At 41.0% G+C, this 72089-nt stretch overlaps 3 protein-coding genes and 6 pseudogenes across 4 annotated transcripts in view; all 9 read right to left on the reverse strand.

The window, feature by feature from the left end:
- Nucleotides 1-2366, reverse strand: part of LOC137951487 (uncharacterized) — a 14495-nt gene extending 12129 nt beyond the window's left edge. Inside the window, exons 1-2 of one of the 2 annotated variants that reach the window (XM_068798168.1) lie at nt 2153-2366; nt 1208-1270 (exon numbers count right to left, since the gene is read on the reverse strand). In XM_068798168.1, coding sequence (XP_068654269.1) covers nt 1208-1270; nt 2153-2202 — 113 coding nt within the window. In that variant the 5' untranslated portion in view covers nt 2203-2366. Of the gene's footprint in view, nt 1-1202; nt 1271-2152 lie in introns of both variants that reach the window. The other variant, XM_068798167.1, reaches the window with a different exon arrangement.
- Nucleotides 2367-24426: 22060 nt separating this feature from the next.
- On the reverse strand, nt 24427-26853 carry LOC137951146 (mini-chromosome maintenance complex-binding protein-like). Its single transcript, XM_068797744.1, has 5 exons — nt 26655-26853; nt 25687-26543; nt 25047-25236; nt 24730-24854; nt 24427-24570 (listed from the first exon to the last, which is right to left on the reverse strand). Exons 1-5 carry the CDS (start codon nt 26851-26853, stop codon nt 24427-24429), a joined length of 1515 nt encoding a protein of 504 aa, XP_068653845.1.
- Nucleotides 26854-35555: 8702 nt separating this feature from the next.
- LOC137951147 (probable anion transporter 1, chloroplastic) lies at nt 35556-36923 on the reverse strand (annotated as a pseudogene).
- Nucleotides 36924-36962: 39 nt separating this feature from the next.
- On the reverse strand, nt 36963-39111 carry LOC137951148 (mini-chromosome maintenance complex-binding protein-like; annotated as a pseudogene).
- Nucleotides 39112-39710: 599 nt separating this feature from the next.
- LOC137951149 (probable anion transporter 1, chloroplastic) lies at nt 39711-40798 on the reverse strand (annotated as a pseudogene).
- A 2-nt stretch (nt 40799-40800) lies between these two features.
- On the reverse strand, nt 40801-42112 carry LOC137951150 (mini-chromosome maintenance complex-binding protein-like; annotated as a pseudogene).
- A 1313-nt stretch (nt 42113-43425) lies between these two features.
- LOC137951151 (probable anion transporter 1, chloroplastic) lies at nt 43426-44610 on the reverse strand (annotated as a pseudogene).
- A 78-nt stretch (nt 44611-44688) lies between these two features.
- LOC137951152 (mini-chromosome maintenance complex-binding protein-like) lies at nt 44689-49621 on the reverse strand (annotated as a pseudogene).
- Nucleotides 49622-55565: 5944 nt separating this feature from the next.
- On the reverse strand, nt 55566-58266 carry LOC137951153 (uncharacterized). The gene is made up of 4 exons (XM_068797746.1): nt 57412-58266; nt 57079-57261; nt 56730-57026; nt 55566-56003 (listed from the first exon to the last, which is right to left on the reverse strand). The coding sequence occupies exons 1-4, from the start codon at nt 58264-58266 to the stop codon at nt 55566-55568; spliced, it is 1773 nt and encodes a 590-aa protein (XP_068653847.1).
- Between the last annotated feature and the right edge of the window lie 13823 nt (nt 58267-72089).

A 72089-nucleotide genomic window follows, 5' to 3' on the forward strand; every position in this document is an offset into this window, starting at 1 on the left:
ATTTGATCAAATTAAGCTAAATCATATTGATCCAATTAAGCTGAATCATACTGATCCACACCATCCAATGGATCCAGAGCACTAAAAAACATAGTAAATGCCTCTTCAATCACTTTGATCAAACCATAAAATCATAAAATATGACCATACCTTTATGACTAATCTGGGCTATTAAATAAAACAAAGTGTTGCCTTTTTTCTCCCTCCAAAAACCTAGCTACCAGCCTCCCTGTCTGCTGCCAATTTCTGTCAAAATTGCATCCCGTAACGACGAGAGGAGACCACCAATAGATTCCTCTACCTCTGGTGATCAGTTTCCAACCGTTTTTGTCATGTTTTCAACTTTTTTAGGGTTTTTAACATCACATTCCACTGTTTTTCAGCAATTTTCCGGCAAAAACTCATCTTTTTCTGGCAATTTTCCCCTCTGGTCCAGGTCTTCCAGGCCACCTCCATGGATGGCCATTCCTTCCAATGTTCAACTCAGCCCAGTCATCAAGTTAAGGGTGAAAATTGGCCAAACTCGCCCAAGTGAACTTGGATACAGATGAGCTTGGTATAAGACGGGTTCTTGTTTGATATAAGATAGGTTCTTACAGAAATTTGGCAAGGTTTATTGCCTTTCCGAGTCCACTCAGTGAGTTTCATTCTATAATGGAAAGATCTCATGTTTGTTAGATTGCAACATGAAAAAAGAAAAAAACTTTGGGCAGACATGTTAGATAGAACAGACCAAACTTAAAAAATGACAATGAAGAAGGCAATGGTTCCTTTTTCCAAAATAGTTGGAAATTTTTTTATCAAGAACATTAGTTAATTCCTTGGCTAGGAATTACATTCCCTTTCAACATCATGTAAGAGAATACATTACATGATCTTACTGAATGTATTCATATTAGGCCATGGTGTATCTTTCTTCTTTTCTCCCCTTTCAGTGTGAACTTTTTGCCAGTTCCCCTTCTTAATGGTTCTTAAATGTTCTCTTTAAGAAAAATGGTTCTTAAATGTTGAAGCATTATAAAGTTATTATAAGAAGTCAGACCCTAGCCTAACTGATAAAAAACAGGACCTCTATCCCAGAGGAACTCTCCATCTTCACCTTTCAAAAAACAGTGCACACTCACTTGGTTGACTCTACATAAATGTTGCATTTTTGAAAGCTTGAAAAATTAAGGTAGAAGATTTTCAGTTTAGATACATACACAACCTTTGGTGAGGTACAGAGGTGGAGCATCTGCCAGAATGTGTACTCAATATCCATTTGTTGCCACTACAATAAAGAAAACAAACAACTTATCTGAGACAACAGGAGCAATGATACAATCATATTGTGGCACAGTAGTAATTCTTTTTTAAATACTGCAAAAAAAAGAGTTGGTTCATTTTGAAGAAAAACATAGAAACATCCTTTTGAAAGAAAAAAATAAAACAAAAAATAAATATGACAAAGTAGGATACTGTTGGTGGAGCTAAAAGGACTTCCAGGATACCATCCTGGAGTCCCATCACTTCCTAAATTCAACCTGAACTGCCTCTGGAACTGTAGCAATCCAAGAACTTTTAACCATAATTTTGTTATAGGAGCAAGGTGGAACTCCCCTTTTGTTATTTGATGAAAGAATATCAACATTCCAAGTGGACCAAGATGCCAATATTAGAAAATTAAAAATCCTCAATAGGTGAGGCGAGGGAACAAACAAGGCAAATTGGCCTCAGCGATCACATGAAAATGCGTAGTCTAAAAAATATGTATCTACACAAGAAAATCTCCATTCTACAATAGACTTGGAAAAATACAAGTTTATAGGTCTATAAGAAGCTTCTATCTTTCAATTCTCCCATTCTTATGACGGAGATGGTCCTTAACAGCATTTCGGTATCAGTAGCTTCATAGCCATAACCGGCAGCAGTTAGAGGAGCAATCCCACTCTTAAGATTAGCCCGATGAGATAAAATCACTCGAGGACCATATTCTCGACCTCAAACACAAAACTGTACAAGTTCAGTGTTGCAAGAGAATGTAACAGACACATGCCATAAACTAATCACCAGACAAAATAAAATAACGCAAATGAGATCGAAGGAGTCAGATCGGATCAAATTGAGCAAAGCGATATTAGCAGAAAGGCACACAGATTGAAAGAGAGTAAACCTTGACGACTCTTCGAAGGTATTGGGGGAAGATGGGATTAGGGCGACCATTAGAGGGCGTGCGCCCTTTCGAGACGGTCGGCAGCATAGGCCTCTACTTAGCTGGAGATCTGGTTCCTTTCCCTGCCGGTGTCGTTCCTCTTTGTTGGTCTGTTGGCAACCGAGAAGCCGAAAGCCGATCTCCTGTGCTTCTTCCCCTCGTGGAAAATAAAAAAATGGGTAATCGAGTGAGGGAATGAAATCATCGAATGTCCGGATCTATACCGAGTGGTATCCGATATAGGACGTCCGAATTCAGGATCCGACGTACCGAGTCCCGTAAGCAAAACACTGCTTACAACGCATGTCATCCCTAAAGGACCAAGACAAAGGGGCCCCCCTTAAAAACGACTAAATGAACCTGCATTGGCAATAAGACTCTAGATATAATCTGGTGGAAATTATAACGTGGAGGGCTTGTTGAGCTTTTGAGATATTCATATCATTATTTCAGATACCTGCCTAAGGGGACAATCCCATTTTAAGTAAGGTAATATCTCGTATAGGGGTGAAACGATATTTAAATGGAACACAATATGCTATTTTGTATACTATTTTATTTATATTCCATATATTGATATATATAATCAACTATTCATACAAAATGTGGATTAACACTTGAGCTTTTAAAATATTTGTTGATTTCAAGTTAGGATCATTGACATTATCTCCCAGTTTGAGGGGGAGAATAAAATGAGAAGTATGAAGGATGAACAAATTGGAGATTGTTTGATTTATTAATTATCATATAACACTTAGTTCAACTTATTATTGGCAATCTATTATTCAACTAGACTCACTCACTCATTGTCAAAGATACTATCTGCTGTCTAATACCGGTTTGACTTCGACTTGATTATTACCCTAGATTATTACCTTGGATTATCCTTGGCTTATTACTTGATGCATAACTTCCTTATTCAAGGATGGACTTGTTGTAGATTATCATATGTGTACTTCTTACTCTTAAGGACTTTTACTACCTACTGGTTTGGTTATTCTGATGAAGAAGAAAACACATGATTATCTTTCGATAATTACCCTTTTACCCCCCTATTTTGACATATTTACTCCTACCATTTGAGAATCGGTACTTTGCGTTGGGACACCGTGATGGAGGAGTTTATTACTACACTTCTGAGTAATGCCTAAGACCTACTTCCTACAAAGGATAGGAGTGTGCCCAACATCTAGCATGAGTCAAGTCTATTATTCACTCAAGAGGTATTTTTCAAGCTACACTGAGAAAGTGGGTAGACTTTGTGCCCCACAATAGGGCTACATTTTCACTTGTGAAATTGAGATAAAAGTATTTTGGACTATGACCATTTGATTGGAGTATAGAGCAATGTCTTATAGCTAAGAGTGAATTTACTCTCACTTATATTATGTCAGTTGGACCTCTTGGAAGAGACCACCAGCTTGAGGGGGAGTGTTGGAAGATATGGTGGATTGCCATTTTATACGGGAAGATCCAATACACCATTTGCAATAAGCTGGGCGTTCATGATGTTCTCTCGCCCCTAGCTTGAGGGGACTGTTGGAAGATGGGCTCAAGCCCTCACGACCAAGGAAGGCTCAAATGTCCAAGTGTGTGAAAAATTGGCTCAAGCCCATCAAATCAAGGAAGGCCCACACATTCAAGAGAGGTGGAAGATAGGCTAAAACCCATAGAACAAGGAGAAGGCCCGTATGCCCATAAATGATGGTATGATAGTAAATAAAGAATCATCTCATAAATATGGCATTGATATAATTAGTTTAATTTTTTGGGTATTACTGTAATATTGTAATCTTATTCATCTACAAATTGAGTCTCAAGGGAGGGTTAGGACATATGTCCATTACCCTAATCTTTCTCCTCTTTTCTCCAAATTCGTCACTCTTCTTCTTCTCCTCCTAAAACCTTCTCTCCACAACTCTTCTTCTTCTTCTTTGTTGAATTTAGGATCCCTTTTCCAATATTTCGAATAAGGGAAGAGAGAAAGAAAAATGAGAAAAGGGGAAGAAGGCTCTCAGGTAGAGAGAATAAGAGAAGAGGAACAAGGTGTACGCCAAGCAAAGAGAGAGAGATTTACTCAAGAGAATTGTAGAACTTGATTAATTCTGAATTACAACACCTCTATTTATAGTAGAGGAAGTGATAGATTCCTTATACAATTAACCTTTACATCTCCTAATTACATTCCAACTCTAACTCTCTAAGATAAGTCTATCATGAAAGGATAACACAATCTAATAGAGTTCTAATATAAGTTGAACTATAACTCTTCTTCAAGAACGTGAACATAAGGGAGGAGACCAGCTCGTGGCCTTATCCTTGTGGGTCCCACGTGATCTTCCAGCTCATATTGATAAGATTCCAGCTCATGGTATCTTTGTGGGTTCCACATGATCTTTAAGTCTTCTAACTCATTTCAGCTTGTGCTTTGTATCTTCTTAACTCGTGCTAGCATGGGTGAGGACTCTTCTTAGCATCCCACATCCTCATGGTGGGTCTCACCAGCTCGTGCACCATGGTGAGTCTGTTATGCACACAATAATATTATTATTTTAGTTATTTTTTAATTTACTTTATTTTATTTCAGTTTAGGCCACAGAGGTATTTTTGGAATATTTTATTTATAGGGGTATTTTTGGAATATTTTATTTATAGGGGTATTTTTGTAATACTTTATATTAAACCCTAACAGGGTGAACCCTATTTAAGGGGTAAGAGTAATGAGAAAGACAAGCATTGAGAATTAGGTTAAATCTAGCGTAAACAGGCTTGGGATCACCTTCTTGATCTCGAGGTTAGGGTTTTCTTAAAAAACCCACGTACTCTCTCATCCTCCATTGATCTTCGTCATCCCCATGTCTTCCTACTATCCCTATAGTAATGCATGGCAGACTTGTAACCCATGGTAGATCCAAGATCCTCCCAACGAATCCTCGTGTCAGATCCGGGACCGTAACAACTGGAATCAGAGCGGGAACACGATGAACCAAGAAGATGAAATAGTCGCTACAACAGAGAAATCAAAGAAATGGCTGCAGCAAGCATTGGAGCAGAACGAATACAGAAATGGCGTGCAGCCTGGGTGAAGTATTTTTTATCAATGGAGGAGCGTGAGGCAGTCGATCGAGAAGTTGTTCCGGCCGAGCAGAGCGCAAGAACAGACGGGAAAGCAGTAGAAGTATTGGATGGGGAAACAAACCACGGGTCGGAAAAATCAAAATGTTCGTCCAGAGTCTCTGCGCAAGATTTGGAAGCAACCTTAGATCCAGACGAACAGAAGACGCAAGAACTCGAAGAGTTCTCTGTATCTCCAACGGCGGTGACATTCGACTGTGGAGATTCAGAAATTCCAAAAATAGAAGGGTATTCAACACACCCTTCATCAGAAAATCGGGAATGGGAAATCTCCAAGCAGGAAACTCCAGCGACGACCATGTCAAAATTGATTTCCGGATCATGGAAATCTGATGAGTAAGACCCTGAACTTTCAAAATCGAAGTCGATATGAACTCCAAAACCAGCCTCAGTATTTCTGAAATCAGACGGTGGGACATCAGATTTTAGGACATCAGACAGGTTTTTTGCCAAAACGTCGAATCCGACTCCGAGGACTTTGCAAATCTCCGAGAAGGACCCGGGAATGCCAAAATCGGAGAGGTATTCTGCTACACCCTCGTCAGCGATGGAAATACGTCAGGCACAAATATCCCGAGCTGGGCAATGGGACCCAGAAATTCTGAAATCAAACCTCCCCTGCTCAGGGCAAGCCACACTCCGTCCCGAACGGGAGAAGGAAAATTTTCCGACCACTATTCCGACCAGGAAATATTTTTGAGAGCCCTCTGTCTTAGAAAATTTCCAACCGGTGAAGCCTCCAAGGGCTGTTGTTCACCACCGGAGAAGGGGGAGGCTCTGTCGGACAAATTTTTGCTCCACCTCGGCCTCAAAAGCCCAGCGGGGAACCATCTTCATCGCAATTAGGGGTAAGCTTAGGAAACTCCCTGGATTTGTAGATCAAAACATGTCTTTCAGGGCGTTGATGTGGCTCAAAGGGGCTGAGCAGCAGCAACGCTGCTCGAAAATTAGAGACGAAGGTTCTCTGTGTCGTAACGCAGTGAATCAATGGCCAATTGATGGAATTTCGAATTGGGGGTATGCAGTGCGAGCTGAATTTTTTTGGAGGATGCCGGGATCCATTGGAAAAAATTTTTGGGGACCTCTAAATTGTTTTTTCGGGTGGCTTGGTTGTTTTGTGGATGATTTGTATGCTGCTAGGGCCCTGTTCATGCTGAATGGGATGTCTTCGATTGTGGTGAAGGAATACAGCAGCGTGTGGCAATTTTGGGTTATTTTTTTGGTAATTGTGTGCTGAATGGGCTGTATTCATTGGTTCTTGGTGAATTTTTTATTGAGATCTCTTCCATGTGCAAAAAAATGGAGGCTAGAAAAATTCTTCTATTACTCCTTTGTTTGGATTTGTCTTTCCTAGCCGTTATTGCAGTAGGGCCACCTACGTATGCTGATGTTGATGCAAGATGTGATGATGGAGCTTCAGATGAATGGGAAGGTCGATTTTTCCCTAATGTTCCCCAAATTAAGTTTGAGGGTCCTACTAGCACATACCCTCTTACATTTTCATCGTATACAGCTGATGAAGTGCTCCTCGGGAACAAAATGAAAGATTGGATGAGATTTAGTGTGGCATTGTGGCATTGCTGCTACTACAACAAGCTTTCTACTCAAATATGATCTTTCAGGGGAACTCAAACTCAACCGTGCATGTAACCATGCTACACTATCCAACCACAGTTATTTCCATGAGCTTGAAACTGCAAGGATCAGTGGGTTGCTTGGAAACATTGAGGCAACCACCGGCGACCCCCAGATTGGTGGGGATACTGATCAATTCCTCGTGGACATCGGCGAGGCAACTCTGCTTGTGCTTAATGTGATGATGAAATTTTTTTGTGGAGGGCTCTATTTTGCTGTTGATGAGCACCATGGCTTGGTAGTCCTGCATGATGTGAGGGCCATATGGTTGCGCAATCCCAAAGAGGTTACTGCTAAAGAGTCCTACAATTTTTACCATTCTCCTGCAAAGGACTTTGGTGATGAAATGCCAATGGCTTGGAGTCACTTCATTGCTGAAGGTGATGTAGTGTTCAAAGCTGTCCTATTTGTTCCTCCTCAGGCTTCACCTGATTTGTATGAGAGTTACTACACTACCAACAAAGCCAATTTGAAGTTGTATGTGCGAGTCTTCCTCTCAAATGAATTTGATGAGCTTCTTCCAAAACATATAAGCTTTTTGAAGGGTTTGGAATCAAATATTGGGCATGCCATGATAGTCAGATTCTGCCACGCCAGGAATGTTGGGGAAGTACTGTGTGTCTTTAAGGAGAGGACAAAACAGCAGGGGAGGAAATAGGAGGCAGCTACTGATTTTGCAGCCCTTAAGTTCTTCCACAACTTGTGGTGTGCTGCTGTTTTGATAGTGCAGAAATGGACTCAACCGACCACAATAGAACCCAGAAAACTTTTTGATCCATCGCTAGGCCAGCTGCATAACCATGTGTATTGGAAGTATGGTAGTTTTCCCTATTGTTCTAGTGCAATCCACTGCATTCTTGGATTGTACAACGCTGTTTTGACACTGCAAAAAATAGTCCTACCACTTCCAGGAACTCTTCTATGGGCAAGTGTTGGAGTTGGTCACGCTGGGATTGGCATGGTGCAAAATGACATAGTCAAGCTTTTTGACAGTTTGGAACATCCCGAGGATGACCATGCAAAACTGAATGTGACTGACTTTCAAATCGGGTGCCCTTCAAATCGGGTGCCCTATGAAGGACACAAAGTACCCAACGGAATGTGCTGATACAGTTATCACTTCTCTTGGATTTGATAATCAGAACATGAAAAAATGGATGGGCGACGCAAATGCTGTTGTTGACAATCCGGTGCTACCCAAAGCGCACGATGCTCAAGTTGGTAAGAGTTACAGGGGTTATTTTACCATTCTGCCTACACTTCTTATTCATAATAGCCAGTGTCTTGGGATGTTAGAGGAAGGTGTTGTATTGAAGGCTAGTTGTGATGGGTTTGAGGAAGCTTTTGAAGCTATTGTTGGTTTGGGTAATGATATTCAACACAATGAATGTTTGAGCATCAATGGGGGTTATAAGCGAGATAAAATGGCGACTTTAATAGCTTGCAAGGACACCTTCCTTGGTAGAGTCAGTGAGTGTCCTTGGCTAGAAGGAGTGCAATTCAGGGGGGATGGTTACAGCCATTGTGCAGCAAGTGGGCTTGGACGATGCAAGCTCAACAATGGAGGCTATTGGCATGTTGCTCCTGATGGACATTCCGTCTCAGCTTGTCAGGAGGCTGAGGGCAGTAAAGGCCCATGTCCAGCTGGATTTAGGGATGCATGGGGGTGTGCACATGTTCTTGATAGGGACGAGAGGTTTCACCAAAGGTACAACCTGGAATTGGTAGATCTTGAGAAAGCAGGCAACTTCACTGTTGTTGACATCATGCTCAGTGTTACAGCCATGATACTTTCGTGGAGTATGTGGGGCAATTGGCTGAACATGGACTGGGTCCAAAGAATGAGGTTATTAGGGATATGTTGTTTTTTACTAATGCGGCAAATGCTGGGGCAGTTCCCCCAACGGCTATTAATCTTGAATCAGCAGTTACCAGTTTGCCGCAGTTAACAATTCCACTTGTTGTTCGTTTTCTTCCTATATTGGGGTATGCTACAACATGTGTAGTGACGAAGAAAAAAAAATAGCTCCAGTTTTGGGAGTCCAACAGGCGAACATAGCGATCGCGGATGCTCCTCGGCCACAGGTGAAGACGTTGGCATACAGACACTACTTCCGAGCTTGAGGACAAGCTCGTTCTTCCATGGGGGTGTAATGTTATGCACGTAATAACATTATTATTTTAGTTATTTTTCTTTAATTTAATTTATTTTATTTCAGTTTAGGCCACATTGGTATTTTTGGAATATTTTATTTATAGAGGTATTTTTGGAATATTTTATTTATAGGGGTATTTTTGTAATACTTTATATTAAACCCTAACAGGGTGAACCCTATTTAAGGGGTAAGAGTAATGAGAAAGACAAACATTGAGAATTAGGTTAAATCTAGCTTAAACAGGCTTGAGATCACCTTCTTGATTTCGAGGTTAGGGTTTTCCTAAAAAACCCACGTATTCTCTCATCCTCCATTGATCTTCGTCTTCCCCATGTCTTCCTACTATCCCTACAGTAATGCATGACAGACTTATAACCCATGGTAGATTCAAGATCCTCCCAACGAATCCTTGTGTCAGATCTAGGACCGTAATAGGGTCCCACATTGTAACACTCCCCCTCAAGTTAGGGGTGAGAAAACATCGTAGATGCCCAACTTGCTACAGATGGTAGACATAATCTTGTGTTTGACCAGCTTGGTGAGAATATCTGCAACTTGACTTTGTGATTATATATGCTTTAGAGATAAAAGACCCACTTGGAACTTTTCTCATATAAAATGGCAGTCCACTTCAATATGATTTGTTCTTTCATGGAAGACTGGATTCGATGTAATGTGTATTGCTGCTTGATTATGACAATATAGATCCATCAGAGCTTCTTTTTAGAATCCCAATTCACTACGAAGAAATCTTATCCATAGGAGTTCACTAACAGTGTGTGCCATGGCTCTGTATTATGCTTCTGCATGAGACTGTGCTACTACATTTTGCTTCTTGCATCTCCATGTAACCAAATTCCCTCCAACCGTCTTACAAAATACCGAAGTAGATTTCCTGTCATTCGAGGATCCGACCCAGTCTGCATCTGAGAATCCTTCGATGTTGAAGTGACCATGATTTTTATAGAGAAGCCCTCTTCATGGAGATCCTTTCAGATATCGTAATATCCTTTCAAGTGCTTGTCAATGACTAAGTTATGGTTTGTGCATGTATTGACTCATCACACTTACCGCATATGATATATATGGCCTTGTTACACACAGGTAAATAAGTCTTCTCACTAGTCTCTGATATTTCCTGATATCTACATCTTCTCCAGTACTTGCACATAATTTTGTATTTGAGTCCATAGGAGTGTCTGCTGGTTTACATCCCAGCATTCCTGTCTCCTCCAGTAGATCAAGGGCATACTTCCTTTGGGATAGCACAATCCCATGTCTGGATTGCAATACTTCAATACCCAGAAAATATTTGAGTAGTCCACGATCCTTTGTCTTGAATTCAGTACATATTTTTTCTTTTGTTTCCTAGATGCCATCAGAATCACTACCAATTAAAATGATATCATCAACATATACTGCCAGAATTACCTTGCCTCTAGGTGTGTTTTTAATAAAAACTGAGTGATCTCTAGAGCATCTATAAAATCCTACCCATAAGAGGGCTTGACTAAATTTCTCAAACCATGCACGAGGGGACTGTTTTAGACCATACAAAGATTTTTTTAATCGACATACAACTCCCCCTCAACCACATACCCAGGTGGTTGTTGCATATAAATTTCTTCTTTGATGTCCCTATTCAGATAGTTATTTTTTACATCAAGTTGATATACCTTCCAGGAAGAGTTAGTTACCAGAGATAATAACACACGTACCGAGTTCATTTTTTCCATTGGAGAGAAGGTTTACTCATAATCAATTTCATAACATTGTGTATAGCCCTTAGCCACGAGGTGAGCCTTCAGCCAAGTCACAGACCCATCCAGATTGTGTTTCTCAGTAAACACCCATTTGCAACCGACGAGTTTCTTATATGATGGAAGTAGGCCTAGAGCCCATGTCTGATTTTCATAAAGTGCATACATTTCTTCATCCATTGCTGCCTTCCACCCTGGATGTCTGAGAGCCTCCTGATAGGACTGTGGTACAAATATGGAAGAAATAGCAAAGAGAAATTGACAACATGCAGGGGACAAACGATGATGAGACACTAATTTTGATATGGGATGAGACATAGAGGGTATGGTGTATGATTTGGGTTCTTTTCTCTGTGTGATAGGACAAGTATCATATTGTGGGCCAAAAACAACTGGAAAAGATGGACTTACCTCGGTGGGATCCATAAACTCAGTAGGTGTGGTGTCATCTGGTGTTTCTGGGGGTTGAGAAGTTTCTGTAGCATGGGGCACAACTGGTCGAGGAGAACCTGGTACTGAAGATAAACCTAGAGGAGCATTGTTAGAATAGTATGGAGAGTCTTCAAAAAATGTAATATCCCTGGACACAAGTAAACACTGAAGAGTGGGATTGTAACAAACATAACCCTTTTGTGTATGAGAGTATCCTAGAAAGATACACTTGATAGATTTAGGATCAAGTTTACTGTTTTTTTTGGGAGGACAAAACATTGACACCCGAAGATTTTCAAGGGCAATGAAAACGGATCATCATTTGGAGTGTAGGCACATGATGTTTGATGGATAATGCCATTTTCTTGACAAAAAGAGTCAAGTTCTTTGGAAATGTATTCTTCGGCATTATCAAACCGAAGTATTTTTATGTTATGACCAAACTGAGTGAGTACCATAACATGAAAAGACTTAAAAATTAGTGGTATCTCAGAACGCTCCTTAAATAGAAACAACCAAGTGGTACGAGTGAAGTCATCAATAAATATAATAAAATACCTGACTTGAGAAATATTTGAGACGCTCAAGGGTCCCCATACATCGATATGAATTAATGAGAATGAAGTAATACTTTTGACTTTTGGACGAGGTGAGTATGTACTCCTTTGATGTTTACTCAGTTGACAAACTTCACAATTAAACTCAGACCTGACTTCAAGAGTAGGAAACATAAAATGAAGAGATTTTGAAGATGGATGTCCCAACCGGTCATGTCATAGCCTTGTCTAATTTTAACTGATGGAAACAGTAATTATTCTTGGCACATCCAGGTAGTATAGCCCCCCCTTGTTCACGGCCTCTACCAATCACCTACTTCGTTATAAGATCCTGAAATACACACGAAGTGGGTGAGAAGGTGATAGATCAATTAAAATACATTGTCAGCTGACTAACAGATAACAAATTCAAAGGGAAGGTAGGAACAAATAGAATATCAATTAGTGAAAGTGATGGTGTAATGGAAGTGGATCCTTTCCCTTGAACCTTGGTTTGAGAACCGTCAGTTATGGTAACAAACTTATGTGAATGACACGAAGATACATAATGTAATAAATGTTTGTTACCTGTAAGATGCTCGGAGTCTCCTGAGTCAATTATCCAGGATAAAGATGAGGCAAATAGCATACCTAAAGCAATGGCGACAGCGGTATTTAATGAGGAACTTGGAGAAGAACCCATGATTTTATGAAACAACTCAATTTCATCAGTAAAATTTTTCTTTTTAGTTGATGTGGTAGGCTAATCCTCCTTTGTATGAAGACTTGATTAGCTTTTATCAAATCTGAGTTGTCGTTGGCATTATTATAGCATATTTCTCCATAGTGACCATTTTTTCCACAATAATTCCTTTCCTTGTAATAGCATGTATCGATAGTGTGGCCATATCTCCCACAATGAGTGCATTCTTTCCACAAATTTTCCATGCTTTTGATTAGCCAACTAATCACAATGGTATCATTTTTAACCTTTTGTTATAAAAAATGTCTTCTTGATCAATAGGTGGTCCACGATTGGTGAGATGACCAAGTAAGTCTTTTGTTATAAGAAACCTCTGAACCAGTGTGGACCAACTCATAAAATTTGATACCCTTCGTAAGGGTATTGTGGTAATTCTGAGTATACCTCATTTGCTACTCACATTTTCTTTAGCCATAATAGGCACTTCAACGAAGATAATTCTCCAAAAATTCTAATAAAAATATCCAAGTAGTATTCTTCAAACAACTTGGTGTTTGGAGAAATTTAACATTGACGCTAAACAATCATTATTCTGATTTCTTTTGAGTAAATAACCACTCATATTAGACTCAATATCAATCTTCTATATCAGGGGAATCTTTTTCTCATGAATTTTTTTCCAACAATCTGATCATGGACTGGTCTCAGTTAACATAAATTCCAAACAGACAAAACTACTTTGATAGCTTCTTCTAGATCGAGAGGTATTCATATCCACAATCTCATAACATGAAAAACATTCACATACTCTTATTTTAATCATCTTCTAAATCTGGAAACCAGTAACATAAAGTAATAAAAAAAACAATGAAGGAACTTATCTCACGCTTTTTTGTCTTCCTTCACAAGGAGCCTTCTTTGAGTGGTGTTGATCATATCTTCTTAGAGCATTCCTTTTGATGTAGGTATCTTAAATTTAATGCTTTGATACCATGTTGAATTTAGGATCCCTTTTCCAATATTCTGAGCAAGAGAGAAAGAAAAAGGAGAAAGGGGGATTTGGCTCCATAGGTGGTTCTTCTTGGTTAGTCGGATCATTTGGGTTCTCTTAAAGATTTTGGTCTAAAGGTTGAGATCTCGGGGATGAATCAAAGGGGTTTCCCTCTTTGTCATCAGAAATTAGAGTTGGGGTTCTATTTGGCAAATCAGATTCATCAAAGTCAACATGTACTGACCCTCGACTCTCATAGATGTCTTGTTATAAACTCTATATGCCATACTATGATATGTATAACTCAAAGAAATTCCTATATCAGCCCTAGAGTCAAACTTCCCTAATTTTTCCTTTGGTTCTTTTGATATGAACACTTTGCATTATGATAGAAGGTATGAATAAGTTAGGGTGTCATTGATGTAATTAACTTATGATTTTTATCCCATATTCATTCCTTCTAGGGTGAAGGGCATACTTGTAATATTTGAAATTTTGGCATCTAAAAATAAAGCTTAGGGGGAGGTTGGGGCACAAGTCCATAACCCTATTCCTCCTCCTCTTTTCTCCTCAATGTGTGCTCCACCCATCTTCCTCTCTCTCCTAGACGTCATGTCTCCTCTCTTCACTCTTCTTCTCCTCTATTCTTCTTCTTCTTCTTCTTTCTCCTTTACATAAGATTGTTACCTATGAAATCCTAAAAATCAACATGGTATCAAAGCAGTGATTGATTTTCAGGATTCCAGTTTGTTTTCTTCTCTACCAAGTTTTTGTTAAAATTGCATGAATGAGTCAACATGATGCTGCTCAATGGATGATTGATTTGCAGATGCTTATGTTTCTTGTTGAAGTTGAGAAGCCATGTCAATATGATAAAGTAGGCACTTGATTATTATTTTTCTATGTTGCATATCTTCATCAATTTGATTTAGATGTTAATCATCTGCTACTAAGAAGGACACCAACAACTAGATTGTCCTTGAGATGATCCAAACGTTGGCTTTGAAACGCTATGCTTTGTTGAACAAGAACAACAGACCCATGTGATCTTCTCAGGTTGTGAAACCCCTTTTGGTAAGTAATTTGAAGTTTTTCTTATGATCACTCGTGTGGCAATATACCAAGACTTATCTCCTTATCTACTCTTGGTTTTGTTACAAACTTGAAAGATTTGGTTATGCTCTTTCTCTGGGCTAGAACTTTTTTTCTTATGTTCTAGAGCTTAGAACTACTCATGTCATTGCAAAATTTGACTAGTTAAAAAGTTGGAAACTTAGCCAATGGAGGAAGATTTCTGGACTTGGAAGATTGCCGACCATTTTCTGTTTAAACTTGGGAAGTTTCTAGTTCAAAAACTTGGACACTTTCCAGATTCATATCTTGAGCAGGAGGCATGGTTTAGAAGAAAGTTCTGTTATTAAAAAGTTTCCTAAATCAAGTAAAGAAAACTGGTTTAATTATGGTACTTACCTCTCGGCTTAGCAGAGATGGTAACTCATCTGCTATTATGACATGATCTCTTATATGTCATCAGCTTACCTCTCAGCTTCACAATTTTTGTTTGAGTACCAGATTGATCTTTGTTACTCTTATGAAAAAAAGGATGATGAAGGTTTATCTATCACTCTCAAAACTATTGAGACAGGAGAATGTTTGCAATAGCCGTTGGGTAGTAACAAAGTAAGAAAGAATTCGATATGAGTTCTTGATTCATTGCTAGCAGTTAAACTTTCTTTTCGTGGTTGCAAAATTAAGACACGATGCTATCTGTTGAGAGACCTTCAAAGACACATAGTTGAGAGCCTTTTTGATTCAGACTCCTAATTTTTTGGAATACACATCGATGAAAGCTTCTAGGACGTTGTTGTTATTCATCAAAATTTTCAACATATTGTTTCGTCTCCAACGTGTTTTAGAAAAACTCTATGCTACATGTCTCTGCTACCTGCTTCAGTTTTTTGGGCTTCCAACATGATTATGACTGTTTAGGAAAGGCTCCAATACGTTGTTGTTATTCGGGCTACAACAAGTTGGAAATTTTTATCTTGCTTGTGAAGAGGTAATTATTATTCTGCTACTTGATTCGTTACAATAGAAGAGTGATTATTGTTCTGCTGTTATGATGTTATTTCTTAACATCCAGCAAAATCCTAATAGAAGAGAGCAACACTCGCTCAGCCTATTACTAGTCTAGCTTTCAAGTTTTTATCTTGCCTTTTAGAAACTTGTTTTTGTTAAGTTGTGAAGCCTAATCAATGCCCTACGCTGAGTCAATACGCGGATTGACCTAGTTTACTCTTGTATCGTGGTTGCCCTAGAGTCCTCTTTATATTTGGGGCGCTGCTATTAGGGTTTGATCATGTTGTAGCCCAAGAAGTTAGAGAAAAATACCTGTAAATGTGTGATATTTCTCTTGTAAACAATTTTATCTTCATAGTGGATTACTTCAATGGTGAAAGATAGGACATAGTCTCACCTTGAGATGAACATGTATAAATCTTGTTGTTTGTTTTTCGTGCTTGATTTTTCCTTCTGTGATTATTATTATTCCTCTTATTAGTTTTGAATTAGGTCTTCTAATTCCTAACAAGTGGTATCAGAGCTTTGGTTCGTGATTGAGAGTTATAGCTGGTGGAGAAAGATCAACACTTGGAATCAACAAATTCGATGGTATGGATTTTGCGTTCTGGAGGATGCAGATCGAAGACTATCTTTACAGTAAAAAGCTGCATGCACCACTTTTGGATATGAAACCAAAAGGTATGAAAGATGATGAGTAGAATTTCCTCTATAGATAGGTATTGGGAGTACCCCAGTTAACACTATCGAAGAACGTTTCTCACAACGTGGCGTCGGAGAAAACCACAACGGGGATGATGAAGATTTTGTGTGACATGTATGAGAAGCCTTCCGCAAATAATAAGGTACATCTCATGAAAAAATTCCTCTATTTAAAGATGACAGAAAGTACATCAGTGGCATCGCATTTGAATGAGTTTAGCACGGTTGTCAATCAATTGACCTCCGTTCAAATTAAATTTGATGATGAGGTTTGTACTTTTATTCTTTTGGCATCTCTACCAAAATTTTGGGAGCCTATGAGGGCTACAGTCAGCAATTCCGTAGGCAATGGGAAGTTGATATTTAATGATGTTCAGGAAATCAATCTTATAAAGAAGTTCATAGAAAGGACTCTGGAGAATCGTCGACGTCTAATTCTGCCCCAAGTGTCGATACTAGGGGTAGTAACTTCGAGAAGAATTCCAACAAGGGCAATGGTAGAGAGAAGTCAAGGAATGGTAGAAGCAAGTCCAAATTCGGAAGAAATGTGGAATGCTAGAAATGTGGCAAGTCTGGTCACATAAAGAAGAACTATAGAGCACCGAAGAAAGATGAAAAGAAAAATGATGCTGCAAATGCAATGACTGAAGAGGTATAAGATGCTTTACTCTTGCGTGTTAGATTCAGGAGTTTCTTTTCACACCATTGCATACCATGAGATCATGGATACTTATGTTGCTAGAGATCACGGGAAGGTGTATCTTGCTGATGGAGAACCCTTGGTTATTGTCGGTATTGGTAATGTCAGTTTAAGGATGTCAAACGGGTCAATGTCAAAAATTCACAAGGTGAGACATCTACCAAAACTGATGTATAATCTGATCTCAGTAGGGCAACTTGATGATGAAGGTCATAATGTGACTTTTAATAGTGCTGACTAGAAAGTCGCTAATGAAGCCAAGGTTGTTGCACAAGGAGTTAAAATTAGAACTCTGGACATCACTTCCAGTTGTAGCGACATGGTTGCAGTTGCTGATGTTGTTATTGATTCTGATTTTTGGCATTATAGGCTCAGTCACATGAGTGGAAAGGGAATGAATGTACTTCAGTCCAAAGGGAAGCTACCAGGGTTGAAAACTATAAATAACACTTTGTGTGAAGGCTGTATTTTTGGCAAGCAAAAAAGGTTTCACTTTTCTAAGGTTGGAAAGGAGAAAAACACAGCAAAATTGGAGTTGGTTCACATAGATGTGTGGGGGCCTTCAACTGTTACTTCCTTTGGTGGTTCTAACTACTATGTGACATTTATTGATGATGCAAGTAGAAAGGTATGGGTTTATTTCTTGAAAAAATAATTTGATGTCTTTGATACGTTCAAGAGATGGAGAACAGCGGTTGAGAATGAGACAAATTTGAAGGTGAAGTGCTTTAAGTCAGACAATGGGGTGAATACATAGATTATGATGTCAAGTGGTATTGTACTAAAAATGAATCAAGATGAAGAAGACCATTTATGGAAAACCTCAACAGAATGGTGTGGTTGAAAGGATGAATAGGACTTTGAACGAGCGTGCTAGAAGCATGAGATTACATGCGGGATTGCCAAAGATGTTTTTGTCTGAGGCTATTAGCACCGCTGCCTATTTGATCAATAGAGGTCCTTCAACACCATTGGATTGAAAAATACCAGAAGAGGTTTGGAGCAGCAAAGAGGTAAACCTTTCTTTCTTTAAAGTTTTTGGTTGTGTTTCTTATATTCATGTTGATTGTACTGCTAGAAATTAACTAGATGCTAAATCTAAGATATGTTTCTTTATTGGCTAAGGTAGTACCGAGTTTGATTATTGCTTCTGGGATGACCAAATTCGTAAGGTTATCAGGAGCAAGGACGTGATTTTCAATGAAGGTGCCTTGCATAAAAACAGGTTGAGAACAAAGCTTGAGAGCACAAGTGATGAAGCCAAGAATTCCGAAATGATTCAGTTGAGAGATCTTCTAGTTATAGAGATGGAGAATTGTTGGAAGATAAGGCCCAAGCCCATGCGACCAAGGAAGACTCACATATCCGTGTGTTGGAAGATGGGCCGAAGCCCATAAGACCAAGGAAGACGTACACATCCAAGAGATGTGGAAGATGGGTTCAAGGTCCATAGATCAAGGAGAAGGCTCAAATGCCATATAATGATGGCAAGATGCTAAATAAAGGGTCATGTCATAGAGATGGCATTGATGTAATTAGGTTAAAGTTCCATGGTTAAAACCTTAAACCCTAAACCCTAAGTTTAAGGGTATTATTGTAATACAATAGTTTCATTAATCTATAAATAGAGCTTCAGGAGGACCTTCTTCCTCCTATTTTCTCACAATGGGTCTCTCTCCCTTTTTCTCCATGAGTTAAATCTATGGAGTCATGAAAATCAACATGGTATCAAAACTTTGATTTTTGGGATTCTGACAATGGTTTTTTTTCCAGGATTCATTCTCGCAATTTGGTTTGATTTTGTTTGTTTTTTTTCTTACTACACACTGTCTCTTTTTTTTCCCATATCTAAGTTGAGTCTAGTTGAATCGGCTTAATAGCATCATACCAGCGAGTCCATATCTTCGAATCCCTTCTGTGTGCTGCTTGCAACTAAAGCGAAAAGGTTGAGCCACCGCCTCGAACTATTTTTCCTTCTTGTTGGCATCATGCTTCCAATCACCATCACTTGCTTTAGCAAAGTTGTGAAGCTGGCCAATTTGTCACCACGGAATTGAGCCATGACTAGGAAGAAAGCTTAGAAGACTGATTTTTCTTACCTTTGGGATATAACTTGCTGAAAACTCTCCGGTGATCTAGCTTGGTGACATTGTTCTTATGACTGCTGTCTAAAGTTGCCATTAATCTAATTAATCTCGTATCTTGGCTGAGTTGCCATAATTCATTGCTATTTCCATCCCGGGTGCTGCTACTTTCGGAAACTAATCTAGTGGCTGATTTCCCATAAGTCTCATTGCTATCCTGTTGCCTATTTCCGAAACCAGCCTTTGCACTGCCATTTCTAAAGATAATGGACTTCGTTGGTTCTCTGCTTTGTCTGATCAGTCGCTGTTTCCATATAATCTCATTCCATAAATCCAGAATTGATAGTGGTTGTATTGCTGGATTGATTATTTTGGAAAGTTTTCTTTGGATGTATCACTACCGAGCTTCCCGAGCGCCAACACTAAGTTGTCATTTCTGGAATTTTACCTTCGAGAGTCATTCGACATCGGGGAATAAGAAGGCACCACTGCCTTCAAAACTATTTTGTCGGTCAATCTAGAAAGTCCCTCTTGACAGAATATCTTCATTGGCAACAACTTCGTTGCTGGTCATTGATAGCACTCGACAACATATCTTGGAAAATTGCCTTCGGCTACGAGATCTTCAGTTCCGCTCTATTCAACGCGGTGGGAAGAAGACAATGTTGAAAAATTTCATGTTTCCTAACTTAGTAAATTGAAATTTTTAATTGAACGCTAGCCCAACCCTATCCAGACCTTGCCAGGTCAAGCCAACGAACTGGGCTGCCCTTCTTGCTGTTGTCTAGCAGCACCAATCTACTGAGTTTACTCGGGCCAACTCGGTCTGGGTCAACTCAATAGGTCAACTTAGACAAGGTCAACCCGACTCGGGCCACTTATTTTCTACCTCAGTATACGTGTTTGGACCAAAACTTATACATATTTTTGCAGCGACTCGGATATATTGGTCTACTATTTGACTCGGCGCGACTTTGTAAATTTTTCTCTAACTGCATTATTATTTTGATGAATCAACAGATTATTCCTTGGTCAACATATTATTTGGTACAAATATTTGCATTAGATTATTTCATGGGTCAATTTTACAAGGATTATTTTGGTTTGTGTTATATGGGCCCAAACCCATGCCCAGATTGGGACACCATCATTTATTTAACTCTAAAAATTATCACGGTTGGGACACCATGATAAATTAGTCTACTTCCCCCATTAATGTCATTTATTACTCCTACCACTTGAGAGTTGTTGTCCTATGGAGGGACACCGTGATGGACGAGTTTTTTTTATTACACTTAAGAGCAATGTCGATAAACACACTACCTATAGAAGACGGAGTGTGTCCAACATCCAGCATGAGGGCTGGAGTATGGAGCAATGTCTTAGAGGCTAGGAGTGATTATTAAGTTTTATTACACTTCAAAGCAATGCCTATAACCAACTAGCTATCAGAAGATAGGAGGAAGCCCAACATCCAGTATGAGGATTGGAGTATGGAGCAATGTCTTAACGGCTAAGAGTGATTTTACTGTCACTTATCTTATACCAGTGAGGGAGAGTGTTGGAAGATGAAGGTATATTGGAAGATGTGCCAGTTTATACAAAAAAAAAGATTTTATACATCATTTGTAGCAAGCTGGAATTTCATGTTATTCCCTCACCCCTAGCTTGAGGGGGAGTGTTGTAAGATAGGACCCAAGCCCACACGACCAAGGAAGGCCCACATATCTAAGTGTGTTGGAAGATGGATCCAAGCCCATAAGACCAAGGAAGACCCACACATCCAAGAGATGTGGAAGATGGGTTCAAGGCCCATAGATCAAGGAGAAGGCCCACATGCCCATACAATGATGGCAGGATGGTAAATAAAGGGTCATCTCATAGAGATGACATTGATGTAATTAGGTTAAAGTCCCAAGGTTAAAACCCTAAACCTTAATTTCAGGGGTATTATTGTAATACAGTACTTTCATTAATATATAAATAGAGCTTCAGGGGGAAGGTTAGGACTTCAAGTTCATAACCCTTCTTCCTCCTATTTTCTCCCAATAGATCTCTCTCCCTTTTTCTCCATGAGTTAAATCCATGGAGTCCTGAAAATCAACAAGAATATCGCTCAAGAAGACCAGAAAAACATACCCCCAGATGTAAATCAGGACATTCCTGTGACTGAACTTATGAGATCTGCCAGAACTGGCAAATCACCACAGAGGTACTCCCTTGCATTGAATTATATTTTATTGACTGATAAAGGTGAACTAGAGAGTTATGAGGAAGTCGTGCAAGCTTGTGAATCAATCAAGTGGGAGTTAGCCATGTGGGATGAGATGGATTCATTGTTATCTAATCAGACATGGCAATTCACCAAGTTACCAAAAGAGAAGAAGGCCTTACGAAACAAATGGGTGTACCGAATAAAAGATGAACATGATAACAAAAAGCGGTACAAGGCAAGATTGGCGGTAAAGGGCTTTCAACAAAAAAAAGGCATTGAATACACTGAGATTTTCTCTCCAGTAATAAAATTGACTACTATTAGAACAGTGCTTGGACTAGTGGCAAATGAAGACTTGCACTTAAGAGTAGTTGGATGTAAAAACAACCTTTCTTCATGGTGATTTGGAGGAAGAAATTTACATGATGCAGCCACAGGGTTTCAAAGTACAGGGAAAGGAGAAAATGTTGTGCAAACTTTAAAAGAGCTTGTATGGTCTTAAACATGCTCCAAGACAATGGTATAAGAATTTTGACACTTTTATTAGTAATGGTTTCTTGAGGTGCTTGACGGATTATTGTAATTATGTGAAGAAGTTTGATAGTCCTACATCAGTGGTTGAGGGGGAGTCCGTATGCCTGTTAAAGATATATTTATATGAGCTTAAACAGTCCCCTCAGGCCTGGTTTGATAAATTCAGTCAAGCGCTTCTACAATTTGGCTTTCATAGGTGCTCGGTTGATCACTCAGTGTATGTTAAAGATACTATTAAAGCGAAGATATTATTATCCATGTATGTTAAAGATACTATCAAAGGGAAGATATTATTAGTCGTGTATGTTAAAGATACTATCAAAGGGAAGATATTATTAGCCGTGTATGTTGATGATATTATCTTGACTGGAAATGATGCTCATAGTATACAAGAAGTGAAAAATATGATATGTTAAGAGTTCAAGACTAAAGATTTGGGTAAGCTCAAATATTTTCTGGGTATAAAAGTCTTTCAATCAAATCATGGAATAGTATTGTCTCAAAGAAAAAATGTCTTGGATCTTCTTGAAGAAACAAGAATGAAGGGTTGTAGACCAGTTGATACACCTATGGATGCGAATGAAAAATTGTCTGCCACAACTGGAGAAGATGTTGACACTGGAAAATATCAAAGACTTGTGGGAAGATTTATCTATCATACGATAACCAGGCCAGATATATCATATGCTATGAGTGTGGTAAGCCAATTCATGCACAAACCACAAATTACTCACTGGCAAGCGTTGGAGAGAAAAGGATTGCTATATAAACAACATGTTCACTTCAATATAGAAGGCTTCACAGATGTAGATTGGGCTGGATCACCCGATGATAGAAAATCTACGTCTGGGTATTGTACCCTTGTTGGGGGGAACTTGGTGACATGGAAAAGCAAAAAGCAAAACATGGTTGCAAGATCTAGTGTTGAAGCAGAATACCAAGCTATGGCCCACACTGTAAGTGAACTTTTAAGGATAAAGACTCTTCTTACCGAATTGGGATTTTATAAAGGAGGCTCTATGGGCCTACATTGTGATAATCAAGCAGCTATTCACATTATGTCAAATCCAATCTTCCATGAATGAACTAAACATATTGAAGTGGATTGTCATTTTATATGGGAAAAGTTTCAAGCAGGAATAACTTCTCTTAAGTATGTTTCATCTCAAGAGCAATTAGCTGATATCCTCACCAAACCGGTAACATCCAAAATTATATCTTATATAAGTGGCAACTTGGGTATTTATGATGTATTTTCTCCTCCAACTTGAGGGGGAGTATTGGAAGATGGGCTCAAGCCCACAAGCTCAAGGCTAGAAGCCCACACGTTAAAGGAGTGGCAAAGTGGTTATTTATGGTATGTTCCATAAGGATGGCATGAAGAAGTAAATACATTGTCTTAGTATGTCTTTTAATCTATTGAGTTGTAACCCTAAGGGCTTTGTAACACTATAAATAAGAGCATTGGCTAAGAGGTAAGGCATTCAAGCCTTTTCCTCTCTTTGGAAAAACGTCTAGCCACCCTCTCTTCTCCCTTGACGCATTCTCTCCTTCCCTTAATACAAACTCTCCTCTCTAACGTCCTTCTCCTTTCTCCATCTTCTATCCTTCTTCTTCCATGTTAACCTAGAGTCATTCTCATGGGGTCCTAGCTTCTACACCCACTTATCATGTCTTTTATCGCCGTCTTGTGAATGACAGACAATTATCACCCATTTCTACCTATGTGAGCCAATGCCCGGGTTGGGACACCTTGATGGAGGAGCTTATTAATACATATATGTTACCCCCCTTAATCGGCATTTATTACTCCTACCACTTGAGAGTCGTTGTCCTGTGGAGGGATGGACAAGTTTTTATTACACTTCTGAGCACTACGTATAGACCCACTACTTACGAAAGATAGGAATGCTTCTACATGAAAATGATAGGAGTATGCCCTACATCCAGCATGGGTTATGACAGGAGTATGGAGCGATGTCATACGATTTGGAGTCTGTTATGGTTCCACAATTCCACAATGCGATTCGTTGAAAACTTGAAGAAGAGAACAAAGAGGAGAAGAATCGTAGGGGAAAAAAGGAGTAGTGGAGATGGATTGACGGTGATGGATAACCCGGCTCTAAGGGCGTCTGTAACCTATGGCTCTAGAAGGGAGTCCGCAACCTAGGGTTCCAGGGGAACGCTGACCCTGGTTCATTGAGGAGAACACATAACCTTTGTAACTTTCTGCTTATCCCTTTCATTCCATGGCGTCCCTTATATAGGGCTGATGCTTTCAACGTTCCAGAGAGAATTAAAATTTTGCCCCTCTATGGCATTTAACATGAAAATAAATTAAATGACTACATACCTAACTCAGTCAGAGTAATTGACTCAGCCATGGTCTCCCAGCTTGTCTCGGTTTACTTTTTGGTCCATAACATCACACCCCTCCTAGAGAACGAGCATGTCCTTAAGCTCGAAGGTGGAGTATGCCTACCGAAACAATTTTGTGGGCTCTGAAGCCCTCCGCTGGTTTTTTTTTTTCGAGTGCTTCTTATCTCTCTACTGAAATTCAGTTGCTTCAACTATCAGGCTAGGATTTTCACACTAGTGGAGAAGAGATTCCACGACATAGTACCAACCAGATAGAGGCCAACTGAAACCTTGAAGACATCATCCCAAGAACCATGTTGTAAGATGTAGCCAGTTAGAGCTGTCCCAAAGACACCGGACTACGAGAAAGCATCAATTCCCTAACTGCATGCCATGCATAGTACTGCCATTGTAGGATAATTTACTTGGCACAACTGAGTCAGAAAGAAAGCTGGACCAAGCAATCCAATTGACTATATGATCTTGCGAACTGTTGTAATAGATAGCCCTTTACTCACAAGTGTATCTGCTATCCAACCACCAACATTTGTAGCCAATGCCAATGTCAATCGAGGGAGCACACAGAAAAGCCCATATTCTGTAAGGTTGAACTTCAAAACCTGGTTGTAGTATGTTGGCATCCCTGTGAGAAGAATGAAAGTGCCCCAGTTGTGGTAAAATTGAGAGATCAGTAAGGCCTAGACCTAGGCCTTGGACATAATTAATCTCCATGGAATAGCTTTGACAGGCTCCTGAGAAACATTACTAGAGATCATCAGTTCCCTTTCTTCTAGCCGAAGTGATGGATCCTCTCGGGGTGAACTATATGCCTTACTTAGCCATGCTGCAAACCAAACAGTTCCAAGAGAGCCAAAAGAGTAAAAGACTGATGGCCAACCAAATTTATGAAGCAAAAATGGTGAAAATGCCAGCCCTGTTACAGAACAGAGGTACATTCCACTGTAAGCTAGAGCCAGGGATCTGCTTCTCTCAGCTATAGGAATCCATTTTGACAAAATATTATTCTTGGTAGGCATGGTAACACCCTCACCGATTCCCATGAAGGCACGAGTGACAAGTAGGAAAGGCAAACCAAGCTTAGCAGCTATAGGTGTAAAAATTGTTGCAATTGATCACCGAACAACTCCAAATCCCAGAACAAGCTTGCCACCAACTTTGTCTGCCCATATTCCTCCAGCAAGCTGAGTTAGAAGGTAACCCCAAAAGAAAGACGACTGGATAAGGCCAACAGTAGCAGGATTCCCATTAAACTCGGTCGACATGGAAAGGATAGCGATGCACATGTTTACGTTGTCCATATGGCATAGCAGAAACGCTGAGAAACAGAGAATCACAGTCACCCATCGCTTCAAAAAATGTTCCCACCAAGGAAGATGTATCACTGCGTAATCACGTGTCGGTTTGTAAAATTTCAAGTCTTCTTCAGTGGGGCTTTTGACATAAGTGACACCAACTGGTTGGAATGGCAGTACCAAATCAGTAGGTAAGATGCTAGATTTACCTATTGACAGGATTAGGAACTGAACATATGCAGGCATCTCAGTCTTATAGTAATCAAACTCATATTCAACCTGTTTACATTCCATAAGATTCTTGAGCAGTCTCATATTAGCAACTCCAACAAAGTTGAGTGTTCCTGAAATTAACCTTGTCTCACCAAATGTTAAGTGGGACCCTCTCACTAGATGCAACGCTCCAGTTATCAGCCTGTTACTTTGATAATATGTTCTAGGTACAAGGGTGGCTCTGTGTTGGTACTCCATAGTGAGGGGTATACATTGTGAGAATGGAAGAATACTTTGGATCACAAGATTAAGTTGGCTAACAAAAATTGCAACACTCTCAACATTAATACCACAGAGGTTCAATGACAACTTCCCCACAACAATAGAATCAACTCTAGCTTGGACCCTTGATAGAAGATGCAACACCATGCATTGAGCTACTACACCATCATTGCCAAGAATAGAAGTAAGATGTCTAAGCAATGTTTCTTGAATCCCTCTTATCAAACTGGGTTTTGGCTCAGTGTCATGTGACCCAAAAAGGAAATCCTGAAGAGCAAGCTTTCGATGTATTAAAGAATGCAGTCGTGGAACCTTAGTAGGAGGCAAATCAGCTAAAGCCTCATCACAAAGGCCATCAATGAGCTTATCTGAATCAGTCTTATGAACAACAAGCTCTGGATCAAAAGTGAATACTCCAACGAATGCAACAACATCATTCAACTTTAGATAAATTTCTAAAGAATCATATATCTTAACAAGACATGAAAGAGACTTTGTATTAAAATTAGGTACCATGGAGATGTCTGCAGCATGACCATGAGAACCATGGGATGCCTGAAGTACCAGGGAAGGAAATTCCTCTTCCCGGTTCTTCTTGTAGCATGATGATATACCATCGAGTTCTTAATTAGAACCATTTGATTCCTTGTCAATAGATGAGACATCAGCAAATTTGTTACTCCTCCAAGTTGGGCCATCCTTGAAGGCGCCAACGTAGAACTCACTACCGAGCATGTCCTGGGCATAATTTGCAAAATCCGTATACGAGTGGGGTACATTTTCCACTCTAAGTAGAGGTATTATTTCTGTATTGAAATCATGCTCATGCTCCATATTCAAGATGCGATGTAATTCAAGGCGAGCAGCAGAATGCGCAACCAGTAGAATGCGCGCGACAGAAACCGGTGGAGAATTTTTTTTCACAACCCCACAACAAAAATTTCGCTGCCGTTGACCGATATCCCAAAATAGAGGTTACTTTTCCCCAATTTTTACACGATGGACTGAGGGATTGGAAGACTCTCCTGGCATTGATGTCTATGAGTTAAGTATGTTTCTGTTGAGTGAGAAGTGGAGGCGCTGCTAACCTTCTGCCCCGCACCGTGTTCACCAAAAATCCTAACCTAAGGAGGCTTTGTCTGCCACCAAACTGCAACAGTGTTGACCATGGAGGCATCTGGCCGAACTAAAATAGGCAAATCTAATTGGGCCCGTTCCGCAGAGATTTGAGGTCGAACACCGTCTTCCTTCAAAATGGTGACCATCCTCTCTGAATCCTTAACCCGACCAGTTTTGATGAAAGCCTGAAGTATCTTCTCTGTTTTGAAGATTAATCTTGTTTGCTGGGCACGCCTCTCCTCCCATAATGTTGTGTGCAGGGCACACCTCTCCTCCCATAACGCATCTCCTCCCGTATTGCTGAAGTCATTTCTGCACACACTCCGACTATTTCATCTCGGAACGACACTGCAACTATTTCATCTCAGAACGACTTCGCGGCTATTTCATCTCGGAATGAAGAATCGCTCATTGTGAACCTGCTCTCATACCAAGATGTTATGGTCCCAGAATTCCACAATGTGATTCACAGGGAAACTTGAAGAAGAGAACGAAGAGGAGAAGAATCGTAGGGGAAAACAAGGAGTGAAGATGGATTGACGGAGTTGGATAACCCGGCTCTAAGGGAGTTCGTTACCTACGACTCTTGAAGGGAGTCCGCAACCTAGGGTTCCAGGGGAACACCGACCATGGTTCGTTGAGGAGAACATAGATCCTTTGTAACTTCTTGCTTATCCCTTCCATTTCCTGATGTCCCTTAAATAGGGTTGTTGCTGTCAACATTCCAGAGAGAATTATAATTTTTCCCCTCTATGGCATTTAACATGAAAATAAACTAAATGACTACATAACTAACTCAGTCAGAGTAATTGACTCAGCCATGGTCTCCTAGCCTGATTCGGCTCACTATTTTGTCCATAACATCACACTCCTCTTGGAGAACGAGCTTGTCCTTGAGTTCGAAGGTAGAGTATGCCTGCCGAAACAATTTTGTGGGTTACAAAGACCACCGCTGATTTTTTTTTCGAGCGCTTCAATTCTTTCTATTGAAATTCAGCTGCTTCAACTATCAGGCTAGGATTTTCTCACCAGTGGAGAAGAGATTCGACCCCATAGTGCCAGCTAGATAGAGGCTAATGGAGGACACGATAACGATTATCCTGTACGCAAATCAAACTGAGAATCACGGGAGGAACGCAAGAAATTCGCCCTGAAATTGTAGAGAAAACCTCTCTAAATAGATTTACAATTTCAGTATTCAACAACTCTCTTCTCTGTTCACAGAACAACGTTTTAAACAAACTCAACGCCCCTAACAAGCCTGGGCTACAGCTCAAAATAAAACAAACTCTAACCCTAAAAATTATGCTCCAACTTGGGTTCAATACAAAAGATCCGATTACGGATCTGACTACTTACCACAGATCCGATTAGGGATCCGAATATGTACCCGCATTAAATATTCCCTCCTGCATCAGTCTCCTCGGGTTGGAAAGAACTCGCCCTCGAGTTCATAATAGCTTCAATGGAACCCAGAAACCAAGGATGCAAGGGTGGGACATGAAAACATCAGAAGTCCTCAATTGACACGCGAGAATAGCCAACTTCGCCTCAGGCGACAGTCCAGGAGGAGGATCCTCCGCTATGTCTCCATGCTCAAGCTCTACTAAAAACTGGGACAATGAAAGTAGGTTAGTAGTACTGGCTATTAGAGGAGGAGTGGGTGGGTCTTGCTTGACGAGGTGCTAACACCATTTTTTCCCCTGTGATACTAAGGGAATAGGTATTTCTCGGCCCATCATGAAGAACACGGTGATCAGAGTGCCAAGGGCGGCCGAACAAGACATGGCACGTGTCCATAGAGGCAACATCACACCAAGCATTATCAAAATATTGCAGGTCGAGGGAAAAAACAACGAGGCATTGCCGATCTACCATTACCGCACTACCGTGAGTCAGCCATGACAAGTTGGACGGTTGGGGATGATGATCTGTCGTCGCCTGCACTCTCGGGACAGTCTCATCGGACACGACATTCACACAACTACCACTATCAATGACCATATTGCAGACTAGATCTGCAACTGTGCAAGTCGTGTGGAAAAGATTGGTCCGCAGCCAATCATCCCCTGAAGCCCCCTGGGGAGGCACCAGAGTCGCATGACCATCATCATCATCGTCATACACAGGTTCACCAAGCTCCTCAGTGCCATCGACCACGTCTTCCTCAACATCATCATCATCATACACAGGTTCACCAAGCTCCTCAGTCTCAGGTAACTAGTCAATGAATCCTCCGAGGTCTACAGGTCGATCCCCCTGACCACTGTTCTCCCTGAATCGAGCAGGATTGCGATATGGGTTTTCGACCCTGGCATCAGAATTGTGATCTTCCATCTCACGATTACCAAAATCCTACGCCATTACACACTGGGTTAACTCTGCGACTTGCCGCTGTAAATCTTCAAGTATCACCGCTTGAACATTACGGCTACGATCAATACCACCATCCATGGAAACTGGCAAAATTTCACCCCTGGAAGGTGCTGCGGCGCTGGTATAATAGTGCATTACGCGTCAATCTCGTTTCTCCTAGAAATGGAATTGCCCTAATCGAAGACTCTGTTAACGCTGACAAAATCGCCCAAAAGCGGAATGTCTGAGCCTCCTTTTTTTTTGAAATCAGGATTTTAGAGACTAATTACCCGAAATTGCAACTTTTCGACCGTCGTCTCCGGCAGCCCGAGGTTCCCCTTCTTGCGCGAGGTATCCTCTATCAGACGACCCCTATTTTGGCACCACGAAACCTCAGGTTCGGCGCCCCTGCATTCGGTAGGTTTCGAACCCTATTTGCGGTGATGGCAACGACAACGTCGACGGTAGTTTCGGCCATGGTGACGGTTCCGGTAGTGACAATGACCTGCTCGAGCTCTTTGCTGAGTCTGAAAGCTCTATTTCTGTAACTACTCAGTCGAGTCCCGAGCTCTGCTCGGTTGAATCCCGAGTTTTTCCATCAGTAACGTTGAGCAGTAGCTCAACAGTGATGGCGATGGCGACGGAGTCTTCATCGTTGACCCTTCTAACTTCTCGTTGCAGCGTCTCTGGTGAGACCTAGCTTCTTCCCCAGCCTGAAGCTCTAACACCAACTGATGCAAGATAGGATAGTGATTATCCTGTTGTTATGGACTCTATAGCATCACGAATTACCAACAGGCGTAGGAATTAATAAATGTGTTTTTCAATTTCCATGTAATTGTTTCTTGGTTTGGTTTTGTCTTTGGTTTGGGTTGGTTTAGCATTTATTGGTTTTAACCATTGACCCAAGAGGTCTTTAGGGTTTTGGACGTCCTCAACCCTATTTAAGGGGACGGCTAGGGTAATGAGAATTATGAATTGAGTCTACTTTAGCTAGAGTAAATTAAATAAATAGGTCAAGAGCTCCTTCAAGCTCTCTTCCGTTTTTCCCCCAATTCTCCTTTCCGAAATTCAATACCCATCAATCCCTCATTCCATCTCAACGTCAAGCAAGGTAATGGAAGGAAGAGAAGAGAGGAGGGTGACAAGATCCATGGCTCGTGAGGATCCTAACAATGTGGTATTAGACAGGTCTACCCTCGGTGATTCCTCTTCTCTAGAGGACATACGTCAAGTACTTTCAGAACTTCAACAAAGATCCACTCTTCAAGGTACTGAAATTTCTCACATCAATAATACCTTACAAACACTGGAATCATCTCTACAAACCATCCTCCAACAACTTGCTACACTTCAAGCACCAACGCAAACACCAGCAACCAATTTTCAACCACAACCAGTTCCCCACCAACAATTCACGCCACCACCAAATCCACCCCTGTGCCAACCAATGGGTTCAATGGCCACTCACGCACAAGGACCATCAACGGTTCCCAGGTACTTTAAACTTAACTTTCCTACATATGATGGCTCTAAAGATCCTTTACTGTGGTTCACGAAATGTGAACAATTCTTCTATCATCAACAAACGGTGGAAATGGACAAGGTTACTTTGGCCACCTACCACATGCTCGATGAAGCACTCATGTGGTTCCATCACTACCGAAATGTCCATTGCATTCAGGATTGGCTGCACTTTAAACATGCTTGCCAGTTGAGGTTTGGACCTCCAGCTAGCAGCAACCCAGTGGGGGAATTGATCAACTATAAACAGACCAGCACCTTAGAATTTTACCAAAAAACGTTTCAAGAAAGGTTGGCCCGAGCTAGTGAATTTGTTCCTCCTCACTTACATGTTCAGATTTTTAATGCTGAATTCACAGAGGCAATTAGATTGGAAGTGGAATTACTTGGTCCGACAGATTTGGACTCAGCAATGAATTATGCCAGAGCTGTGGAACACAAACAGAGAGTTTTAAAAGAGTCTTTACAGCGAAAACCATTTTGGAACAACAGAATACAGGGTACTGCATTTGGGCCACATTTTGGGTCCTCTACCCCTAACCGAGCAGATCAGGCTACCAATGTGCTTCCACAGACTATGCCACGTAAATTTTTGACTAAACAGGAAATGGACGCTCGAAAGGCAAAGGGCCTATGTTTTAATTGTGATGAACAATTCCTGCCAGGCCATACTTGTAAACGCTTATTCAGTATTGAATTGTTGGAAGAAGATTCAGAAGAGCTTATTGAAAATGAAATTGTTGAAGAGGTACAACAAGAACCAGAGCTCTCCCTCCATGCCATGCATGGCTTGCGTACTTCTAATACCATGCAGGTAAAGGCCAGGTTACATCATCTCATGCTACTTGCTTTAGTTGATTCGGGCAGCACACATAATTTTATCAGTGAACCAGCCGCGCAACAATTGGGATTGGCCATTCAACAACAAAGGGGACTCTCAGTTTCTGTGGCCAATGGGGCCAAAATTGCTAGTGTGGGGTTATGTGCTAACACCCCTTTCACCATTGAAGGGCATTCTTTTCAGGCGGATTTACTAGTCATTCCATTGGCTGGATTTGATTTGGTGCTCGGGGTCAAATGGCTCCAGTTATTAGGACCGATATTATGGGACTTTCAGGCTCGGACTATGACATTTTCAGCACCACAGGGCCAGATTACATTACAAGGCATTGTGGCACAGGTACCTAACGCACTTCACACTTTGCAGCTTCAACACACTGGTGATGATCAGTTAGCTCCTATATTTACAACATTTGTGGATTTATTTAATGACCCTACGGTTCTACCACTAGTGCGTCATTGTGATCACCGCATTCGTTTAAAGTTGGGAACTGATCCAGTAGTGGTGCGGCCTTATCATTACCCGCATACCTAGAAAGATGAAATAGAATGACAGTGCATGCATATGTGCGCTCAGGGTGTGATCCAGCCCAGTCGATCTCCTTTCTCCTCACCAGTGTTACTTGTACGTAAAAAAGATAAATCTTGGAGATTTTGTGTCGACTATAGGCAACTCAACTTGCACACAGTTAAGGACAAGTTCCCCATTCCAATCGTGGAGGAGTTGCTGGATGAGTTACATGGTGCTACAATTTTTACCAAATTAGATTTGAAATCGGGCTATCATCAAATATGAGTTCACCCGGCGGATGTGGAGAAGACTGCCTTCCGCACACATCACGATCATTTCGAGTTCCTCGCCATGCCCTTCGGTCTCTCCAATGCACCCTCCACCTTTCAGGCCCTCATGAATGAGGTCTTTTCATCACTTCTGCGCAACTATGTGTTAGTCTTTTTTTATGACATTCTGGTCTACAACAAAAATTGGGAAGAACATCTCCACCACCTCCATCAAGTATTTACCATTCTATGCTCTCATCATTTGGTTTTGAATAAATCAAAATGTTCTATGGGTACATCTGAGGTGGCATATTTGGGCCACGTCATATCAGCTGTGGGCATGAAAGTTGACCAGAGCAAGAAACAAGTAGTTACAGATTGGTCGATTCCCACCTCCATCACAGCATTAAAGGGATTTTTGGGCTTAGCGGGATATTATAGAAAATTTATCCAATCTTATGGCCAGATAGCAGCACCACTCACCAACCTGCTAAAAAAAATGCCTTCCACTGGTCTTCTTCCGCAGAATAGGCCTTTAACCTGTTAAAGGAGGCCTTAGCCTCAGTGCCAGTCCTACAATTACCAGATTTTGAGGGAGACTTTGTGGTGGAATGTGATGCCTCCGGGGGAGGTATAGGGGCAGTGTTACAACAATTGGGACACCCCATTGCTTGTTTCAGCCGTCAGTTGGGACAACACCACCATAAGTTAGCTGCATATGAGAGGGAATTGATTGGGTTAGCCAAGGTTGTCCAACATTGGCGACCTTATCTTTGGGGACGACCATTTCTCATTCGTACAGATCATTGCAGCCTCAAGTATCTTCTTGAACAGCGCCTCACCACATCCCCACAACAACATTGGTTAACTAAACTCATGGGGTTCGATTTTACGGTTCATTATAAGCCAGGTAGTTCGAATTTGGGGGCTGATGCCTTATCACGTCGGGATATTTCCGCCACACAAATTTATGCTATCAGTCATCCACGTGCACTGGTATTAGATTCTATTCGTGAGGAAGTACATCAATATCCGGATCTCATGTCATTATATCAGGATATTCAACAGGGGACAACTGCTCCTCATTGGACGATTCAAGATCGTCTCATTCTCTACAAAAACAGGATCTTTTTGGATAATACATCCCCACTTCTTCACACCATCCTGTCCTCTATCCATGATAGCACACATGAGGGTCAACAGAAAATATATTTTCGAATCAGTCAGGACTTTTACTGGAAGGGCATGAAGAGCACAATTGCTGATTATGTAGCTGCTTGTCAGATTTGTCAAAGAAACAAGGCCGAATCTTTAAGTCCGGCCGGCCTACTGCAACCTCTACAACTACCATCTCAAATCTGGTCTAATATTTCCATGGACTTCATTGCTGAACTTCCCATTTCATCAGGAAAATTGGTGATATTCGTCATCGTTGATCGGTTTTCAAAATATGGGCACTTCATTGCTTTGGCGCATCCATATACTGCTGCTCAGGTCGCTCAATTATTTATGGATAATATTTTTCAATTACATGGAATTCCCTCATCCATTATCAGTGACAGGGATGCCATTTTTACCAGTATCTTTTGGAAGGAATTATTCAAATTACAGGGCACCCAATTGGCATTTTCGTCTGCCTATCATCCACAAACGGACGGCCAAACAGAGGTTGTCAATCGCACGATTGAAATGTATCTTCGGTTTTTTGTGGGGGACGCACCTAGAAGATGGGTGAAATGGCTTTCATGGGCAGAATTTTGCTATAACACATCTTACCACACAGCACTGGGCACTAGGGTAGTTTATGGCAGAGATCCACCTCGTCTGTTACCATATGAACCTGGGGCATCCAAAGTCGTCACTTTGGACCAAGCATTACCTGAAAGAGACTCTATGCTCACTGAGGTACGTACACATCTACAGGAGGTCCAGCACTCTATGAAACGCTTTTATGATAAGAAGCACCGGGAGGCATCTTATTCCCCTGGAGACTATGTGTGGTTAAAGCTTCAACACTACCGCCAGCTGTCCCTGACTGCGTCAAAGCGCCATAAGCTGTCTCCAAAATATTATGGTCCATTTCAGATATTTGACAAAATTGGGCCCGTGGCATACTGCTTGCAGCTACCACCGGAATCAAAGATCCACAATGTCTTTCACGTCTCCCAATTGAAGCCCTTCCAGGGTGACTCGCCCCTACTGCACACTCCACTTCCGCCACTACATGAGGGCAAAGCCCTTTCTATTCCGGCTCAGGTAATACAAGCACGCCACATTCAAGGTGATAGGGAAATTCTTGTCTAGTGGGCAGATGCCGATCCCAGTGACACCACAGGGAGCCGTTATCAATATTTTGACTTTTATATCCTTCCTTAGAGCTTGAGGACAAGCTCTTTCTCCAGGAGGGGGGTGATGTTATGGACTCTATAGCATCACGAGTTACCAACAGGCGTAGGAATTAATGAATGTGTTTTTCAATTTCCATGTAATTGTTTCTTGGTTTGGTTTTGTCTTTGGTTTGGGTTGGTTTAGCATTTATTGGTTTGAACCATTGACCCTAGAGGTCTTTAGGGTTTTGGACGTCCTCAACCCTATTTAAGGGGATGGCTAGGGTAATGAGAATTACGAATTGAGTCTACTTTAGCTAGAGTAAATTAGATAAACAGGTCAAGAGCTCCTTCAAGCTCTCTTCCGTTTTTCCCCCAATTCTCCTTTTCGAAATTCAATACCCATCAATCCCTCATTCCATCTCAACGTCAAGCAAGGTAATGGAAGGAAGAGAAGAGAGGAGGGTGACAAGATCCATGGCTCGTGAGGATCCTAACACCTGTATGCAAATCAAGCTGAGAATCACGGGAGGAATGCAAGAAATCTGCCCTGAAATCGTAGAGAAAACTTCTCTAAATCGATTTACAATTTCAATATTCAACAACTCTCTTCTCAGTTCACAGAACAATGTTTTAAAAAAACTCAAAGCCCCTGACAAACCTGAGCTGCAGCTCAAAATAAAACAAACCCTAACCCTAAAAATTATGGTCGAACCCGAGTCCAATACAAAAGATCCTACTATGGACACAACTCTGACTAAAGATCCGAGTACGGATCCTACTACTTACCACGGACCCATTAGGGATCCGAATATGTACCCGCATTAAATATTCCCGCCTGCATCAGAGGCCAACTGATACCTTGAAGATATCATCCCAAGAACTATGTTGTAAGATGTAGCCAGTTAGAGCTGTCCCAAAGACACTGGACTGTGAGAAAGCATCAATTCCTTGACTGCATGTCATGCATAGTAATGCCATTGCAGGATAATTTATGTGGCTCAACTGAGTTAGAAAGAAAGAGGGACCAAGATATCCAATAGACTGCATGATCTTGTGAACTATTGTAATAGATAGCCCTTTACTTACAAGTGTTTCTGCTATCCAACCACCAACATTTGTAGCCAATGCCAATGTCAACCGAGAAAGCACACAGAAAAGCCCAGATTTTGTAAGGTTGAACTTCAAAACCTGGTTGTAGTATGTTGGCATCCCTGTGAGAAGAATGAAAGTGCCCCAGTTGTGGCAAAAGTGAGAGATCAGGAGGGCCCAGACTAGGGCCTTGGACAGAACTAATCTCCATGGAATAGCTTTGACAGGCTCATGAGAAACATTACCAGAGATCATCAGTTCTCTGTCTTCTGGCCGAAGTGATGGATCCTCTCGGGGTGAACTATATGCCTTACTTAGCCACGCTGAAAACCAAACAGTTCCAAGAGAGTCAAAAGAGTAAAAGACTGATCACCAGCCAAATTTATGAAGCAGAAATGGTGAAAATGCCAGCCCTGTTACAGAACCAAGGTACATTCTACTGTAAACTAGATCCAGGGATTTGCTTCTCTCAACTACAGGAACCCATTTTGACAGAATATTATTCCTGGTAGGCATGGCAACACCCTCACTGATTCCCATGAAGGCACGAGGGGCAAGTAGGAAAGGCAAACTAAGCTTAGCAGCTATAGGTGTAAAATCTGTTGCAATTGACCACCAAACAACTCCAAATCCCAATACAAGCTTGCCACCGACTATGTCTGCCCATATTCCTCTAGCAAGCTGAGTCAGAAGGTAACCCCAAAAGAAAGACGACTGGATCAGGCCAACAGTAGCAGGATTCTCATTAAACTCAGCCGACATGGAAAGGATAGTGATGCACATGTTTACGCTATCCATATGGTAGAGCAAAAATGTCGAGAAACAGAGAATCACAATCCCCCATCGCTTCGGAAAATGTTCCCACCAAGGAAGATGTATAACTATGTAATCACGTGTCGGTTTGTAAAATTTCAAGTCTTCTTCAGTGGTGCTTTTGACATAAGTGACACCAACTGGTTGGAATGGCAGTACCAAATCAGCAGGTAAGATGCTAGATTTACCTGCTGAAAGGATTAAGAACTGAACATCTGCAGGTATCTCCATCTTATCATAATCAAACTCATATTCAACCTGTTGACATTCCATAAGATTCTTGAGCAGTCTCATTAGCAACTCCAACAGAGTTGAGTGTTCCTGAGATTAACCTTGTCTCACCAAATGTTAAGTGGGACCCTCTCACCGGCTGAAAAGCTTCAATTAACAGCCATTTACTTGATAATCTATTCTGGGTGCAAGGGTGGCTGTGTGTAGGAACTCCATAGTGAGGGGTATACATTGTGAGAATGGCAGAATACTCTGGATCACAAGATTAAGTTGGCTAACAAAAATTGCAACACTCTCAACATTAATACCACAGAGGTTCAATGACAACTTCCCCACAACAACAGAATCAACTCTAGCATGGACCCTGGATAGAAGATGCAACACCATCCATTGAACTGCTAGACCATCCTTGCCAAGAATAGAAGTAAGATGTCTAAGCAAAATTTCTCGAATCCCTCTTATCAAATTGGGTTTTGGCTCAATGACATGTGAGTCAATAAGGAAATCCTAAAGAGCAAGCTTTCAATGTATTAAAGAATGCAGCCATGGAACCTTACTAGGAGGCAAATGAGCCAAAACCTCATCACAAAGGCTATCCATGAGCTTATCTGAATCAGTCTTATGAACAACAAGCTCTGGATCATAAGTGAATACTCCAATGAACTCAAAAACTTCATTCAGCTTTAGATCACTTTCCAAAGAATCATATATCTTAACAAGACATGAAAGAGACTTTGTATTAAAATCAGGTACTATGGAGATGTCTACAGCATGACCAAGAGAACCATGGGATGCCTAAAGTACCATGGAAGGAAATTCCTCTTCCCACTTCTTCTTGTAGCATGATGATGTACCACTGAGTTCTGAATTAGAACCATTTAATTCCATATCAACAGATGAGACATCAGCAAATTTGTCAGTCCTTCAAGTTGGGCCATCCTTGAAGGTGCCAACGTAGAACTCTCTACCGAGCATGTTGTTATGATCCTGGGTTAAGTACATATGCCTTCCGCTCCTAATAGGCCAGTCTTTTGGGTAGTATTAGCTAGGTGCTTATTATTTGGTATCAGAGCCAGGTTCTACGTCCCGACTTCGAGTCCCCGCGGACGGAGGTGGACCGGACGCCCCTGGCGGGACGCCGGGAAGGGGATTATGGGATCCTCTAGCCTGGGTCACGTTGTTGTGTTATTGCCGTCGTGGTTGTTGGCTCGGGCATGCCCTGGGCATAATTTTCAAAATCCGTATATGAGTGGGGTATGTTTTCCACTCTATCCAGAGGTATCATTTCTGTATTGAAATCATGATCGTGCTCCTTATTCAAGACATGATGCAATTCAAGGCGAGCAGTAGAATGCGCAACTAGCAGAATGCGCAACCAGCAGAATGCGCACAAAAGAAACCGGCAGAATTTTTTTTTCCCCGTCCACTCAACAAAAATTTCGCTGGGGTTGATCGGTATCCCAAAATAGAGGTTACTTTTCCCAATTTTTACATGCTGGACATAGGAATTCGAAGACTCACTTGGCATTGATGTCGATGAGTTGAGGTATGTCTCTGTTGAGTGAGAAGTGGAGGTGATGCTAACCTTTCGCCCCCCACTCTTGTCACCAAAAATCCTAACTTGAGGAGGCTTTGTCCGTCGGTGAACAACAACAGTGTCGACCATGGAGGCATCTGGCCGAACTAAAACAGGAAAATCCAATTAGGCCCGTTCCGCAAAGATTTGAGGTCGAACACCGTCTTCTTCCGAAAAGGTGACCATCCTCTCTGAATCCTTATCCCGACGAGCTTTGATGAAAGCCTGAAGTATCTTCTCTGTTCCGAAGATTAATCTTGAGTGCAGGGCACACCTCTCCTCCCATAATGCTGTGTGCAGGGCACGCATCTCCTCCAGTATTGCTGAAATCATTTCTATGCGCACTGCGGCTATTTCATCTTGGAACGACGCTGTGGCTAATTCATCTCGAAAAGACGTTGCGGCTATTTCATCTCGAAATGAAGAATCGCTCATTGTGAACTTGCTCTGATACCAAGATATTATGGTCCCAGAATTCCACAATGCGATTCGCAGGGAAACTTGAAGAAGAGAACAAAGAGGAGAAGAATAGTAGAGGAAAACAAGGAGGAGTGGAGATGGCACGATGGTGATGGATAACCCAGCTTTAAGGGAGTCCATAACCTTCAGCTCTTGAAGGGAGTCCGCAACCTAGGGTTCCAGGGGAACGCCGACCTTGGTTCATTGAGGACAACACAGATCCTTTGTATCTTTCTACTTATCCCTTTCATTCCATGACGTCCCTTAAATAGGGTTGATGCTTTCAACGTTCCAGAGAGAATTACAATTTTGCCTCTCTATGGCATTTAACATGAAAATAAACTAAATGACTACATAACTAGCTCAATCAGAGTAATTGACTAAGCCATGGTCTCCCAGCCTGAGTCGGCTCACTATTTTGTCCATAACATCACAACCCTCCTTGAGAATGAGATTATCCTCGAGCTCGAAGGTAGAGTATGTCTACCGAAACTATTTTGAGGGCTCTGAAGCCCTCTGCTATTTTGTTTTCATGTGGTTCTTATCTGTCTACTGAAATTCTGCTGCTTCAACTATTAGGCTAGGATTTTCTCACTAGTGGAGAAGAGATTCCACCCTATAGTGCCAGTCATATTAAGGCCAACTGAAACCTTGAAGACATCATCCCAAGAACCATGATGTAAGATGTAGCCAGTTAGAGCTGTCCCAAAGACACCAGACTGTGAGAAAGCATCAATTCCTTGATTGCATGCCATGCATAGTACTACCATTGTAGGATAATTTATGTGGCTCAACTGAGTCAGAAAGAAAATTGGACCAAGATATCCAATTGACTGCATGATATTGCAAACTGTTGTAATAGATAGCCCTTTACTCACAAGTGTATCTGCTATCCAACCACCAACATTTGTAGCCAATGCTAATGTCAACCGAGGAAGCACACAGAAAAGCCCAGATTCTATAAGGTTGAACTTCAAAACTTGGTTGTAGTATGTTGGCATCCCTGTGAGAAGAATGAAAGTGCCCCAGTTGTCGTAAAAGTGAGAGATCAGTAGGGCCCAGACCTCGGCCTTGGACATAATTAATCTCCATAGAATAGCTTTGACAGGCTCCTAAGAAAAATTACCAGAGATCATCAGTTCTCTTTCTTCTAGCTGAAGTGAAGGATCCTCTCGAGGTGAAATATTTGCCTTACTTAGCCATGCTACAAACCAAACAGTTCCAAGAGAGCCAAAAGAGTAAAAGACTGATAGCCAACGACATTTATGAAGCAAAAATTGTGAAAATGCCATCCCTGTTACAAAACCAAGGTATATTCCACTGTAAGCTAGAGCCAGGGATCTACTTCCCTCAGCTACAGGAACTCATTTTGACAGAATATTATTCCTGGCAGGCATGGCAACACCCTCACCGATTCCCATGAAGGCACAAGTGGCAAGTAGGAAAGGCAAACCAAGCTTAGCAGCTATAGGTATAAAAACTGTTGCAATTGACCACTAAACAACTTCAAATCCCAATACAAGCTTGTCACCGACTATGTCTGCTCATATTCCTCCAGCAAGCTGAGTCAAAAGGTAACCCCAAAAGAAAGACGACTGGATCAGGCCAACAGTAGCAGATTCCAATTAAACTCAGCCGACATGGAAAGGATAGCGAGGCACATGTTTACGTTGTCCATATGGCAGAGCAGAAACGCTGAGAAACAGAGAATCACAATCACCCATCGCTTCAGAAACTGTTCCCACCAAGGAAGATGTATAACTGTAAAATTTTAAGTCTTCTTCAGTGGGGTTTTTGACATAAGTGACACCAACTGGTCGGAATGGCATTACCAAATTAGTAGGTAAGATGCTAGATTTACCTATTGACAGGATTAGGAACTGAACATCTGCATGCATCTCCATCTTATAGTAATCAAACTCATATTCAACCTGTTAACATTCCATAAGATTCTTGAGCAGTCTCACATTAGAAACTCCAACAGAGTTGAGTGTTCTTTAAATTAACCTTGTCTCACCAAATGTTAAGTGGGACCCTCTCACAAGCTGCAAAGCTCCAGTTATCAGCTTGTTACTTTGATAATCTATTATGGGTGCAAGGGTGGCTGTGTGTAGGTACTCCACAGTGAGGGGTATACATTGTGAGAATGGCAGAATAATCTAGATCACAAGATTAAGTTGGCTAACAAAAATTGCAACACTCTTAGCATTAAGATCACAGAGGTTCAATGACAACTTCCCCACAACAAGAGAATCAACTCTAGCATGGACCCTGGATTGAAGATGCAACACCATGCATTGAGCTACTACACCATCATTGCCAAGGATAGAAGTAAGATGTCTAAGCAATGTTTCTCGAATCCCTCTTATCAAACTGGGTTTTAGCTTAGTGACATGTGAGCGGGTTTTAGCTTAGTGACATGTGAGCCAATAAAGAAATCCGGAAGAGCAAGCTTTTGATGTATTAAAGAATGCAGCCGTGGAACCTTACTAGGAGGCAAATGAACCAAAGCCTCATCACAAACGCCATCAATGAGCTTATCTGAATCAGTCTTATGAACAACAAGCTCTGGATCAAAAGTGAATACTCTAACGAATTCAACAACAACATTCAGCTCTAGATCACTTTTCAAAGAATCATATATCTTACAAAGACATGAAAGAAACTTTTTATTAAAATCAAGTTCCATGGTGATGTCTGCAGCATGACCATGAGAACCATGGGATGCCTGAAGTACCAGGGAAAGAAATTCCTCTTCCCGCTTCTTCTTGTAGCATGATGATGTACCACCGAGTTCTAAATTAGAACCACTTGATTCAATGTCAACAAATGAGACATCAGCAAATTTGTTAGTCCTCCTAGTTGGGCCATCCTTGAAGGCGCCAATGTAGAATTCACTACCGAGCATGTCCTGGGCATAATTTGAAAAATCCGTATATGAGTGGGGTACATTTTCCACTCTTTCCAGAGGTATCATTTTGTATTGAAGTCATGCTCGTGTTCCTTATTCAAGATGCTATGCAATTTAAGGCGAGCAATAGAATGTACAACCAGCAGAATGCGTACAACAGAAACCGACAAATTTTTTTTTCCCATCCCCACTATAGAAATTTCGCTGCTTTTGACCGGTATCCCAAAATAGAGGTTGCTTTTCCCCAATTTTTACACGCTGGACTGAGGAATTCCAAGACTCACCTGTCATTGATGTCGATGAATTGAGGTATGTCTCTGTTGAGTGAGAAGTGGAGGTGATGCTAGCCTTCCGCCCCGCACCGTTGTCACCAAAAATTTTGACCTAAGGAGACTTTGTTCGCCGGCGAACAGCAACAGTGTCGACCATGGAGGCATCTGGCCGAACTAAAATAGGCAAATCCAATTGGGCCCGTTCTGCAGAGATTTGAGGTTGAATACCATCTTGTTCCGAAATGGTGACCATCTTCTCTAAATCCTTATCCCAACGACCTTCGATGAAAGCCTGAAGTATCTTCTCTGTTCTGAAGATTAATCTTGTGTTCAGGGCATGCCTCTCCTCCCATAATGCTGTGTGCAGGGCATGCATCTCCTCCAGTATTGCAGAAATCATTTATGCGCGCACTGCGACTATTTCATCTTGGAACGATGTTGTGGCTATTTCATCTCGGAACGACGCCACGACTATTTCATCTTGGAATGAATAATCGCTCATTGTGAACCTACTCTAATACCTAGATCTTATGGTCCCAGAATTCCACAATGCAATTCACAGGGAAACTAGAAGAAGAGAACGAAGAGGAGAAGAATCATAGGGGAAAACAAGGAGGAGTGGAGATGGATTGACGACGATGGATAACCTAGCTCTAAGGGAGTACATAACCTACGACACTTGAAGGGAGTGCACAACCTAGGGTTCCAGGGGAACGCCGACCCTGGTTCGTTGAGGAGAACACAGATCCTTTGTAACTTTCTACTTATCCCTTCCATTCCATGACGTCCCTTAAATAGGGCTGATGCTTTCAACGTTCCAGAGAAAATTAAAATTTTTCTCCTCTATGGCATTTAACATGAAAATAAACTAAATGACTACATAACTAACTTTTTCAGAGTAATTGACTCAGCCATGGTCTCCCAGCCTGACTCGGTTAACTATTTGGTCCATAACATCACCTCTCTTGGAGAACGAGCTTGTCCTTGAGCTCGAAGGTAGAGTATGCCTACCGAAACAATTTTGTTGGCTTTGAAGCCCTCTGCTGTTTTTTTTTTTTTTTTTTTAGTGCTTCTTGTTTGTCTACTGAAATTCAGCTACTTCAACTATCAGGCTAGGATTTTCTCACCAGTGGAGAAGAGATTCCACCCCATAGTGCCAGCCAGATAGAGGCCAACTGAAACCTTGAAGACATCATCCCAAGAACCATGTTATAAGATGTAGCCAGTTAGAGCTGTCCCTAAGACACTGGACTGTGAGAAAGCATCAATTCCTGGACTACATTCCATGCATAGTACTATCATTACAGGATAATTTACGTGGCTAAACTGAGTCAAAAAGAAAGCTGGACCAAGAAATTCAATTGATTGCATGATCTTGCAAACTGTTGTAATAGATAGCCCTTTACTCAGAAGTGTATCTGCTATCCAACCACCAACATTTGTAGCCAATGCCAATGTCAACCCAAGAAGCACATAGAAAAGCTCAGATTTTGTAAGGTTGAACTTCAAAACCTGGTTGTAGTATGTTGGCATCCTTGTGAGAAGAATGAAAGTGCCCCAATTGTGGCTAAAGTGAGAGATTAGTAGGGCCTAGACCAGAGCCTTGGACATAATTAATCTCCACGGAAAAGCTTTGACTGGCTCCTGAGAAACATTACTAGAGATCATCAGTTCTCTTTCTTTTGGCCGAAGTGATGGATCCTCTCGGGGTGAACTATATGCCTGACTTAGCCATGCTGCAAACCAAACAGTTCCAAGAGAGCCAAAAGAGTAAAATATTGATGGCCAGCCAAATTTATGAGGCATAAATGGTGAAAATGCCAGCCCCGTTACAGAACCAAGGTACATTCCACTGTAAGCTAGAGCCAGGGATCTTTTTCTCTCAGGTACAGGAACCCATTTTGATAGAATATTATTCCTGGCAAGCATGGCAACACCCTCACCGATTCCCATGAAGGCACGAGGGGCAAGTAGGAAAGACAAACCAAGCTTAGCAGCTATTGGTGTAAAAACTATTGCAATTGACCACCAAACAACTCCAAATCTCAGTACAAGCCTGCCACCAACTATGTCTTCCCATATTCCTCCAGCAAGCTGAGTCAGAAGGTAACCCTAAAAGAAAAATGATTGGATCAGGCCAACAGTAGTAGGATTCCCATTAAACTCAGCCGACATGGAAAGGATAGTGATGCACATGTTTACGCTATCCATATGGCAGATCCGAAATGCACAAAAACAGAGAATCACAGTCACCCATTACTACCAAAACTGTTCCCACCAAGGAAGATGTATAACTATGTAATCACGTGTCGGTTTGTAAAATTGCAAGTCTTCTTCAGTGGGGCTTTTGACATAAGTGACACCAACTGGTCAAAATGGCAATACCAAATCAGCAGGTTAGATGCTAGATTTACCTACTGACAGGATTAGGAACTGAACATCTGCATGCATCTCCATCTTATAGTAATCAAACTCATATTCAACTCGTTGACATTCCATAAGATTCTTGAGCAGTCTCTGTTACGGTCCTAGGTCATGGATCGAGTAACATGACGTGGGATTTGTGAATCCAACACTTAGAATTTAACTCACTTCATGTCAAGAGTTTGTGTATGAGTATTTCTCTTTAACCAGTGCTCGGCCAGGAGGAAAGATCCTCTTTTGAGGGTCCGACCGAGTTGCTGTGCTTGGTAGAAGACCACACAACAATGCTGACCTTGCTAGAGCAAGGTGCTCTCTTTTCTTGGTCACGACAAAGAGGGTTTGGCCTTCTTTGTTGCTGCTCTAGCTAAGAATGCAATCCTTCTTTCTTAAATAACTTGAAACAAGAGTTTGGGATAGATTAATACCTCTTCTTTGATGCTATGGTCAGCTCCCACATTGCACCAGGATTTGCTCAAGATTTGAGGATAAAAATTCACTTTGCTGCTCGGTAAGGGAGGAATTTGGCCTCTCTTGTTGCTGCTGCCGAGAAGGAGGATAGACCTCCTCTTTGGGGTCGAAAAAGGGGCAGGAAGCTCCTTTTCTTAGTAGGGATGATGGTGGATGAATTTGGGTAAAGATGGATGGCAACAGAGGGTGAAGGATAGGTTGGATTTTTGGAGTAAACCCTAAACTCGAGATCAAGAGGAGATCTCAACCTGTTTACACAAGGTTATTCTAAAATCTCAAAGCTTACTTATTTCATTCATACCTTTCCCTTAAATAGGTCATGTCAAGGAGTTTTAGGGTTAGGGTTACAATAATTCCCCATAATGCCCTTACATATAAAGTAATTAAAAATAACTCCTACTTAAAACAATATAAGAAATAAATCCTACTCAAAAAAATATAAGAATTAAATCCTATTGAGTGAGTTGATGTTGTCTTCTTCGTTGTGTGACTCGGTGTGCTATTGAGTCCACAAAAGTCTCACATTAGCAACTCCAACAGAGTTGAGTGTTCCTGAAATTAACCTTGTCTCACCAAATGTTAAGTGGGACCCTCTCACTAGCTGCAAAGCTCCAATTATCAGCCTGTTACTTTGATAATCTATTATGGGTACAAGGGTGGCTGTGTGTAGGTACTCCACAGTGAGGGGTATACATTGTCAGAATGGCAGAATACTCTAGATCACAAGATTAAGTAGTCTAACAAACATTGCAACACTCTTAGCATTAAGACCACAGAGGTTCAATGATAACTTCCCCACAACAACAGAATGACTCTAGCATGGACCCTGGATAGAAGATGCAACACCATGCATTGAGCTGCTACACCATCATTGCCAAGAACATAAGTAAGATGTCTAAGCAATGTTTCTCAAATCCCTCTTATCAAACTGGGTTTTGGCTCAGTGACATGTGAGCCAATAAGGAAATCCTGAAGAGCAAGCTTTCGATGTATTAAAGAATGCAGCCGTGGAACCTTACTAGGAGGCAAATGAGCCAAAGCCTCATAAAAAAGGCCATCCATGAGCTTATCTGAATCAGTCTTATGAACACAAGCTCTGGATGAAAAGTGCATACTCCAACAAACTCAACAACACCTTTCAGATTTAGATCAGTTTCCAAAGAATCATATATCTTAAAAAGACATGAAGAGACTTTGTATTAAAATCAGGTACCATGGAGATGTCTGCAGCATGACCATGAGAACCATGGGATGCCTGAAGTACCAGGGAAAAATTCCTCTTCCCGCTTCTTCTTGTAGCATGATGATGTACCACCAAGTTCTGAATTAGAACCATTTGATTCCATGTCAACAGATGAGACATCAACAAATTTGTTAGTTTTCCAAGTTGGGCCATCCTTGAAGGCGCCAACGTAGAACCTACTACCGAGCATGTCCTGGGCATAATTTGCAAAATCCGTATACGAGTGGGGTACGTTTTCCACTCTTTGCAGAGGTATCGTTTCTGTATTGAAATCATGCTCATGCTCCTTATTCAAGATGTGATGCAATTCAAGGCAAGCAGTAGAATGTGCAACCAGTAGAATGCACACGATAGAAACCGGCGGAAATTTTTTTTTGCCGTTCCCACAACAGAAATTTCACTGTTGTTGACCGGTATCCCAAAATAGAGGTTGCTTTTCCTCAATTTTTACACGTTGGACAAAGGAATTCAAAGACTCACCTGGCATTGATGTCGATGAGTTGAGGGATGTCTTTGTTGAGTGAGAAGTGCAGGCGATGCTAACCTTCTACCCCGCACCGTTGTCACTGAAATTCTTGACCTGAGGAGGCTTTGTCTGCCGACGAACAACAACAGTGTCGACCATGGAGGCATCTGGCCGAACAAAAATAGGCAAATCCAATTAGGCCTGTTCCGCAGAGATTTGAGGTCAAACACAGTCTTCTTCTGAAATGGTTACCTTCCTCTCTGTATCCTTATCCCGATGAGCTTCGATGAAAGCCTGAAGTATCTTCTCTGTTCCGAAGATTTATCTTGTGTGCAGGGCACGCCTCTCCTCCCATAATGTTGTGTGCAGGGCACGCATCTCCTCCCGTATTACTGAAATTATTTCTGCGCAGACTACGACTATTTCATCTCGGAATGACGCTGCAGCTATTTCATCTCGGAACGACGCTGCGGCTATTTCATCTCAGAATGAAGAATCGCTCATTGTAAACCTACTCTGATACCAAGATGTTATGGTCCCATAATTCCACAATACGATTCACATGGAAACTTGAAGAAGAGAATGAAGAGGAGAAGAATCGTTGGGTAAAACAAGGAGGAGTGGAGATGGATTGACCCGGCTCTAAGGGAGTACGTAACCTACAACTCTTGAAGGGAGTCTGTAACCTAGGGTTCCAGGGGAACGCCGACCCTAGTTCATTGAGGAGAACATAAATCCTTTGTAACTTTCTACTTATCCCTTTCATTCCATGATGTCCCTTAAATAGGGCTGATGCTTTCAACGTTCTAGAGGGAATTACAATTTTGGCCCTCTATGGCATTTAGCATGAAAAAAACTAAATGACTACATAACTAACTCAATCAGAGTAATTGATTCAGCCATGGTCTCCTAGCCTGACTCAGCTCACTATTTGGTCCATAACAGAGTGATTTTACTCTCACTTATCTTATGCCAGCTGGGCCTTATGGAAGATATGGAGGACTGTCATTTTATACAGGAAGATCCTATACATCGTTTGCAGCAAGTTGAGAGTTCATGATATTCTCTCACTCCTAGCTTGAGGGGGAGTGTTAGATGGGCCCAAGCCCACACGACCATGGAATGCCCACATAGCCAAGTGTGTTGGAACCGAAGCCCATAAGATCAAGGAAGACCCACATATCCAAGAGTGTTGGAAGATGGGCCCAAGCCCATAAGATATGGGACACACCATGATCATGTGAGGTAGCATAAGAAGTCTAACAGAGCCAAAATTATTATGGAAGCAGGTCTCATAGAGGATTTCAGTTTAAAGGTGTTTTAGTCATGTTAGTCTTTTATTTATATTGGGATATTTAATTATGTTCATGTACTCTAATTATAATAAGTTAATGAAGTATTTCTCTTTTCCATAAATTGAACAGAGAACAATAATAATAAACGTGAAAGAAGGGAAAAAACAAGCACAAAAAAGCACAACAAGATTTTTATAGGTTTACCTCAAGGTGAGACTACGTCTTGTCTTCCACCACTGCAGTAATCCACTATAAAGATGAAATACTTTACAAGAGAAATTGCACACTTACATGTGTTTCTTTCTAACCTCTCGGGCTGCAACTCGAGATGCTCCTCTGTATAAGATGATAAACCCTAATAGCGGCGTCCCTCAATTATAAAGAGAAATTAGGGAAGCTACATTACAAGAGTGGAATTCCCAAATTTTCCTGAATAAAATAGCAGTTAATATATAGTGGACCAGGCGGGGGTTCCGCCCCTTACACCCCTGAGAGGGGGGGGCAAACCCCCACGGTGATCTGACCACGTAGGTTGATCCATGACCAACTCAGCATAGGGCGTTAATTAGGCTCTACAACTTAACAATCTCCCACTTGGAAACTAATCCATCATCAATATCTCCTCAGCAGATGCAAAAACTTCTCAATCCTCAGAGAGAAGTCCAATTGAAGTTGAACACAACTTCAATTTCTCGATCGTAATAATCTTTGTCAACATATCTACCAGATTTTGACTTCCTTGAATCTTCTCAAGAGCTAAGACTCCATCCCCCAAAGCCGATCTGATGAAGTGATAATGCCCCTGTATGTGCTTTGTTCTGGCATGATAAACAAGATTCTTTGTTAAATGAATAGTACCCTGATTGTCACAATACAACACATTCTTCCTATGCTTGAGTCCTAATTGTTCCCAAAAATACTACAACCATATGATCTCTTTTTTGGCTTCAGTCATGACAACATATTCTGCCTCAGTAGTGGAAAGAACAACTATCTTCTGCAACTTAGAGACCCAATTAAATGTTATACCACCCAACGTGCATACATATCTAGTGGTACTCTTCCTGCCATCAATGTCTCCAGCCATGTCAGCATCAACATAAGCATGTAATCCCAAGTCTGACTATCTAAAACATAAGGTTGAGTCTGCAGTGCCTCTCAAATACCTGAGAATCCATTACACACCATGGCAAACATAAGACTGCCAATAGCAGAAGCATAAGGCACATTGGCCATGTTGGCTCTCTTCTGCTTCGTAGAAGGTGACTGCTCCTTAGATAGCCTAAAGTGACCAGCCAAAGGAGTATTCATAGGTTTTGCATCATTCATGTCGAATCTACTAAGCACTTTCTTCACATATTCTTCTTGTGTCAGTTTCAAGACATCAATATCTCTAGTAATCCTCATCCCAAGGATTTGTTTTGCACCACCCAAATCCTTCATTGCAAACTTCTTCGACAACTCCCTTTTCAAATTATCTATTTCCTATTTGCAAGCACCTACTATCAACATATCATCAACATATAGTAGTAGAATGATGTAGGAGTCATCAAGCTTCTTCACATAATAACAATGATCTGCCTGGCACCTCAAGAAACCATTACTACTCATAAGTGTCAAACTTCTTATACCACTATCTTGGAGCTTGTTTAAGACTATATAAGCTCTTTTAAAGCTTGAACACCATTTTGTCCTTTCCTTGTGCTTTGAAACCCTATGGTTGCATCATGTAAATTCTTCCTCCAAATCACCATGAAGAAAGGTTGTCTTTACGTCCAACTGTTCTAAGTGCAAGTCTTCATTTTCCACTAGTCCAAGCACTATTATAATAGTAGTCAATTTCACTATTGGAGAGAAAATCTCAGTGTAATCAATGCCTTCATTTTTTTGAAAGCCCTTTACCACCAGTCTTGCCTTGTACCACTTGCTGCCATCATGTTCGTCTTTTATTCAGTACACCCATTTATTCTGCAAGGCCATCTTTCCTTTTGGTAGCTCGGTCAACTATCATATATGATTGAATAACAATGAATCCATCTCATCCCGCATGGCCAACTCCCACTTGGTTGATTTATCAACTTGCACGACTTCCTCATAACTCTTTGGCTCACCTTTATCAGTCAACAAAATATAATTATGTTCAGGGGAGTACCTCTGTGGTGGTCTGCTAATTCTGGCTGATCTCTCGAATTTAGTCATAGGAATGTTCTGATTTACTTATGGGGTTATGTTCTCCTAGTCTGTATAAGCAATATTCTTCATCTCAATAGCTAGAAGATCTTTCAACTAAATCTCTTCAGACTTCTTGGCTTCATCACTTGTGCTCTCAAACTCTGTTTTCAATCTGTCTTTATACAAGGCACCTTCACTGAAGATCACGTCCTTACTCTTGATAACCTTACGACTTTGGTCATCCCAAAAGCGATAACCAAACTCGATACCAGTTATGTATGCAATAACATTATTAAGTTATTTAGAGTCTAATTAATTATTTTTATTTAAATAACTTTATTTTATTTCAGTTAAAGAATTAATAGGCCATAGGGGTGTTTTGGTAATATTTTATCTATAGGGGTATTTTTGTAATATTTTATCTTAAACCTCGTAAGGGTATACCATATTTAAGGGGTAAGAGTAATGAGAAAAAATAAGCAATGATTTACAGTAAACAAGGGTTTTGAGTTCTCCTCAATGAACTCAGGGGTGTGCGTTCTCCTCAAAGATCCTAGGGTTATCAAGCCTCCCTTTGGCTTGATTTTTCGTCTTTATGTTCTTCCTCCCTACGAATCGTCCTGTCAGATTTGGGACAGTAACAACTGGTATTAGAGTAGGAACACAATGAGCGATTTTTCATCCCAAGGAAAATGGATTACCGTGCTCGATCTATTGGAAGAAATACATGCAGGAGTTGTAGAATGGGAAGAAACCTTGCGGGATGGAATGTGTGAATCTTCCATTAAAATTTCTGCAATTGAGAGACATCTTGTTGTCGTAGAAAATGTCATATGACCTAAACTCGCTCAAGAAGCTATCTCAGATAGGAAGAAAGGCCAAGGACCAGAAAATTTCACAAGCTTCGAGCAGGCCAAGCCAGTGCAACAGTCTGGAGCCCCTGGAAATCCAAAATCGGAGGCTTATATTGCCTAACACCTCATCAGTAAGGGCAGATTTGCATTCAACTTCAAACAAACCCTTCTTACGGGCCACAAAACGTCTCCCAGAATAGGAGACGCAAAAAATCCGAGAGCCCTCTGTCTCAGAAAATCTGCAAATGGAGAAGCCCCAAAGGGGTGTTGTTCGCCATCGAGAAAAGGTGTGAATCCATTAGAAAAAGGTTGGGTGGGCTGTGGCTTCCGGACTTTCCCTCTCAATCTCGCTGTCGGCAGCCCAGTGGGGAACCAACTTCAATGCATTTTGGGTAAGTTTCTGAAATGCCCTCAATTGGTATGTCTAAATGATTCTTCCATGGGGGTGAAGGGGCTTCAAGGTGTTAAGCAGCAGTGATGCTACTCGAATTTTTGGCCTGGTGGTTTTCTGTTTCGTGAAGCAGAGAAATATAGCCATTTTGACGGAACTCCTATTTTTGTGTCTGAAATGTGAGTTGGGATTTTTTTTCGGATTCTGGGATTGATAGAAAAAATTCTATGGGGGATGAATGATTTTTCTATTGATGAGAACAACAGCAGTGAGTCTATTCATTATCAATTTGGCAACATTATGTTTAATTTTTTGGATGATATCTATGCTGCTCGGCCACTCTTTGTCAAAATTCTTCAACCAGGTGTGAGTTCTGGAGATGAATTTTTTTTGGGTATTCCGGGAATAATTGAGATAATTCTTTGGGGGATGAATGATTTTTCTGTGGCTGGGTTGAATAGTAGGACGAATTGTCCACTGGCTGCTGCTATTACAGTGCAAAAATGGGCTCCAGTAGATAGACGGGTTGGAGCTAATCCAAAGGAGATAAGAAAATTGGAAGATGATGATAGTTGTATGATGAAATGCCTGACAGACAAGGGGAGTATTGTAATTTACTGCTTAGCAGTTTGGGTTTTCTGGAAATGGTGGAAATTATGATGGGGGTGGGGACAAGGGGAGTATTGTAATTTACTGCTTAGCAGTTTGGGTTTTCTGGAAATGGTGGAAATTATGATGGGGGGGGCGGGGGGGGGGGGGGGGGGGGGGGGGGGGGGGAGATGATTGTTATTACTATTGTGGTTGATGGGATCTATAAAGAAGGGTGTCTTAAAGAGGCTTTAGTTCTCTGTGAGAGGATGAGAGCCAAGGGTGTCCATCCCAATATAGTTACTTATAATGCAGTGATTAATGGTTTGTGCCATGAGGAATGTCTGGTGCAAACATTTAGGCTGTTTAATTCATTAGAGAAAATTAATGTTGTTCCCTTTGTTGCTACATATTCAACTTTGATAGATGTTGTATGTAAAGGACTCCTACAAGATGCAAATGAATTATATATAAAAGAATGGTTCTCAAGGGATTGATTCCAAATACACATGTCTACAACTCATTAATCAATGGTCACCACAATTATGGATTAATTGGAAGAACGTGGCCAAATACCCGATGCCTTCACAATTAGTTCTGTGCTTGGTGGTTATTCTGTCAAAGGTGACATGGCAGCTGCACTTGCATTTTTTGGTGAGTACCAAAGCCGGGGAATTTTACCTAACTTTTTGGGTTTTCTTATTTTGGTGAGGGGACTGTTTACTAAGGGTAGAATGGAAGCAGAAAGACCCATTATGAAAGAGATACTCCAAAGTCCATCAATAGCAGAATTTGAAATAGAGTCCCTAACACATTTTTTTGATGGTTTAGCAGATTGTGGAATTATTCTCGAGGCAATCAAGCTGCTTGATGAAATGTCTGAAATAAAGGTCGAGTACTGGATTCCTATGCTAAGGAGTTTCATGTTTTGGGGAAGATCAAATTTCACATGTCAGATTTATGACAACATGCTTTTCGTAGATTTAGTGCCGTGAAACTCCATGATTATGGGTTATGCAAGGGGCGTGAATTGGACTAAAACATTTGATGTTCTTTTGGGTACAGCCATCGTTGCTGCCTATGGCAAGATTTCGGATATTGAAGCCTCCAATTTGATATTCTGCTCCATGAACAAAACAAATACAGCTACCTGGAATGCACTGATTTCTGGATATAATCTAAATGGCCTAGCATGTACGTGCATGAATATTTTCCTTGAAATGCTTTAAAAAATGTGGTGACAGATTTTGTGCCCTCAGTGAGTGTGGATGTTAGAGGATTTGACTTAGATGGAAGGATTCGGGAGAGAGACAAGAGGAAGCTGCTGGTTTTGCAGCACATGAGTTCTTCACCAAATTTTTTTGTGCTGCTGCTGTGGCACTGCAGAACCCAGTGTTGACAACAGTGGCACTGCTGAAAACAGCGCTGCCAAACAGCAAAGAAATAGAGATGTTGTGATAGTACAGAAACATGTTGTGATAGTGGCGATACATGTTGGCATGGTCAATAGGATACATGATGACTTAGATGATGACGACTTTTCAAATTGCTACTTCTGTAGCAGTGCAGAACAAGGCACCACAACAGAAAATACACTGATAGAAAGGTTACAGCTGAGCAGAACTTCTCAACTTCAGTGGCTTATGGTCTTCAACAAAGGGAGCTACTGGTCATCACCTTGGGGCAGCTAGGGCAATTAAAGAAATCCTTGTTGTCCTTTTGACAACAATAACAATGTCATACATGGCAAGGAATGCCAACTTCCATGCTGCTACTACAGCAATTCACCAGAGCACACTACTTGCTCTTTGTGAGTCCTTTTAGCAGATTTACTGCAACGTTGTTGCTACCAACATAGGTCTACACCATATTGGTCTGCGGCTATAGCAAAGACTTCAACAACAGAAGTATGTTGCTGTTTGTGTGAACTTCATCAAGTATGGAAGCTTTGGGCACGCTTTTATTAAGTTAAGCCTCATGCATGTGAATGAATCCATTGTAATGGATAGTAAGGGCCATAGATGAAGTTGCTGGTCTTTCAACACATGGGTTATGCACAACTTCACTAGAAATTTTTCGTACAATGGAAACTCAAGACGTTGGACTAGATGAGGTCACTTACCTATGTTTGTTCAGTGCTTACCCTCATGGTACTTTAGTCAAGAATGTTGGGCAATTTGCTGAACATGGACTGGGTCCAAAGACTGAGGTTACCGGGGACATGCTTCATTTTGCCAATGAGGCAACCGTTGGGGCAGATCACATAAGGCATGTTAATGTCGAAGCAGAAGTTGCCAATTTGGTGCAGGTAATAGTTCAACTTGCTGTTTGGTTGCTTATCCGTATTGGGGTGTGCTACAACAAGTGATGCTGGCCGCGTTGAAATTTTTTTTTGCTACTTGGGTGGAAAGCTCTAGTTTTGTCATCATGAGGGCAAACACAGATTCCGTGGATGCTACTTGGGAACAGGTGGAGAAGTCAGCAAAAAGACCCTACGTTCGAGCTTGAGGACAAGCTCTTTCTCCCAGGGGGTGTAATATTATGCACGCAATAACATTATTAAGTTATTTAGAGTCTAATTAATTGTATTTCTTTAGATTACTTTATTTTAATTCAGCTAAAGAATTAATAGGCCACATGGGTATTTTTGTAATATTTTATCTATAGGGGTATTTTTGTAATATTTTATCTTAAACCTTGTAAGGGTGAACTTTATTTAAGGGGTAAGAGTAATGAGAAAAAGAAAGCATTGATTTAGAGTAAACAAGGGTTTTGAGTTCTCCTCAATGAGCTCAGGGGTGTGTGTTCTCCTCAAAGAACCTAGGGTTATCAAGCTTTCATTCGGCTTGATTTTCGTTTTTCTCTTCTTCCTCCCTACGAATCGTTGTGTCAGACCAGGACAGTAACAGTACCACCATAGCCAATAAAGAAACATAATTTAGATTCTGCATCAAGTTTACTTCTAGCACCAAAATCAATATGAATATAAGAAAGACAACCAAACACTTTCAAGAAAGAAAGGTTTACCTCTTTGCCGCTCTAGACCTCTTCTGGTATTTTGCAATCCAATGGTGTTAAGGGACCTCTGTTTATCAAATAGGTAGCTGTGCTAATAGCCTCAGACTAAAACATCTTTGGCCATCCCGCATATAATCGCATGCTCGTTCAAAGTTCCGTTCATCCTCTCAGCCACACCATTCTATTGAGGTTTTCCAGGAATTGTCTTCTTAATCTTGATTCCATTATCAGGATAATACCTCTTGAAATCATCATCTAGGTATTCTCCCCCATTATCTGACTCTAGTCACTTCACCTTCAAATTTATCTCATTCTCTACCATTGCTCTTCATCTCTTGAAGGTATCAAAGACATCAGATTTCGTTTTCAGGAAATAAACCCATACCTTTTTGCTTGCATCATCAATAAATATCACATAGTAGTTAGAACTACCAAGGGACGTAACAACGGAAGGCCCCCACACATTAGTGTGAACCAACTCCAATTTTGTTGTCTTTTGTTCCTTTCTGGGCTTAGAAAAGTTAACCCATTTATGCTTGCTAAAAATACAACCTTCACACAAACTATTGTTTATAGTTTTCAACCTTGGTAGCTTCTCTTTGGATTGAAGCACTTTCATTCCCTTCTCACTCATGTGACCGAGCCTATGCCACAAGTCAGAATCGGTAACAGCATCAACAATTGCAACCGTGTCTCTACTACTGGAAGTGATGTCAAGAGTTTCCAGTTTTAACTCCTCGTTCAACAACCATGACTCCCTTAGTGACTTTTCAAGCAGCACCATTAAAAGTCACATTATGACCTTCATCATCAAGTTGCCCTATTGAGATTAGATTACGCATCGGTTTGTTAAGCTCTCTAGCCATGGATCGAGTCACCCTACGCTGTCCTCGGTCTTTAGGAGTTATAAATGGTGAAGGTATGTGTTTTGGATGCTTGGAAAGCCCAATGGTGACAAAGCAGCTCCGCAGGGAAGACGAACAGACACGATGAACTCCAGCAAGGAGCTGAACCGTCTGGCTGTCGGAACTCGGCAGGGAAGGTGATACGATGTCTCTGATAGTGGATCTAGGGAGGTAGTGGAGAGAATTAGTCGACGGCGGTGAAGTTCAGAGAGTTATGCGGAAGTAACGGAAATAGGGGAGCTCGGAAAGGAGAGAGAATTGGAAGTGACACAACAGCTGTTCGGGAGGAGGAAGATGAACGGACGCGAGCGGGATAACCGAGCTTTGGAGGAAGCTCGCACCTAGGCCTCATTGGAGAGAGTACCTGATCTCAATTAACTATAATTCAAGCTTTTCATTTCATTCCAAATAATAGGAGCGCCTCCATACAAAATCATGCAAAACATAAATGTCTGACGAAATTACAAAAATGCCACTAAATAAAATATGCAAAAAATTACATCAATTACCCATACGTCTACCTGTTACTCTTGATGCTATGGAGTCCATAACATCACCCCACCCCCCCCCCCCCCCCCCCTCCCTGCCTGGAGAAAGAGCTTGTCCTCAAGCTCAAAGTTGGGGTAACGGTCCCGGAGTTCTTCGAGTGGCTCCCATGAGTCAACAAGTGACTCGGAGGCAGCCCACTGAAGTAATAACTCCCAGGACTCGTGAATGCGGCGAGCTTGCAAAACCTGGGCTGGAGAAGGCAGAGCACGACCATCATGCAATGGTGGCAAGGGTGTGTAGAACATGGGTGAGTCACCACAAAATGGTTTCAGGAGGGAGACACGGAAGACATCATGGATGCGGGTGTCTGGTGGAAGCTGCAGGTGATAAGCTACCTTGCCAATGCAAGTCAATACTTGAAAAGGACCATAAAATTTGGGGGACAACTTGTTCCTCCGTGTTGCAGTCAGTGAGCGCTACTGGTAGGGCTGAATATACAACCACACATAAATCGCCTGGAGCAAAAGAAAGGTCCCTATGACGCTTGTCATAGTAATGCTTCATCGTGGCCTGAGCCTTCTGCAAGTTGGACTTGACCTGTGCCAGCATCGTGTCCCTTTCACCCAAGGCCTAGTCAATCAGCGGCAACCAAGACAGACCAGACTCATAAGAGAGAAACGGAGGAGGTGCACGACCATATACCACCTGGAACGGAGTGGTGCCAAGTGCCTTATGGTAAGAAGTGTTATAACAATACTCCGCCCATGCCTACCAATGTACCCAGCATTTGGGATGGTCCCCAACAAAACACCGCAAATAGATCTCAAGGGTGCGGTTCACCACTTCTGTCTGCCCATCAGATTGAGGGTGGTAGGCAGAGGAGAAGGCCAATTTGGTACCTAGCAATTTAAAAAGATCTTTCCAAAAGGTGCTGGTGAAAACCGCATCACGGTCACAAGTAATGGACTTCGGTAAGCCATGCAGACGCACAATCTGTTCCATAACGAGGTGGGCTCCCTGGGCTGCTGTATACGGATGCGCCAAGGGTAGGAAGTGCCCGTATTTAGAAAACCGATCCACCACAACCAGAATTACAGATTTACCCGAAGAAGTGGGAAGACCCTCAATAAAATCCATGGAGATAGCAGCCCATACCTGAGACGGAAGTTGAAGAGGTTGTAGCAGGCCAGCTGGGTGTAAAGAGTCGGTCTTGTCCCTCTGACAAACCTGACTTGCCAAAACATAGTCAGCTACCATACGTTTCAACCCCTTCCAATAGAAATCCCGGCTGGTACAAAAATAAGTTTTCTGCTGGCCCTCATGAGTGCTATTGTGTACTACAGCAATAATGGCGGTGAGAAGAGGGGAGTTATGGTGGATAAAGAGGCACTTCTTGTATAATATGAGCCCATCTTGAATTTCCCACTGGTGATCTGAAGTGCCTTGCTCAAATTTTTGGTACAACTCAAGGAGCTCAGGATGGCTCTGAATGTCCTCACGGATGGAATCGAGTAAAAGGAGTAGCAGTTGACTAATAGCATGCAACTGAGGATCCACTAGATCCCTGCGGTATAGGGCATCTGCGCCCCTGTTATGGCGGCCCAGATTGTATTCCACCTTGAAATCAAAACCCATGAGCTTACTGATCCAGTGTTGTTGGGGGGAAGTCATGAGATGTTCTTCCAACAAGTACTTTAAACTACAATGGTCAGTACGGATCACAAAGTGCCTACCCTACAAGTAGAGCCTCCAATGTTGTATGGCTTTGGCTAAGCCAATGAGTTCCCTTTCATAAGCCACTAATTTGTGGTGGTGAGCCTACTACCGACTGAAATAAGCTATGGAGTGCCCCTGCTATTGTAAGACAGGCTAAATGTCGCCACCTGATGCATAACATTCCACAATGAATATTTCTTCAAAATTCGGAAGTTGTAGAACCAGTGTCGAAGCTAAGGACTGTTTCAGATATTGGAAGGACGAATCGGCTACGTCTGTCCGTGTGAAGGCATTCCGCTAGAGGAGGCTTGTCAGCGGTGCAATGATCTGGCCATAGTCCCAAATAAACTTCCTATAATAACCGGCCAACCCGAGAAACCCCCTCAAAGTTGTGACCGAATGCGGAGTCGACCAGTCCATCATGGATTGGATTTTGGTACTGTCCACCTTAACTCCTGAGGCAGAACTAACATGGCCCAAGTAGGCGACCTCGGAAGTCCCTATCTCACATTTAGACTTATTAAGGAATAAATGCTGCGAACGCAGAAGGTGGAATACCTGGCACAGGTGCTGAATGTGGTCGCCCCAATTCTGGCTATAGATCAAAATATCATAAAAAACACAAGAACATATTTGTGCAAGAAGGGCCGGAATACATCATTCATGAGTGCCTGGAATGTAGAGGGCGTGTTGGACAGACCAAAGGGCATCACCAAGAATTCAAAATGGCCGTGGTGGGTACGGAACGCCGTTTTCTCCACATCATCAGGGTGGACTCGGATTTGATGGTATCTTGATTTCAAGTCCAACTTCGTAAATAACTCGGTGCCATGAAGTTCATCCAACAACTCGTCCACCACTGGAATGGGAAATTTGTCCTTCACCGTGTGAGCGTTGAGCTCCCTGTAGTCTACATAGAACCTCCATGAGTTGTCATGTTTCTTGACCAACAGAACCAGCGATGAGAACGGAGAACGACTGGGCTGAATGATGCCCTGAGTTAACATGAGCTCACACTGGTGCTCTATCTCATCCTTTTGCAAGTGAGGATACTTGTATAGCCATACCACGACTGGCTCGGTGCCCAACTTCAACCGGATACGATGGTGACAAGCCCGTATTGGAGGGAGGGCAGCAGGTTGCTGAAAGAGGTTGACAAATTCCTCCGTCAGCTGTGTGAGTTGACTGCCCTCTGAATCCCTCAATTGGATAGTCTTAAGAGTACACAGGAGGGGAGCATGCATACCATGGAGCGTGAGCTGCTGGTGACCCTGATTGAAACTCATAGTGAGGAACTTGAAATCCCACAATATCGGACCCAACTGTTGTAACCATTTAATGCCTAGGACTAAATCAAATCCAGCAACCGAAATGATCAGAAAATCTGCCTGGAAGGTGTGGCCTTCAATGACGAAAGTGACTGCTGCACATAACGCCACACTGGTAATTTTTCCCCATTTGCTACTGAAACCGAGATGCCTGAATTGTGCTGTAGTGGCAAGCCCAACTATCGGGCTGCGGGTTAACTAAGGAAATTTTGGGTGCTGCCCGAGTCAACCAATGCAAGTAACAGAAGAGATTGAATGCCAACATGGACCTGCATCATGTGGTGCTATGTAACCCAATGATGGCGTTGAGGGAGATGGTTGGGGCCTCTTCTTTTGTGACAACTTTTTCTTCTAGGGGAGGACTGTCCTCAAGATCGTCTACCTCTAACCAAAACAACCTCTTGCAGATGTGGCTTTGAGTGTACTTCTCATCATAGTTAAAACAGAGCCCCTGGGCTTGCCTTTTTTCCATGTCGAACTTAGAAAGTCATTTAATAAACTAAGGGGGAGGCGCTGACCTGGTAGGCTCGGCTAACTTGGTTGTAGGCTGTCCTGGACGCAGAGGGGTGTTGGGGTTTGATGGGGCACCTGTGGGCACTCTGCTTGGCCAAGGGGAGCGATGAACCAAAGATTCTTTTAAGATGCGTTGTTTAGCATTGAAAGTGCGGGCCAAATTCATGGCATGGTCCAAAGAGGAGGGCCCCTATAATTCTACCTCGAGGCATAGAGCCTCCACTAACCCGGCAATGAACAAGTGGACATGCTGGCTTGGCCGGACAAATAGACTAGCGCGGGCAAGGCGTTCTTGAAACTGTTTCTGATACTCTTCGATGGAGCCCATCTGTTTGAGATTAACCAAATCCCCAAGGGGATTGCTGCATCCAGGGGGCCCAAACCTCGACAGGCATGACTCCTTAAAGAGTTTCCAATCATGGACGAGGTGCGCCGAATCGAACTGGGAATACCATAGTAAGGCCTCGTCTAATAGATGGAAAGCAGCCAACGAGACTCTCTCCTCCGGATGGGTACACCGGTGCCAAAAGAAGTGCTCACAGTACTATAACCACATTAATGGGTCCATAGACCCGTCATAAGTTGGAAATGTGAGCTTGGTGTACCTGGGTACATTGTTGTTGTTGTTGCCGTGAAAGCTCCCCAGAGGGGTCTGAGCAGGATGCATCGGAGGCATAGGCGGGAGTGGGTGGTCGGGGTATTTTGCAGGGCGTGAGCCATTACCCGGATGGGGAGCCTCCCAAACCCAGAGAATTGAAAATCTGGAGCATGGTCTCCCGAAGCTCTTGGAATTTTGTCCCAAGCTCTGTTCACAACTCTATTCGAAGGTCGTCCATGGTTGTACGCCCATCAGCGAGAGAGGAAGAGTCGTCCAAGGTGGTCCTATCTGATACCACGTTGTTAAGCTTTCTAGCCATGGATCGAATCACCCTACACTCTCCTTGGTCTTCCAGAGTTATAAATGGTGAAGGTCTGTGTTTCGGATGCTTGGAATGCCCAATGGCGACAGAGCAGCTCTGTAGGGAAGACGAACAGACACGATGAACTCTAGCAAGGAGCTGAACCGTTTGGTTGTCGGAACTTGGCAGGGAAGGTGAGACAACGTCTCTAATAGTGGATCTAAGGAGGTAGTGGAGAGAATTAGTCAACGGTGGTGAAGTTCTGAGAGTTATGCTGAAGTGAGGAAAACTGGGGAGATAAAAAAGGAGAGGGAATTGGAAGTGACGCAACAACTGTTCGGGAGGAGGAAGATGAACGAACTTGAGCGGAATAACGGAGCTTTGGCGGAAGCTCACACCTAGGCCGCATTGGAGAGAGTACCTGATCTCGATTAAATATCATTCAAGCTTTTCATTTCATTCCAATGATGTTCCTATAAATAATAGGAACGCCTCCATACAAAATCACCCAAAGCATCAATGTCTGACGAAATTACAAAAATACCACTAAATAAAACATGCAGAAAATTACATCAATTACCCCTACATCTACCTACTATTATTGATTCTATGGATTCCATAACAAGGTTTTGGTATATGTCTCACCTTGTGAATTTTCCACACTGTCCCGCTTGACATCCTCAAACTAACATTACCAATACCAACAATATCCAATGGTTCTCCATCATCAAGATACACCTTGTCATGATCTCCAGCAACATAATTTTCCATGATCTCATTATAAGCTGTGGTGTGAAAAGAAGCTCCTGAATCTAATACCCAAGATTCAATAGAGCTATCAACCGACAAGAGTAAAACATCTTTTAACTCTTCAGTCACTGCATTTGTAGCATTGTTTTTCTTTTCATCCATCTTCGGTGCTTTGCAGTTTTTCTTTATGTGACCAGACTTGCCACAACTCAGCGACCAACTCAATGAAGGGCATTAATTAGGCTCCACAACTTAACACTTTAGTCATCGCTTTTGCAGCGTCATTTTTCTTTTCATCCTTCTTCAATGCTATGCAATTCTTCTTCATATGACCAGACTTGCCACAATTCCAGTATTCCACATTCCTTCCAAATTTGGACTTGCTTCTTCCATTCCTTGACTTCCATCTATTGTTGCCCTTATTGGAATTCCTCTCAAATTTCCTGCCCCTAGTATCGACATTTAGGGCATAATTAGATGTCGACGATTCTCTGAAGTCCTTTATGTGAACTTCCTTAGCAAGAATAGTATCCCAAATATCATTAAATATCAACTTTCCATTGCCTACAGAATTGCTGACCGCAACCCTCATAGGCTCCCAACAATTTGGCAGAGACGCCAAAAGAATTAAGGCATGAACATCATCGTCAAATTTAATCTAAATGGAGGTCAATTGATTGACAATCGTGCTAAACTCATTCAAATGCGTTGCCACTGATGTACTTTTTGTAATCTTTAAATTGAACTATTTTTTCATGAGATGTACCTTATTATTTACCCAAGGATTCTCATACATATCAAACAAAATCTTCATTATTCCAGTTGTGGTTTTCTCCGACGCCACGTTATGAACGACGTTCTTCGACAGCATCAACCGAACCACTCCCAACACCTGTCTATCAAGGAGATTCCACTCATCATCTTTCATGCCTTCTAGTTTCATATCCAGAAATGGTGAGTACAACTTTTTACTATACAGATAATCTTTGATTTGCATTAGAACACAAAATTCATACCATCAAACTTGTTGATTCCAAATGTTGATCCTTCTCCACTAGCCATTGCTCTCAATCACGAACCAAGTTCTGATACCACTTGTTAGGAATTAGACACCCTAATTCAATACTAACGATAGCAATAAAAATTTTAGAAGAAGAAATAATCAAGCACGAAAAACACAAGATTTATATAGGTTTGCCTCAAGGTGAGACTACATCCTTTCTTCCACCATTGCAATATTTCACTATGATGATGAAGTAGTTTACAAGATAAATTGCACACATTTATGTTTTTCTCTAACCTCTCTCACCCACAACTAGTGATGCTCCTCCAATTATTAAACCCTAATAGCGGTGTCCTCAAATATAAACAAAAAACTAGGGCAATCAAATGACAAGTGTGAAATCCCCAAACTACCCTTAATTAGGCTCTGCAACTTAACACAATTCATAGACTTAGTTAATTGACTAACCGATAACAAGCTCAATGAAAATTTTGGAACAAGCACAATAGGCTGAGGAGAAAAAAAGATGTAGGGGTGACAATACCAACTTCTTAAATCGAGGAGATAGACTCATCAACTAAGTTTACTTGTTTTGTAAGTAATGACTCTTTCATGTTCAAAAATAAGGATGGCATACCTGTCATGTAAGCAGTCACTCCGGATTCAATAACCTAGATAGGAGAAGGAGACACATTAAGAGAAAACATACCTGAGGTGGCTAGAGTGATCGTAGGAGTAGAAGCATAAACCACCAATGTCGAAGATGAACCGAGTGAAAGTTGAGCTCGGTGTTGCATAATCTATTGTTGCTTGTGAAATAATTGTTGCACTTCATTGACTCCCCTTGAAGTAATAGGAACCACAACCATGGATAATATTCCACTATTTTCATGAATGGTAGGGTTTTCCTGAGCCAATTTTCCAAATTTGATCCAACATCTATCTGTGTAATGGTTAGTTCGTCCACAGTAAACACCTTCTCTTAGATCCACCGTCACCTCGACCACAACCTCTACCTAAACTATCTCTATCTCTGCCTCTCCCAAAGTCTAACCGGCCTCGAGATGAGTTTTTTGGGCCAGAACTAGGGCTTGAAGTATTAAGTGCAGCAACAACAACCATCTTTACCCCCTTTTCTCCCTTGGGTTTAAGGTCATCTCAGTCCTCACAATTCTATTAAATGTAGTGGGTAAAGAGGGTATATACTGGCCAAGATGAGTTAGCAGCAATAGAGAGGATGATACGTACCGAGTTCAGTTTTTCAACTGGAGAGAAAGTCTCTACTTAATCTATCCCATAACACTAAGTATAACCTTTTGCAACTAGGCGTGCTTTAAGGCTAGCAACCGACCCATCTGGGTTGTGTTTCACAGAAAAAATGCATCTGCAACCAATCGGTCTTTTCCCTTCTGGGAGTGATGCTAATGTCCATGTTTGATTTTCATATAATGCATGCATTTCTTCATCCATAGCCGCCTTTCATCCTGGATGCTTCAGGGCCTCCTGATAGGATTGTGGTATGGAAACAGACAAAAGAGAAGCAAGAAACTGAACACACTAAGAAGATAAGTGACGAGAAGACATAAAATTGGCAATGGGATGAGATGTAGTGCAAGAACGGGTTTCCTTTCGTAATGCAATGGGCCGAGTATCAAATTCAGGCCCAAACATAGGAGGAGGAGAAAGACTTACCTCAGGTGGATCGGACAACTCCATAGGTGAGGGGATGGCCGGTGCTTCAGGGGGTTGAGCAATATCTTCATGAAACAGCACAAACGGGCATGGGATCAAGTGAGGAGTAGAAGGAAGTGCCTTCAAAGAAAGTCGCATCTTGAGATACCATCAACCTCCGAAGTGTAGGATTATAACAAATATATCCTTTCTGAGTTCTAGAATACCCCAAAAAAATACACCTCAAAGACCGAGGATCAAGTTTACATTTATGTGGTGAAGTATCATGAACAAAACATGTGCAACCAAATACTTTAAGAGGAAGAGAAAATGGATCTTCACCATGAAACAAAACAGAATACAGAGTTTGATTTCTAAGTACTGATGAAGGTAACCTATTGATGAGAAAACATGTTGTAAGAATATCATGAGGCCAATAAACGTAGGGTACCTTCATGGATTAGAGGAGGCCCCGAGCAACTTCAAGGAGGTGACGATTCTTTCTTTCAGCAACACCATTTTGTTGAGGGGTATAGGCACTTGATGTTTGATGAAAAAGCCCATTACCCTCACAAAAAAAATTAAACTCATTAGACAAATATTCCTTAGCATTATCGGATCTAAGGATTTGAATTTTTTTTTTCCAAATTGCGTTAGAACATTGCATGAAAGTTTTTAAAAATAAAAAGAATTTTTTATCGTTCTTTAAACAAAAAAAACCAATTCACTCAGGTAAAATCGTCCACAAAAGTAACAAAAAAGGGCCACATACATCAGAATGTATTAATGCAAACGGAGTAGTACTAGTAGTTGTAAGATGAGGAGAATATGTACTCCTAACATGCTTACTTAATTGGCATGCCTCACAATTGAAATTAGACAAAGATTTAAGAGATGGAACTAAAGAACGAAGTGACGAGGTAGATGAATGACCAAGCCGATTGTGTCACAGTTGAGCCTCGGATGTAGTGGATGAAATAGCAGCTACTAGTGGAAGAGTAAAATAGTATAAACCCCCTTTTTCATGGCCGCCACCAATCACCTATTTCGTAGTTAGATCCTGAAATATAGATGAAGATGGTGAGAAGGTGACAAAATAATTCAATTGTTTGATTAATTGGCTAACGGAGAGCAAGTTTAACGGAAATATAGGAACAAATAACATATCTTGGAGAGGAATAGACGCTTTAAGAGAGGAGGAACCCTTGCCAAGCACCTTGGTTTGGGAACCATTAGCAATAGTGACCAATTTATGAGGAAGACATGGAGACAATGAATGAAACATGTGTTGTTACCTGACAAGTGTTTGGAAGCCCCGAAGTCATTGATCCAAGAGGAAGGGGTTGAAGTGGAAGAAAATATACCTGAGGCAATGGTAGTCGCAGTAGTAGGGCTTGGTGGAGTAGACGACTGATCCAATAAGGATTTCAACTTCTAAATTACAACATAGTCTTCCGCAAAGATAGTCACATTCTTGGAATGAGAATTAGTCCTATCCTCCTTTTTCTCAACATTAACTGAGGCTGGATTGGCTGTCACCCAATCCGGCTTACCATGGAGTTTCCAGCATGAATCTACAAGGTGGTTCTGACCACCATAGTAAGTGCACAATTGAGGCTTAGTGTGGGAATGGGTCGAACCCGTTCGACCACCTCTATTGTGGCCTCCTCTTGTATTTCTGTTGCGACCTCGAAATGGGGATGATGTACCCCGATTACCAGAGAACATAGCTGATTGAGCATCAATCGGAGGAGGAGATGGATCAGGAATCCGTTACAATGTAGCACTAATGTCATCAAAAGAGGGAAGGGTAGAGGTACTAAGAAGCTGAGTCTTGGCCACCTCTAGATACAACTTAATATTGGTAAGTCAAATAGCTGCTGCCAGGGCCTCGCGTTGTTTTTCTGGGACAACAATGTTGGTAGAGTATGGTTGAACAATTTTCCATTCTTGGAGAAGGCCATGAAATCGGGCCAGAAACTCATGAATATTATCTCCTTGTTTGGTAGCCAACATACTTTGGAAAGCATCATATACTCTTTGCAAGGAGGCGGTATTAGAATAGATCTTAGCACATGTGTCCCAAATATCCTTGGAAGTTTCCAAGTGGTCCACATTGTTAACGACATGATCTTCCATGCTATTAATAAGCCAACTGATAACCATGTTATAATTTTTTACCCATTTACAATAGACTTCATCTTCTTCATCAATCGGAGGAGGGATTTTGATAACATGATTGAGAAGGTCATGAGTAATGAGAACCCTCCGTATCAATTGTGACCAGCTGAGGTAATTGGAAAGACCTCTTAGTGGTACTGTAGTAATTTGGAGTATGTCACTTTTATTACTCATATGTCCACTCTCCATGTTGACGCAAATCAACTAGTAAGGTCAATTATCAAAGGGGCTCAAATAACAATTACACAACGTAATTTGAAGCACCCATAGACCAAATTAGCCACCAAAACTAAGTAGAGAATATTTTCACGTGAATAAACACCAAATCATGGAAAAATTGGTGCTTTTGTCAAGTAATAACAAGAACCAGCCACTACTCAACTTCTCTTACATTTATAAAAAAAATATAGAGAAGAGAATAGATGCAACTCTTATCCTTAATCCAAACTCAACCACAAAAACGAGAGCAACTTTAGACAAGGGCTTTCTTGGCAAACCGAGAGCAATTTCTTGGAAAAATAAATTCCAACTCATGGGAATACTTGAACAAAAAAAAAAGATTCAATTGATGAAGTTCAAATGCAAAAAATAATAGGGATAAATGAGTGATGGAATTTCATCAAACATATAACGGGCATCCAACAACATAACACACTCCCATGAGTAAGGTTAAATATATAATTGAAAGCAACATATGCTGGAATCCCATATAAAAAATGTGTGATTCCCGTTACATAAAGGTAACCGAATCCAAATAATAAACCGGAAAAAGCAACCGTTGATCAATCATGTAATTTTTGCTACAAGATGATCAAAACTACAATATCCTTTTCGTCATACAAGATAGAACTTCACAATGTTTATGAAGATTATCTTGCCTTGACATGAATCAAGAATTCAAGAAGAGAGAAAAAAATTGAAACTGCAAAGAGAGAAAATGCAAAAAAAAAAAAAAAACCAGATTTTACTTATCTCTTCATGGCAGAACTCCTTCTATAAACAACTTCTTGAATGGATGACATAACTACTTGAATAGGGATCCTAACCTCCAAGCTCTGATACCATGTAGAAGTTAGGATCCCATGAGAATGACTCTAGGTTAACGTGGAAGAAGAAGGAGAGAAGAGAGAGAAGAGGGAGAAAGGAGAAGGACGTTAGAGAGGAGAGTTTTGATTAAGGGAAGGAGAGAATGCGTCAAGGGAGAAGAGAGGGTGGCTGGGCGTTTTTTCAAAGAGTGGAAAAGGCTTGAATGCCTTACCTCTTAGTCAATGCTCTTATTTATAGTGTTACAAAGCCCTTAAGGTTATAACTCAATAGATTATAAGACATACTAAGACAATGTATTGACATATTCATGTCATCCTTATGGAACATACCATAAATAACTACTTTGCCACTCCATTGACGTGTGGGCTTCTTGCTTGAGCTTGTGGGCTTGAGCCCATCTTCCAATAGTGGGTAATGCCTATCATTCACAAGACAGTGATAAAAGACCCACAGGTATATATATATATATAAGTATCAATGGACTTAAAACACCCATATACGTGATGGACTTAAACTCCCAACCGAGGCAACACTCAAAAGGTTGACCCAAAGATGTATGTGAGAGTCAAATAAAGAATTGTAGAAGTAAGGTTGTCAAATAACCACTAGGTAATGGGTAAACAGGAAGATAGGACGCCAAGGCCCCCACTTCTTCAATAATAATGTCTCATTCAAAGAGACATAATAGCTGTAGCAAAAATGGACCTGGGCCCATACAAATTGAACCAAAATAATAAAAATTCTTATAAAAAGAACCCATGAAATAATCCGATGCAAGTCTGTACCAAATAATATGTTGACCAATGAAAATGTTGCGAATACTTTAAAATAATAATCCAGCCATAGAAATAGGATCGAGTCGAGCCAAGTCATGTATCACCAATAATTTCCACAATTATTATTGTGAGTCAGGATTCTTGGTCTTCAATTTTCTTTGTTCTTTCTTGTACTTCTTCTACTTCTCCCCCTCAAGCTAGGAGGTAATGGCAGTGATCAACCAAATAACATAGATGTAGGAAATTTGTAGTAGTATAGTAGTAGATAAATGTTAAATGATGAAAGTCTTTAAGAGTAATAAGGACACATGAAATAATTCGGTTAAAATTCGAATTTTCAATGCAACAGGATACCATCATGATCTTTGATTCTTCCAATGCGAATATATCCTTAAATATAGATCATATTAATATGAAATTTTATCCTTCTGAAACTAGACTTAAATACCTTTCATCCAAGTATAACTTATCTTCATAAAATATACTTATATTGAGATATATAGTCTGATTGATTTTGGTCTTTGTAATCTGGCATAACTAAGTACACTTTCCCCTTTTTCCAGCATGACTATTGACTCTTCCAAGATCAATATCTCCATAAAAAAAACTCAGATTAAGAATTGGTTAAATAGGTAAGAAAATAGACTTACAGATCTTTCTTTTGATATATAATTCTCCATATAAAGTCTCGTTCTTGATAGCATAAAATAGCTTGGAAGGTAAATATTCTTGCTGTTGTGCAAACCTCTTTTTCAATCTGACCTTTGCTGCTTCAAATATTGATTTCTCTTTTTAGAAAACTCCGATTTCCAATTTTTTTTGTTGGAAATTAGACTCGAATATATTTTCATCAACATATAATATTTAATATGAAAAGCTCAATATAGAGGTGAAAACATAAAGCAAATAATGGGTATAGGGACTAAAAAAAGATAAATACGAACCTAAACTGCTAGAGATAATAAATCAGAAAAGATCACATTACCTTTGTGGGTTGACGAAGTCAATAGACATAACCTGCTCTGATACCATGTTGAATTTATTAAAAAGAGAAATACTTCATTGACTTATTATAATCAGGGTACATGAACCTCTATTTATAATAGAGGAAGGTAGTAGAGTGTAATTACAATTAAACTACCTTTGTCCCAATTACACCCAAACTCTAACACTTAAAGATAAGTCCTAGCATAATTAAATAACCCAATATGAATAAAAGATTAACATGACTAAAACACTTTTAAATTGAAACTCCTCTATGAGACCTACTTCCATAATAATTGTGGCTCTTTTAGACTTCTTATTGTGTATGACTTCTTAATCCACCTCACGTGATCATGGTGGGTCCCATATCTTATGGTTTTGGCCCATCTTCCAACACTCTTGGATATGTGGGCCTTCCTTGATCTTATGGGCTTGGGCCCATCTTCCAAAACACTTAAATATGTGGGCCTTCCTTGTCATGTGGGCTTGGGACCATCTTCCAACACACTTGGATATGTGGGCCTTCCTTGGTCGTGTGGTCTTGGGCCCATCTTCCAACACTCTCGTTAGTTTGGAATTAGGGCATCTAATTCTTAACTTGAAGAAGTACAAGTTGCTTTACTCTTGTAGGTCGATAGCCTTATTGACTCTTGGGTATTGGATTTAGTCCAATGGGAAGCTACCATGGTTGAAATCTGTAAACAACAGTTTATTTGAAGGCTGTATTTTCAACAAGCCAAAAAAGGTTATCTTTTCTTAGGCTGGAAAGGATCAAAAGATAGCAAAATTGGAGTTGGCTTGCCCAAATTTCTGTAGCGGTCTTACATGTGGAGTCTCTATTGAACTCGTTTGGTCCTGAGGCACATAACAAGAGGTTTATGGCCTTGGAGTTTGCTTTGAGATGCTCCTTGTCTTCCCTAGTTAGCTCAATAAAACATTTTGCAACCAAAATGTCACTATCAAGCTTTTGAGGCTCAAAATCATTCTTGGTTACATGCCAAATGTCCCAATCCATGAATCAAAGGAGGAATTCCATCCTTACTTTCCAATATCCATAATTAATTCCATTGAACAAAGGTGGATGGTTGGCAGATTCTCCTTTTGGAAGGAGTAATTTATCTTGATATGTCATTTATCTTTTTCGAAATCAAGGAAATTTTGAGTTCAATTAAGTTTTTGGCTTGCTTTGATACCAATTGTTGGCCCAAGTGGCTTATCAAGAGGGAGGTGATTTGAGATATTCAAATTAAAAACAACTTGTGCGTGTGATAAAATCAATTTAATTGAAAGAATAACGTGCGCACACCACAGGGACAAATAGATTTTTGTTATTGATGTTCCCTAGTGGTAGTTACTACCCAAAAACCCTTGCTTGGGAAAATTCCACTATTAAACTCTAATAGTTAGAAAATTACAAAAGAGATTTATGCTCTCTTTGGCCACGTGGAGCTTTATACCATGTTGATTTTCAAGATTCCATCGATCTAGCTCATGAAGAACAAGAGAGGAAAACCCATTGGGATAAAACAAGCGAAAGAAGAGGTTATGGACTTATGTCCTAACCCTCCCCCTAAAGCTCAATTTATAGATTGATAAAATTACAATAATATAATAACACCCCTAAAACTTAAACTAAGTACATTAATGTTATCTCTATGAGATGACTCTTTATTTATCATCCTACCATCATTGTATGGGCCTGGGGCCTTCTCCTTGGTTTTGTGGGCCTTGAGTCCATCTTCTACATCTCTCGAATGTGTGGGCCTTCTTTGGTCTTATAGGTTTGAGCCCATCTTCTAACATACTTGGATGTGTGGGCCTTCCTTGGTAGTGTGGGTTTGGGCCCATCTTCCAATAGAAAACTAAAATAGAATCTACTTAAACACACCGCGGTCGCTTCAGTACCTGCATTGCATTCTGCTTTTCAGATCCGGATCCAACGCGTAGATTTGGCGTGCGATTCAAATAGAAGATCAGTCCTGTTTTGCTATATGTTTACTATTTTTTGTCTGGTTTTCTCTTTTTGTTTACCCGAACCTGACCAATTTTTGGTTTGAACAAAAAATTCTCATATTTTCCTTATTTTTCATTCAATTTTTATGAAAATCTCATCATTATTTTTCTAAAAAAATCCTCTATTTATTATTTTTAAAAAGGAGGAAAATTTGAGATGGGATTTTTTATTGAATGAGTAGAGATATTTTTTCTTTTGGGTATTAGGAATAGAGGTTGTGTGACGGATACAACCTCATATCCTAAACCATTTTCAAATATCATATTAATATATTATTTCATACACCATTTACCACTATTTCATCTCATTTTTTAATCATATTATTTGCTTGCATTAATTTTTTTTACAGGATGGATAGTAGATTGTGCTAGTCGGATGACCCCCTCCATAGTCATTACCATCTCATCAAGATTTTCTTCATCCCATATGACACTTTATCACACCATCAACGACATCAATCACAAAGAAAATCCCCTTCACAAGATAGAGATTCTATCCTAATAGGCAACAAGTTGCATTTCCTCTTAACCCTAATACATACTAGTTGAGAGGGAATGTTAAGAGAGAAATTAAATT

This window comes from Aristolochia californica, unplaced genomic scaffold (genome assembly GCF_029961685.1).
Source record: "Aristolochia californica isolate CCGP_79_NKW_82.1479 unplaced genomic scaffold, dmAriCali1.0.hap1 SCAF_15, whole genome shotgun sequence".
NCBI lineage: Eukaryota > Viridiplantae > Streptophyta > Magnoliopsida > Piperales > Aristolochiaceae > Aristolochia > Aristolochia californica.

Excerpts from the sequence above, each read along its gene's own strand:
- LOC137951146 (XM_068797744.1), bottom strand. The coding sequence starts at position 26,853 with ATGGAGCATGAGCATGATTTCAATACAGAAATAATACCTCTACTTAGA. Across the intron at positions 25,237-25,686 it reads TGGTACTGCCATTCCAACCA|AATAATATTTTGTCAAAATG; the intron begins GTTGGTGTCACT and ends ATGCCTACCAAG. Across the intron at positions 24,855-25,046 it reads TTGGTTTGCAGCATGGCTAA|GGATGCCAACATACTACAAC; the intron begins GTAAGGCATATA and ends TTCTTCTCACAG.
- LOC137951153 (XM_068797746.1), bottom strand. The coding sequence starts at position 58,266 with ATGGGTTTTGATTTCAAGGTGGAATACAATCTGGGCCGCCATAACAGG. Across the intron at positions 57,262-57,411 it reads GGGACCATCCCAAATGCTGG|GCCTTGGGTGAAAGGGACAC; the intron begins GTACATTGGTAG and ends CTGATTGACTAG. Across the intron at positions 56,004-56,729 it reads AGGACAAGCTCTTTCTCCAG|TCACTAAGGGAGTCATGGTT; the intron begins GCAGGGAGGGGG and ends CTGCTTGAAAAG.